A 63506-nucleotide genomic window follows, 5' to 3' on the forward strand; every position below is an offset into this window, starting at 1 on the left:
ATCATCCTGTGTTCCTGGGAAGAAGGAAAGGCGCCATGGCCAAGCTTCAAGGGCACATTGTGCCATGCTGGGTCAGGGCCCACAGGCAGCCAGATGGGCAGCGGGGGGCACCACAGTTCAGTGTGGGCACCAATAAACTAGAACCTGGAAAGGGGAGCCCCAGCAGGAACAAAGTACCCCAAGGTCTTCTGAGAGGAGTCCTAGGAAACAGGCAGAATGGGGACTTGAGTGCCAAGCCTAGGAACAAGCCTACCAAGGAGAGGCTTAAGAAACCTTCCCTCCCTCTGCCATTCACAAGCAGGAAGTAGGGACGGGCACTGGAGGCTGTGGCCAAAGCTCTCACAGTGACTTAGTTTCCCATTAATAAAATGGCAGACTTGGACTTCCAGGGGCAGTAAACATTGCAGAGGTGACACATTTTCTCTCTGTCCTTCTCTCCAACTCCCACAATAATTATGGAATCCCCCCTCTGAATTAGCTCTGGATCTGCAGGACCCACAAATATTGGGAGAGCAACAAATTACCAGATTATTTCGAAGATCGGCAGAAAAGGTTCATTTCCATTGGAAACAGTAGGGAGGCAGCAAGTGCCACTGGGGGAGTATAAACAGCAGCACAGACAGCTCAGAGTCCCAGGGTTACGCACTCAACATGGCAAAGAATCAATGGCAAGGAATCCACAGCAATCTACACTAGTGATGGACATTCTGCCCTGGCTGCAGGCCAATACGTCAACATAGAAGTTATAAAACGTCCAACACAGACAGAAAAGGTCAAGTGTGAACCCCAAAACTCTGGAGTCTCAGGAGCCATGCCAATCCAGTACCACCGGAGCTGCTTGGAAAACCTCCCCTACCCTAAAGTCGGAACTGAACTTGGAAAAAAAAAAAAAGTAAAAAAAGTTAAGAGGACTCTTAAAAAGTGGCAGCTTTTATGGAGAAAATAGATTTCAAACCCTGGGGACACTAAAGGTAATGATGAACCCCACAAGGTAATATAACTGGTCCCCATCACACAACATTCTCCTAGGAGGAATTAGAGAACTAGAAGAAAAATGCAGAAAGGAAATGGAAAAATCTGCAAGAGCGTTTGGAAAAGGAAACAAAATATCTGAAGAAAATTCACTACAAGAGACTTTTGCAAGTCTTTTCTGAGTAAAATGGAAAAAAGCATATAATTCATTAAAAGATATATTTGATAAAATGGAAATGAAATGGAAAATGGAAAAAGAAAGCAACTCCCAGAAAAACAGAATTTGTGAAAAGAAAAAAGGAATTAACTCCTTAAAAAACAGAATTTGTGAAATGGAAAAAATTTCCATAGAAAAAAAAAAAGAACTCATTTAAAAATTCAATTGAACAAATACAAAAGCAAGTTAAAAAAAAAAAAAAAGGTAAATGAAGAAAACAATTCAGTAAAATCCACAACTGAACAAATACAAATGAATGGCTCAATGAGACAAGAATAAGTCAAGCAAAACCAAAAAGAAAATTAAAATATAGAAAAAATATAGAATATCTAATGGGGAAAACAACCAACCTGGAAAATAGGTCTAGGAGAGATGATCTAAGTATTATTGGACTTCCTGAAATGGATGATGAAAAAAAGATCCTTGACACTATCTTTCCAAAAAAAAAAAAAAAATCAAAGAACTGCCCTGATGTCATAGAATCAGAAGGTAAAATGGCCCTTGAAAGAAAAATTCACCAAATACCTCCTGATGTAACAAACACCACGGCTGAAGGGAATTTCTCTCCAGGTCCAAAAGGAGTTTCTCAAGGAGAACATGCTCTTAAATTCACCAGAGATCATCCCTTTTCAAATCCTATATCCATCATCCATGGACAAATGAGAACAACCCTGATCTCCAGCCCCAGGACAGTCCTTCAGTTGTTGAAGGTTGGGATACCATGATAAATGAAGTGGAAAATCTGGCTCTTCCTCAGGATTGACCCCAGGGCATCTGTATTGATGGTGCTGGAATCCACAGGGACCAAGAACAGCCAAGGGGAAAGCGTTCCTGAAGCCCCACATCATGGAAGACTCTGCCAACTCGTGATTCGATGCAGAAAGGGGAGGACAGCTGACACCACACAAGATCATTCCCCCCACAGGAGAGAGCCAGCACCCCAAAACTCTGCACCCAGAATCCAGGGACCCAAAATGCCTCCCCGAAATCCAGTGTGTCCATCCCTACTTCCATAGTTATTGCCCGAATAAAATTATTATGGCCACTCCCCTTTTCCTTGCCATTAGGACTAGGAGAATTGAGTCGGGAAAAACCTTGAAGTTTTAAACACTTTACATATGATTGTGTCAAACTCCAAGTGCATTTTTTCAGTCTTTGCTGGGATAATTCCCCCTCCTTGTCTTTTGATTTTATTTTATTTGTTCAGAGGGAGATTTTAGGATTCCCACCATAGCTGGAGGTCCCACCCACAAAGGAAGTCCCTAAGAACTCAACTCCAATCACATCCAGGGACCTCAGAGACCTACTTACATCTAAACTGTGCTTTTCTGACCTTTCTAATGGATCCTTACACACAATAACCAGCCAAGCACAATGGAGCCTCTCATCAAGACAATGATGCAAGACACTTTGTAAGCACTAACGAGGGAAACCTCTCTCACATACAGGGAATGGATGAAAGCTTGAATACATAATTAACTTGGGAACCCCAAGCCGGCCAGGACTATGACTAGCCTGGGGGAGGGATCATGGGGTCATTCCTTGGAAGGGAACCTCCAGGGCCCAAGTGGAGTAAAGAGTGACCAAAATCATACCCACAGGAGATAGAGACCCTAACATCTTGCACCCAAAATCCAGGGACCTCAGAATGCTTCACCTCAATTCCAGGTTGCATTTGTCCCCACTTCTCTAGCCAAAGGACACTCATCATTATCCTCCCCCTGTTTTTCCTTCCCAACACTGATAGCCAAAACACAATAAGAACCTAAAGGAAATATCAGTTTTCTCAAAATCACAAAGCAATCTCATTTCTTTACTTTAAGACAGATTTGGCCTGTGTGAGGCCATTGCTGGGTCCCCCAGAATCCTGCTTTCCACCTTTTTTCTTCTTCTCACGGTTTGGATACACCCAAATAAATGAATATTTTATACAAATTTTAAGATTTGAGGTGTGAGGGAAAAGGCCACTAATTCCATGGGAACAACTCTGACTCATTGCGCTATTAAAAATGATGACCAAAACGGTTTCAAAGAAATGCAAAATCTTGTGTGACCCGATACAACATGTAGTGAACAGAACCAGAACATGACACATGACCACAGCACGACAGGACAATGGCCAACTGTGGAAAACTTAACTATCCTCATCAAGATCTTGATCCAAGAAAATTCCAAAGTTCCCATGATGAATTCTTTCCCTCGACTGAGGGCATAACGCTGGCAGGGGTGCCCTCTGAGAGCTGTCTGTGGGGAACAGGAGGGTGCCACAGACTCAACAGCCCAGCCCAGATCCCAGCCTTCGTGTGTCCGCCCCAGAGTAGGAAGGTGCTCGGTCAGTGAGACACGGGGAGCAGGGCCCATGGAAGGACCCCATGTCTGCCCTGCTTCCCTGAGCCCATCCTTGCCCAGGCCACAGACCGGCATCCAAACCCAGGGTGAGTCCCCTTTACTGTCAGCTCAGATGGGCAGAGCCCTCCCCATTCCTTCAGATCTCCTGTGCCCACTTAAGGATGGCAGAGGCCTCGGCCTTCTGTCCCCAAGGGGAGGTAGGGGACCCAGGGTCCATTTGGGTCCTGCTAAATGTGGGGGCTGGCCCGGATGTCCTAGCTATGAGGGCAGGACTCAGTCACCTGGTAGGCTCTAACAGCCTCCCTATGAGGGGGGCACACAGGCCACTGGGTACAGGGCCAGGGAAAGATGCCCAATTGGGAAGGCTTGTACTGATCTATGCAGGGGCCAACCAGACCCTAGGGGGGCCTCATCCCCTGCCCATTTTATCAGGGTTTGGAAAAAGTGCTTCCTTCTCACATGTCTGTATGGAGGCCGCAGGCCCGAAGGTCTTGATGCTGAGCCCACAGCTTGGGAGGCCCCAGGTAAATATATCAGACCCTCAGCTCAGGCTAGGGCCCTCAGGGAACAAAGAACCGACCCCCACACTGAGGCATCCCACAGCAGCCAAGGCAGGTTCCCAAGAAGTGTCAGCCAGAACAGAATAAAACAGGCTCCTCTGTCCACCCCACGAGGTCTCCACTATTAATCCTCCCAACAGAGCAGTGAGGGGTTCTCGTGGGCTCTTCCCTCCAAGCCCCATTTCTCTGGAATAATGTACCACATATGGAAATGTGATTTAAAAGGACTGAGCACTCCTGAGCTCCAAGTCCCCTGCCATCCTCTTTACCCCCATAAACAATTGCCACGAAACTCAACACAACCCAGAAAACCACAAAGACATCCCATGAAGCCCAAGGCCCATTATCGACCTCACAAAAGACAGGAGCCAAAAGAACCTCCCCAAGGCCCACACTGAGGCCATCCCAGGGAACACAAACACTTTTGTTTATAGGTGGAACCACATGGAACAGGAACGTACCAGACCACGTCCATCACTGACCCCCAACCATCCCATGGCGGGCAAGGCCCCTTCCTGGCATCCATGAGACAGACTAGGATGCCCTCCATTCCAATCACCAGGAGACCCTTGGACAGAGAGAATGTTTACCAACAGGCGTCAGAAAGAGACAAGAGGGACCCAAGTCCACGATCAACCCCAGAGGGGATATACCATGATATGCTAGAACTAGAGGACAAAAGGGACACCAATCACCCTCTTTGGAAGATACCAAAATGAAAACTCCAAGCAAAATTGTAGCTAAACTCCAGAAGTAACAGATCAGGGAGAAAATATTGTGATCGATAATGAGAAAATACCACAAGCAACCAGAAAGACTTCAAGGAGCCACAATCAGGATTTCTCAGGACCCAGCTACTTCCACACTAAAAGGAGAGAAGGACATTGAACATTATATTCCAGAGGGGAAGAGTTTGGACTACAGGCAACTATCAACTACGCACCAAAACTAACCATCATTTTTAAGGAGGAAAGGTAGACATTTGCTGAAATACAGGATTTTCAATTATTTTATATGAAAAGACCAGACATGGTTCTGGTGGAGGAGCCAAGATGGCAGAGATGACACAGTTTCTCTCTGACCTTCTCTATAACCCTCAGACTAATTACAAATTCCGGCCTCTAAATTAGCTCTGGACCAGCAGAACCCACGAATACAAGGAATGCAACAATTTACCAGAAGATAATTTCAAAGATGGCCAGGAAAGGTCTGTTTCAATTTGCAGGGAGGAAGGCAGGCCAAGCGCAAGCAGGCTGAGCACAACGTGTGCAGACAGCACAGAATCCCAGGTGGGAAGGACTCCTGGGGTGGAGAATCTTCAGGGAGGAATCCACAGGAATCTACAGCAGCGTTGGCCACTCTGCCCTGGCTGCAGGCCAGCAGATCAGCAGATAAATTTTAAGCCATCTAAGACAACCACAAAAGATCAACAGTGACCCCCCCCCAAACAGCAGAATCTCAGGGGACATGGTCAAACCCATCCAGCACCGAGAGTGAGTCAGCACTGACCCAGCCCGGGAAAACCTCCCTGGCCCTAAAGGCAGACTATAAGTGTTGGGGTAGTAGCCATGCATAGTGCAATAGGAAGTACAAAGGCCTTAAAGCCTGAGATCCCCTCCACAGATTCTTCTGAGGGCCTGGACATTAGCAGTGACAGGTAATAGGGGCTCCTGAGGGGGGAGCCATAAGTGGCACCCAATATAGGGCAGCACTGTGAATTACCAGACCTCGTATTGGGAAGGTATGATAGTGCCAGAAGAGAAGGCAGGGAATCACGATGGATCCAGCTATGAGTCTACTTCCAGCCATGTCCTAATGTTGGAATCCTAATGTCAACTCAACTTGAAACAAGGTGAAAAACTCAAGGGAGATGTCAGGATCTTGGTGTTAACTCATTAGAATTGAGTGCTTATTGGTTCACACCTTAGAGCGAACCCTTACAAGGTGTTAAGTTGCTAATACTGATAGACAATAATGCTTGTGTTCACACCTTTAGAGAGCTCATAAGTATTTAAGTACTCAATGGAGTTCACCCACTTGGGTGATTACAGGTTTAGTATGAGATATCCGAATTTATAGCCTTAAGCACTGCCTCCAGAAGGAAGAGTTAACCTTTGGGAGATCATATATATATAGAGGAAGCTCTTATAGCTTGAAAGAATTTCTCAAGAACATTGACTGGGGTTGGAGAGGAGCACTCTGGAAGGAAGCCCACAAGCCCTCTCTTCGAGGCAAGAGAGATTCATTGCATCTTCCACTATGCTGTCTGGAGGCTGAAGAAAGCAGAGGCAGAAGCTAAGGACAAAGCTGCAAGAACTCTTGGAACCAAGCAGAGAGATAGGCCTCTGAGCTAACTGGGCCATATTGAAGGGCACAATAAAGGATCTGAACTTTATCAGCTAGTTGCTATTTTGGGTGATTATTTACTTGTAACTGAAACTAAAGCTGCCTCCAGAAAACCTCCCTGAGAAACCAACCTTCTCCCAGAGAGAACGATCTAGTTTAAAGAAAAAAAAAAACAAAAACAAAAACACCACATTTTGGCACCCGAACAGAGACCAACAGGCTCTTCAGTGGATTTCAGTGGAAAAGCCTCTGAATCTGAATCCAGTGGAAAAGTCTCCTCAATCCAGAAATTAGGGTGAGTACAAAGAAATTTTGTTAAAAGAGTTAAAAGTAGGATTTCAGCTAAGATGGGACAGATATTTAGAAAACAGCCTGTTTCTGTTCAAGGAAAATGTTTAGAGAGCAAAGTTATGGAAAGCCAAGGTTTGATTATAATTTTGGAGCAGATCACTGAACTTTTAGAAATTGTTAAGTATATATGTCCTTGGTTCTCTATGGAAAATGAATTGGATTTAGACGAGTGGAAATTAATAGGAGAAAAACTGGGTGAATGCTACAGATCTAATTCAAACTCAGTGCAGTGGAAATTAGAAAGAGGATCTTTTTTATAACAGAAATGCACCTGACTCAATTTCCAAAGACACAATTAATACATACAATTTAATACAACAGGCTATAAGAAGTTATTTAAGTGTTAGAATGAAGAAAAAGAAAATGCAGCAGGGAGAGGTATCAAGTAAACTAGGTGATAAGCAGGAAATTTCAGATAAGAATGTTGTTAAGTTCAATTCTGAGTGTGATACTTCACAGCAGGAGGAATTAGATGACCCTCCCCCATCAATTAACCCTTCATGGGTGGAGGAAAAGAGGCAGAAACAGTCAGCTTCTCCTGTGAAGCAGAATATTGACAAGATTAGAAGAGGCATTAATTAAGGCAAAAAATGAAGATATATCTGATTTTATAAATGCATATCCTGTGATTGAGAAGCTTGACTCTTCAGGTTAAAGAGAAAATACACTCCTTTTAATTTGGAAAAAAATTAAAAATTTCAAAAAGGGCTGCACTCTTTATGGGGCTACATAATCTTATGTGAAGATGTTACTAGATAATTTGTCTTATGAAATCTTAACCCCGAATGATTGGAAATCCGTAGCAAGGACATGCTTAGAATCTGGACAAAATTTGTTGTGGCTTTTGGAGTTTCATGAATTATGTAGGATTCAAGCCCAATGCAATAGGCAAACAGGAGCTATTGGACAAATCACTTTTGACCAACTAGCTGGTGAAGAGGTCTGTTCTGAATTCTCTCCATACTGACTGATTATCCCATAAGAGTGTATGAGCAAATTTCTAAGGCTACAATAAAAGGTTGGAGTTCTCTCCCTGGATAGAAAGATGGAAGTAAAGGTTTCACAAAAATAGAGCAACGTCCCAATGAACCTTTTGTAGATTTTGTGGGACTTGTGCAAACAGTTGTAATAAGAACCATTGGAGATAATGGTGCCACAGAAATAATGACTAGACATCTGGCTAAGGAAAATGCTAATGAGGTTTGCTAAAGAATTATATGGAGATTAGACAAAGATGCTCCTTTAGAGGAGCTCATAAGGCACTGTGCCACAGTGGGCACAAATGCTTATTATGCCCAAACTATGATGACGCTCAGGTCGAGGGGTGAGGAGCAGTGTTTGGGATGCATACATCTGCTCGGATGCATATGTCTTCTGCTCAGTTGAGGCGAGGATATTGAAATTTAACCAGATCGTGGCTTGCTCATAATCACCACACACCTGCCTTTTTTGTCATCTTCTAACTATGCCAGAGGAGTGGATTGGCCCTAAACCCAAAGCCTAATGTACGCCAGAAACTAAATAGGAATCTTTAAAGAGATCTCGAATGAGAAAATCATCGTGAAGCAGGGTGACAGGAAATGACAATTACAAAACAAAAGATGAGCAAGAAGATGCTCCCCAAGAGTTGGAAAGCCAATTCATATTACATCTACCTCCAGAACATACTTCTACTGTGAAAAGGGCAATACAGTCTGGAAGTGTCAACCTGAAAGATAAATTAACCATTGAATTACATGCAGATGGACATCATGGAATTGTCCGATTAGACCGTGCCTCATTAGCAGCTTAGGTGGTTGACCTGCCCAGCATTACTGAATCCTTGAAAACCCATAGATAAAAAAAACCTTTTACAAGCCAGCAGATATCTGCCAGATGCTAGCGTGCAGTGTGGATGGGGATCTTTACCCACTTCCAGAAGAACCATGGAACCATGGTATCACTCTGCCACTTAAGAATGTCAAAAAGAGAAGGTTCTGTAAAACAACCAAGAAGAAGTACATTGAATCACCAGATGTGGAAAAAGAAGTAAAGAGGCTTCTCAGTAAAGATGCAGAAGCTGTCAGTGCCCAAAGGGGGGTAAGTGCAGAAGATGAAACAAAGGAAGCAGACAACCAGGTTTCCTTAGCAGGTCTAGATATTTCCTCTCCAGGAATGAGTGGCCATAAGCAGGGCCATAACTCCTCAGAACATGATGAACTTTAGGAGCTATTTAATGATATTATCAGCAGTAGTGAAGAAGATGAGAGAGATCCTCATGATGATGAAGATATAAACATTATTGACACTGAAGAAGACCTAGAGAGGCAACTACAAGACAAGCTTGATGAATCTGATGAGCAGCACGAAGAAAATGAGGAAACAAATCAGATGGTTGTGGGAATTCAGAAGCAGATTGATATAATGAAAGGTTAACTCCAAGAGACCCAAGTGAGAGCAAAACGACAAGAAGACCTCATCAAAGTAGAAAATCTGACACAAGCCCCAGGACACAACTGTGATGCAGGTCAAATAAGTAAGTTAAAGAGGCAGAGGGATGATCTTCTAACAAAGGTCACCTTGGAAGGGGAGCAGGGAGTTTGCTCTTGAGCTCCAGGTGTTTCCTCCCACACCCATTAAACACAGCAAATTAACAAATAACAAACAGGCAAATTAAACAATTTCCATTTTCCATTAAACAAGGAAAAATCAAGAGATAATAGAGTTGATTGAAAGTATAGAGCAAAAAATACAAGAATTAAAGGTTCACTTAAAGGTAAAACAAAAAAATCCCATTACAGACAAAAATTAAAAAAAAAAAATAAAAAAAAAAAAAAAAAGAGAGAGAGATAAAAGGATTACAGGCCAAGTTAGAAAAAGGACAAAAAGTTAGGTTACAGTAGTTAGAACAGAAAGAACAAGAGGTCAACCTATGGGGCTGAGACTGAGACAAAAAAAAAAAAAAAAGAAGCTACCATGCAGCAGTTAATAATGGAAGCACCAAGTGAATACAATGGGTTAAAGGATCCCACAAGTTTTAAAATTAGGGAAGACTTTAACTTGAATAGTCAAACCAGGAAATATAAAGGGGAACAAAAACAAGCAGCCTCAAAGAGCATGAGTGGGAGTTAGCCAGAGAAATCCTCTTTAGGGTTTTACTCATTTATCTCATCCACTGCTGCTCTAAGGGATCCACAAGGAAGAGTCATTCACAGAGAAAAGAACTAACTACCCCTCTAATGTGAAGGGGTTTGGTTCTTGTCACATGCAACACTGTTTCTGGTCCAATTCTGCCTACCACTGGGCATGTACCTTTGGGGTATTTCCCATTTCCTGACCCTCCTCCCTCAATTCAGCCTTTAAGGGCAGGAAGGGAAGGAGAAAGGGGAGGGGCAATGGCATCAGCAGCACCGCCCACTAACCAGTTCCAACCCCTCTATGTCTTCATTACAAAAGGCAGAACCAGGCTTCATGGCCCCAGGCAAAAGTGACTTGTGGCTTCCTGAGGGCAGCCATTGTTATTGTGCTCAGAGAGTCTCAGAAAATGCAGCTCTCCACCCTGCTTTGTCAATAAGTAGATCAATTCTTGCATCCCTGAAGAGTTAGTTTGGGGAGTTCTGTTTAATGGGAATACTTCTCCCAGGCAGGAGGTGAGGAGGGAAGGAAGAGCCAAAAGGAACAGATCAAGGACAGAGACTGATGGGAGAGAATGACTAGACTCAGCGTGCGGCTAGAGATGGAGAAGGTGGTTTCAGAAAACCCTGAGGAGTCACATATGAGCAAATGGAAAGGGAAGTAATTGGGGTTCAGTGACTTACCCAGGGTCACGCCGCCAGGAAGTGTTAAGTGTCTGAGGCCAGATTTGAACTCAGATTTGATTGATGTCAGCCTCCTGACATAAGGGCCGATGCTCTCTCCACTGTGCCCCCTAGCTGTCCCAAGTACTTAGATTTTTAACAGACACAGGAGCAAGGAGATCTTCAGTGACGAATCTGCCTGAGGGGGTTAAATTACCCAAGGAAATGTCAGGGATTTCTGGAGTTCAGGGAGAGCTTCCTGGGGCCTGTGAGCATCCTTGTGAAATCGACACAGGGAAAGGGAAAGACAGAGCCTATGTCTATAATCCCTGAAGCAGCAGGAGCTTGTCAGGGGAGACAGGATAACTAAGTCAAAACCGGGGCTGATTCCCCAGGGGCCCAATGTGCCCAGCTGCCCCCAGACAGACACATCGAGTCTGAAGCCCGAGTGACTCCTGCTGGGGGAGAGGCCGGCCCTGAAATCCTGGCGGGGGAAGAAGCCAGGAAGGGGTCTATGGGAGACCAGACCTGGGCCCTCGCACTGGGAGGATGTGAAGGAGCCGGTACAGACGCGCTCTAGTATGTCAGGGTCCAATCAGAACCCGGGACAGGAGGACATGGAGGGAGCCTCAAACAACCAACTTTCAGCCATTTCTACCTCATTGCTCACAGGGTAGTTACACAAGGAGACACAAGTGACAACTAATACCTAGGGAGATTCACAAACTTCACACCATTTAAATGCCCCAAAGTACAGGACCAAGTGACCAGATGAGGTGAGATCTTTCAAGACAGTTGTGGAAATTGAATAAGGCTTCATCTGCTTCAGAATTGGAGTAGGCCTGAAGGACTTTAAGCATTGATCCAAGGGCATACTTAGGTCCCCTTCCTGCTATCCTCCCATGACATCATTTTTTCCCCAATTTCAAACAAACATGGACAACTTTGTAGTTATTGGTCAAGTTCAATTTCGTGGGTAGTTCTCACATTCAGAATGTGAGAACCTAAGACAATGAGGATGAGCGTCAGTGGTAGGAGGGGATATTTCTCTTAGGGATTAAAGCACTAACCCTGCCCCCAGGAAGGGCTTCCTCCCTTCCATCCTTTGCTCCCCGGGTGGGATGTACTTCTCCTGAGAATGTATAATAAATTTTACTTTGCCTCTAGAGACCTCTCAAGCTTTTTTTTTTTTTTTTAAATTAAATGGTGACCCCTCAACATTTCTGAGCCACACACAAATATAACCCAGCTCACCCTCAGGCTCAAGATTCTCTTCTCTTTGTCACATCCCAAAGCAAGAAACAGAACATTCCCAAAGGACAATAATGAAAGGTCCCATCGACCCCAAGTCTTCTCCTCTCCCAAATCACTTGGCCCCAGAGGACACGTCCCAATGTGCATCACAGAGCAGCTGATGAGAACAGGCCCCACTATCCACCCAAGGGCATCTTTTCTACTATTAATGTTGGTGATAACGACTTTCATCACATTTTCCCTTTTTGACCTAATTTTTCCTGTACAACAACAATGTGGGTAATCATATTTAAAATATTGTACATGTTTAGCCCATAGCACACTGCTGGCTACAGCACAGAAAACAGAAGGAAGGACTAAAATTTAGAACACACATTCATACAAAAATGAATGTTGAACACCATTCTTCTATGGATTTACAACAATGAAACCCTAGTGAGGGAAAAACCATAATGGTGATGAAGGGATAGGTACAACTGCTCCCCAGGTCAACCCAATGAACACTTTGATCACTCTGACCCATCTTTTACTGAGATGAACAATGAGATCACTGAGAAACCCCAGAGCTAAGTTCTAGAACAATGAATCTACCTGTTATGGTCCCAGGGGAATAATTCAGAGACAGCTCCTGGGGACCTCAACTTCCTTTACCCACAAACTACACTCCATGGCAGCTTATTGCCCCAGTCCAAAAAAGGAAGCCCAGGCAATCCCTGGTCCTACAATCCCCCTTCCTGACCTTCATCAGGAGACAGCAGGAGACCCTCCCTCGGCCTCTGAATAAGGGCTCATGGCCAAGGGCCCAAGGCATAGGGAGCCATGCTAGGTGAGAGCCCACAGGAAGCTCCATGTTCAGGGGGAGCACCACATTTAGCTAAGTCACTGCTAATGTAGAAGCTCCAGGGGAAGGTGACCAGGACAGGCAAAGCCCTCAAGCTCATCATGGGAGAAGAACAGGCAGGACACGTCGGCTCTAGAGGAAAGAAGACCTAGGGAACTCATGGCTTTCTCTAAACAATCAAAAATTGTGACCTGTAAAAGAAATTTGACTCTTATGGTCTCAGAAGTCATGAAAGGGAGCCACAAGTGCTGCTGGAAAGAGCCCCAATAACTTTTGTGGATCAGGAAAAACTTCCTGTCCCTGAAAGCTGATCAACAATGGTAGGAAGGAGGCAGGAAAAAGATTCCCCCAAAATGGAGGATTAGGGATGGAGTCCAGAAGAAAATGCTGGAGCCGCAAACAGTTGGCCATTCCAGCACAGGAACAGACTGGACTCACTGAAATATAATAGGAACCCTGTCTGTGGTTAGGATCCAAAGCCTGACAATAAAACTAAAGGATGATCCAAATAAGCACCATTCTCTCCCCTTATTCTACACAAATACATATGGGAAGGATGGAAATCAGTCAAACAAAACAAAAAATACATAAATTACCTCACTGGATAAACAACTGATCTGGGAATTAGATCCAGCAGAGAAAAATATAAGAATTACTGGACAACCAGAAAAATCACACTGGGGGAAGAGCCTGGATGACATCGCTCAAGAATCAAGAAAACTACCCTGATACACTAGAATCAGAAGATAAAATAGCCACTGAAAGAATCCACTGATCACCCCCCAAAAAAAACCCCAAATGAAAACTCCCAGCAATGTCTTAGCTAAATTTCAGAATTAACAGTTCAAGAAGAAAATGCTGCAAGCAAGCAGAAAAACTAACCAAACACGCAGGAGCCATGATCGAGATTGCCCAGGACTGAGCAGCTTCCACACTAAAGCATCAAAGGGACAAGAATAAGACACTGCAGAGGTAAAGGAGCTGGGAATGCAGCTCAGGAGCAGCATCTCTCTGGGGGAAAACAGAAGTTCTGGGAAATGGGGGAGGTTTCCATTATCCTGATGGAAAGGACAGAGATGAATAGATTTGATCTTTACAGGGAAAATAGCTGAGCATCTCTTGTCAGGTTGAAGCAGTTTCAGAAGAACAGACCTTTACCCCTTTGCCCCAAATGAATTTGAGGCAACTGCTTGAGTGGGGGAAATGATAGAAATTATGTCCTTCTTGACTTTTGGGTTGAATTCTGAGACATTCCTCTGACAGAGATCTACCCTTCAGGGCAGTTAAGTGGTTTAGTTCAGTTAGAAATCTTGGGGGGGCCATTGCACTCTCTATTAACTAGCTGCACCATCTGTTGAGCTGAAAATGAGTCCAGGACCACACCTACTAGCTTATTCAGTTGGCTATGTGGGCCTGATAATCAGTTCAAACTGCTCCCCAGCCCCAGGCCAAGAATGACCCACACAACAGGGGTACCTTAACACACCTTTTGATAGATTCCTCATTAGGAATTGACTAAGCCTCCTTTCTCGGTGAACAATAAAACTTCCTTTCTGCGCCAGGTTTTGGGTTCTTGCATTCTTTTACATTAAACCTGTAGCTCCAAGCAGAAGGGATTTCTCCCCCTATTCCCACATCTCAACAAAAACACCAGGTTCTCCTGCAGAAGCTTCAGATTCCATCCATCCTTTCAGACACTTTCAGTGCCTTGAATCTCAAAGATCCAGGACTCCCCCCTGAGTCAGAACATAGAGGCTTCCCCCCTCAGGGCAGTCATAGAAGGGCAGGGAGAGGAGGAGGGGAATCCCTGGCACTGGTGGGCACTGACCCCGTCCCCTAGTGCCCCAACACAGGGCAGAGGGCATCAGCTGGCAAGAACTTCCTCCAGGTGTCACTGACCCCTATGGCTTCAGGAGAAGAGGCAGATGATCTCATACAACTCTGCCTCAAATCCAACCCGTGCTTAAATAACAGGGGCCATCCAGGACTTCCAGTCAAGATGGCGAAGAGGACACACACACATCTAAGCTCCTTCTTGCGCTCAGAATACTTTATTGCATGACAAGTCTCAGAATTAGGGCTTAACTGAAAAAAAAAAAAAACAAAAAAACCAAATAATTACCAACAGAAAATATCCTCGAAATTTGCCAGAAAAGATCTATTTCTGCTTGTGGGCGGGGATGGATAGATCGGGCACAAACAGAAGGCAGGCAGACAGCAAGAGTACAGAAGGCAGCTCACACACTGAGGAGATTGGAGGGGGGTGGGGTGTAATCTCAGCTGTTTCTAAAGGGAGACCTTTAATACACTGTGGGCTACTTGCCCTGGCAGTAGACAAGCAAAGAAGCTAAAAACACTGGGGGTGAAGAATGCAAACTCGAAAAGCTAGGGTAGCCTAGCCACCCTTTGGTGGTCGCCACACCAACCCAGAATATCTCAACACACTCTCAGAGTCTCAGAATTCAGATGCAGCCATTGCTGTCCTACTACTGCCTTGCTGCTACCCCCCCCCCAGTCTGTAGAGGAAGCTCAATAATACCATCCAGCCCCCTCCCCCCAAAAAAAAGGAAACTGCATTTTGTTTTGTTTTGTTTTTTTGTTGTTAGTTTGTTTCCTTTAATTCTTCTTTGACAAAATGAACAAAAAATTAAAATGGGCTTTAACTATTGATAGCTTCTATATGGATAGAAAGCAGACTTTGAACCCTGAGGAGACTAAAAACAGACTATCTCCAGATGAATCCCCAAAGGAAGAGATCATCTGGTCCTCAACACACAAGACTCTCATAGAAGAAATTAAAAAGGCTCTCACAAGAGAGCTAGAAGAAACATCAGGGAAAGGAAAGGGAAGCTTGGCAAGACAGTCTGGTTAAGTCATCCAACTCATTAAAGATAGTGGGGAAAGAAATCAAATCCTTGAAAAACAGAATTACTGAATTAGAAAAAAAAATAACTCTCTAAAACATAAAATTGACAAAATGAAAAAATTTTGCTTAAACTCGCTTAAAAACTCAATTGGACAATTAGAAAAAGATATTAAAAAGTAAGTGAAGAAAATAATTCATTAAAAATCAGAATTGAACAAATGGAATTGAATGACTTGAAGAGAAACCAAGAATCAGTCAAGCAAAACCAAAAAAAAGAAACAATGGAAAAAATGTCAAATACCTTCTTGAGAAAACAACAGACCTGGAAAATAGATCTAAGAAAGATAAGCTGAAAATTATTGGACTTTCTGGAAAATGTGAGGAGAAAAAAAAAAAAAAAAAAAAAAAACACAGCCTACACACTATTTTCCAGGAAATAATCAAAGAAAACTGCCCGGATGTTATAAAAGCCGAGGGTAAAATAGACATTGAAAGAATTCACCTAATGAAAGGGATCCAAAAATCAAAACTCCAAGAAATATACTGACTAAATTCCAGAACTATCAAACCAAGGAAAAAATACTATAAGCTGCTAAAATAAATAAATTCAAATATGGAGGAGCAAACAATAAGGATTACTCAGGATCTAGCAGTATCCACATTTAAGGATCAAAGAACCTGGAATGATATTCTGAAAGGCTAAGGAACTTGGTATGCATCCAAGAATAATATACCCAGTCAAAATGAGCCTTTTTCCAGGGAAGAAGATGGACATTCAATGAAATAGGTGAATTTCATCTATTTCTGATTAAACAAAAAGTCTGATCTCCAAATATAGGACTCAAGAGAAATCTAAAAAAGGTAAAAAAAAAATCTTGGGAACAATATTTCTGCTACAAAGATATATAAAGAACACATGTATAATTTTTTCTACAAACTAGAGGGTGGAAAGCAAATTGTACCAGAAAAAAGGTAAAGTGGAGGTACTACATTTCACAAAGAGGCAAAGGAAAATTATATCTGAGAGAAAGAATGAAGGGGTATGAACATAGGGTGTATCTTACTCTCATCAGAATTGCCTTAAAGAGGAAAATATTAGACATATTCAATTTATGGTAAAATTTCTCCCACCTCATTGAAAAGTGGCAGGGGAAAAGTGAAAAGGGAAGGAGTAAGCTAAGTGGAAGGGAATATAGAAATTGTGAGGAAAAGGGGTAAGATGGGGGATGAACTCTAAGGTGGGGGGAGGGAAATTAAAAGGGAGGGCTATGAGACAAATGGTGCTCACAAGTTTAATAGTGGGAAGAGGGGAAAGGGGAAGAAAAGGAGAAAAGCATAAGCAGGGGTTAAAAAGATGGCAAGTAACACAGAATTCGTCATTTTAACCATAAAAGTGAATGGGGTAAACTCCCCCATAAAGAGGAAGAGGTTAGCAGACTGGATTAAAAGCCAGAATTCTACAATATGTTGTTTATAGGAAACACGCTTGAAGCAGGGCAATACATACAGAATAAAGGGAAAAGGCTGCAGCAGAATCTATGCTTTAAGTGAAGTCAAAAAAGCAGAGGTAGCCATCCTCATCTCAGATCAAGCAAAAGCAAAATTTGACCAAATTAAGAGATAAGGAAGGCCACTATCTTGCTAAAGAGTAGCATAGATAATGAAGCAATAACAATATTAAAACATATATGCACTAATATAGCATCTAAAATTATTAAAAGAAAAATTAAGAGTGGCAAGCAGAAATAGACAGCAAAACTGTAATAGTTAGAGATTTCAACCTTGCACTCTCAAAATTAGATAAATAAGACCACAAAATAAATAAGAAGTCAAAGAGGTAAATAGAAAACTAGAAAAGTTAGATATGATAGATCTTTGGAGTAAACTAAATGGAGACAGAAAAAGGTGCCATCCAACCATCTTACAACCTATCTATAACCTGTGGCCAGAGGTCAGTGACAAAGCAGAAGTAGGGAAACACTGGGAGCCGGAATCACACCCTTCAAAAACTTACAACACAGAATCATACAAAAATGAACGATGGACACTATTCTTATATGTATTGAGAACAATGAAACCCTAGTGAGGGAAAAACCTTAAGGGTGACAAAGGGGTAGGTATGACGGCTCCCCAAGGTCAATCCCATGATCACTTCCACCCAACTTTTACCAAGATAAACAAGAAGATCTCTGAGAATCCCCAAAGCTAAGTTCTAATACACCAAGTTCACCTGTCCCCCTCCCAGGGGAATATTTCAGAGGCAGCACCTGGGGACCTCAAGTTCTTTTCCACACAGGTCAAAGCCCATTCCTTGGGAGTTCATATGACCAAATGCAAAGGAAGTGATCAGATCCGGGAAGACATGATACAGTTACAGAAATACTGTACAATGATCAAACACAATGTAGCCTCTCATCAGTGTAGAGGCCGGAATAGAATAAGTCCATGAACACCCAGAATCTGGTCCAGGTATTACTTGAGAGCTACTCTCTTTTAGGGAGAACAATTCAAACCATTGGTACATGAGTAACAGGATATTATTGCTCTATGAGAAAGGATCAGCAGGTGGATTATAGAAAGTCCTGGACAGATTTCAGTGAACTAATGCTAAGGGAAAAAGAACAGAACCCAAAGATCATTGTCCACAGCAACAAGATCATACAACAATCACTTCTCACGGACTTGGCTCTTGTTGAATAGAAGGCTATTCAAAACAATTCCAATAGACTTTTGCTGGAGAGAGAGCGGGGACTGAATGGGGATCACAACACAGGATTTTCACGTTTGTTCTGGGCTTTGTTTTCTTTCTCATTTTTTCCCCTCTTTTTGATCTGATTTTTCTTCTACAGCAAGAAAAATGTGGGAAAAAGTATGGAAGAACTGCATGTGTTTAAACTGTATTAGATTACTTCCTGTCTGGGAAGAGGTGTCAAGAAGAGAAGAAAAGTTTGGCTACAAGGTCTTGCAAGGTTCTCTCCTTCCTTTTAGATTGTAAATAAGAAGCTATTTTAAAAAGAATTGAATTCTCTTCTAAAAATACCCCAAATGTTGGAGCATCACCCATGGAATAGAATGGAGCAGGACTGAAAGGAGGAGCCTCTGGGAAAGGAGGGGAGATCTCAGCTGTATCCCTAGTGAGGGATCCCCCTCAGTGTATCCAAGGGGATACCCTCCCTGTATCCCTGCTCCTGGAGACTGGACCAGCATCTCTGAACAATGAAGCACATGAGAACCTCTGTCCTCTCCTCTTCTGATCCAAAGCTTCTTGTATCTGCTCTGTTCAGTGTTTAGAAAACAGCGTCAGGTCCCCCAAGAAAAGACTCCTAAACTAGGAATAACACTGTCAGCTTCTCTCTGCATTTCCTCAGCAATCCTCTCCCCTATTCTCACTCCCACTGCCAGCTCTCACTGCAGGGCACACAGGCCCACCAGAGGGAAGGCCTTTCTGTGGCTGCTCGCCTGGCAAAACATCGGGGACCCCTCCATCGGGATCCCCACATGGCAAAGGGACCCAGGGGGAGGCCTAGGGAGAGAGCCCCATTTCTGAAACCTTGTTCCTAACGTCCCACTGAGGAGCAGTCAAAACCCCACGCCCAGGGGCTGGGCCAGGCCATTCCCAGCCTGGTCACTTAGAAGGGCCCCACCATGAACACAGGGAAACACTCCAGAATATTCTCCAGGAACCCCACAAGCTCCAGGGGAGTCCCAGGCCGATCCTCCAGGGCCCATTTAGACCCTGTTGGAAAGCAGCCACACAGATCTGTGTCACCCAAGGATAATCAGGTCCCTACCAAAGACCCTGAACCAAGAGACCCAGGAAGGCACCCTGCAAGGTTCAGGCCCAAGAGATCCCAAGGATTCCAAGCCCAGCAGCCAACATCCCAAGCCCTAGAATGAGGAGATCCCCCCCCATATCACCCCTGACAACCGCATGGCACAGGAATGTACCAGACCATGTCCATAATTGACCCTCGACCTTCCCATGCCTGGCAAGGCTCCTTCCTGACAATCCCTGAGTCAGAGCAGGATGCCCCCCATCCTGATTGCCAGGAGACCCCAAAGGAGACCTCGTGAACCTCAAACCACTTAAATTCCCCAAATTGTAGGACCAAGTAAAGCCCATCTCACCCTCAGGCTCAAGGTTCTCCCCCCTGTCCTCACATCCAAGCAAGAACCAGAACATTCCCAAAGGCCAACAATGAATGAAAGGTCCCATCAACCCCAAGTCTTCTCCTCTCCCAAATCACTTGGCCCCAGAGAACACGTCCCAATGAGCATCACAGAGCAGCTGATGAGAACAGGCCCCACCATCCACCCAACGGCTACTTTTCTACTATTAATGCTGTGGATGACAAGTTTCATCACATTTTCCTTTTTTGGCCTAGCTTTTCCTGTACAACAACAGAGTAGAGAATGTTTAAAAGGACTGTACATGTTTACCCATAGCACTCTGCCAGCTGTCCTGAGGAGAATGGAAGGACAAAAACTTAGAACACAAGAGTTTTATAAAAGTGAATGTTGGACACTGTTCTCTTATGTGTATTTACAACAATCAAACCCTAGTGAGGGAAAAACCATAAGGGTGACGAAGGGGGAGGTACGACGGCTCTCCAAGGTCAATCCCATGATCACTTCCACCCAACTTTTACCGAGATGAACATGGAGAAGATCTGAGAACCCCCAAAGCAGGAGACCCTCCCCTGGCTTCAGAATAAGGGCTCATGGCTAAGGGCCCAGCGCAGAGGAGCTGGGTGAGAGCCCACAGGAAGCTCCATGTTCAGGGGGAGAACCACATTTAGTGAGGTCACTGGTAATGTAGAAGCTCTGGGTGGGGTGGGGGGGGGGGAAGGAGGTGACTACAGGGGCAAGGCCCTCAGGCTCATAATGGGAGAAGAGGCAGGACACTTGGGCTCTGGAGAATTGTGGGAGTTGAGCAACACATGGCTCCCTTCAAATGTTCACAAAGTTGTGACACCTTATAAGTCTTAAAAAAAAAAAAAATCCAATTTGGGAAACTTTTTATCCCTTTATTCTACACAAATACATATGGGAAGAATTGTAACCAGTCAAACAAAACAAACAAAAAAAAAAAATACACATAAGAAAAAGGAAGTTATCTCTTTAAAAAAATAATTGACCTGGAAATTAGATCCAAGCGAGACAATATAAGAAGGATTTGACTATCAAAGTCACACTGGAAAAAAAAGAGCCTGGGCAACATCTTTCAAGAAATCATCAAGGAAAATGCCCAGATATCCTAGAACCAAAGATAAAAGAGCCACTGACAGAATCCATTGATCACACTAGAAAGAGACCAGAAAAGAATGAAAGACACCAAATGAAAACTCCCAGCAATGTCTTACCTACATTCCAGAATTAACAGATCAAGAAGAAAATACTTCAAGCAACCAGAAAAACTATCAAAACACCCAGGAGCCATGATCGAGATTGCCCAGGACCTTGCAGCTTCCACACTAAAGCATCAAAGGGACCAGAATAAGACACTGCAGGGGCAAAGAAGCTGGGAATGTGGCCCAGAAGCAGCATCTCTCTGGGAGACAGGCATTCTGGGAAATGAGGGGTTTCCATTATCCTGATGGAAAGAACTGAGCTGAATAGAAGATCTGATCTTCACACAGAGCGGCCGATCATGACGGCCAGCTGCATTCCCCAGAGATCTCCCCCACCAGCCCCTCTGACCATCACACCATGACAAATATGGCAACAGAACAGTGCTGGGAGTGGTCTCGGGGGAAAACACCTATGATTAGGAAGGAGGAGCCGAGATCACATCCCAAGATCACACACAGGAATCATTTCCACTTATCTTAAACACACAGGAACCAGGAAGAGACCACCAAGAAACCCACAAGCGAAACTCTAGAGCTCCAACTCTCCCCATGAGCAGCTAATAATCGCAGCGGACATAAATCCCAAGGACAATCCATGAAACCCGAGTCCACTGACACTCTCCCAGAACCCGGACCCTGGAAGCAGAGCCCTCAGGTTCTCTTGGGGACCTCATGCCCTTTTATGCATAGGACAAGCCCCCTTATACAGCAGCACACCAGCCTCAAATCTACCATCACCCCCAAATCTCTCCCTGTCAGGGAATACTCCTTTCCTGATACTCAGCAGGAAACAGATAAGCCGATCTCCAGGGTCCCCAGAAAGGGCTCATTGAGTGACAGCCCCCAGCTTGGGCAGGGTCACAGAGGATGGCATCTAGGCCCAGGGAAAGCCCCAGGCACCGATAGCCAAAGCTGGGCAGAGCCCTCACCCTTCCTTCAGGCTCCCTCAGAGCCGTCACCCAGCTGCTCCCAAACAGACCCATAGCATCCGAAGCCCAGGTGACTCCTGCTGAGGGGGAGGGGCTGGCCCTGAAATCCTGGTGGGGAAAGAAGCCAAGAAGGGGCCTATGGGAGACCAGACCTGGGCCCTCCCACTGGGCGGATGTGGAGGAGACGGTGCAGACTCGGGACAAATGCTCTCCAGTATGTTGGGGTCCAATTGGGCCAGCCAAGGGATCCCCCACTAAAGGCAGGCGGCACCTTATCAACTGACCACTGAGGGACCAGACGGGTGTGGGCTCCCTGACCAGGAAGTCCTGGGGGGAGACCCAGCCGGGGGCCCTCAGTAAGTGGGTCAATCTCCCTCTGCTGGGCCAGGGCAGCTCAGAGCCCCCCACATAGGCTCTCCCTGGAGGATGCCCCATGGAACCAGCAGGAAGTCCTTTCCATGGCTTCCCCCCCACTCCGGATAGTAATGCAAGTACCTTATCTCCACTTCCAGGCACCTCTAAACAGACGGAGGGAGAGCAGCAGCCGGATCAAAAATGAGCAGATTGAGCAGAACTAATCTTTCCCTCCGGAGTCTTTGACTACAAATGCCAGGCTCAGGTACCAGCAAAGGTGCAGACCCAGGATTAAGAACCAAGGGAAGGGAAGGCAAGTCCAGCTGAGGAAAGTTAGGGGCTCACCCTCCCACCTGTATCAGGAAATCCCAAAGTCCCCACAATATATCCTTTCCCCCTAATGAGAAATGAGGAGCCCAGAGGCCCTTTCACAGAACGCCTTTTTTGCCAGTTTTATGTGTTTCTAGAACCTGGATGATGTAGAAACGTTTTCTGTGACTTTCCAGGAATAATCTGTATTCTCGCTTTCTCCAGGGGATGGTGAGGAGAGCCAGGAAGTGAGATGCTTGGGAAACCTCCCCTCAAGCCTCACCAGCAGCTACAAAGGGAAGGACAGACTGCAGCTCGGCCGTCCCCATGACTTGATGTTTCCTTCAGTACAAAATGTCAGAACTGACTCCCGCACACAGTGGGGCTTTGAGCCAAACGACCCGGCGATGGCCAACTCCCATAGAAAAGTCTCTCTCTGCCCAGAGAGTGGCCTCGGATGAATGGAGGCCATCGGACCAGCAGCCAGACTTAGCCCCCGAAACAGTCTGTTAACAAAGGGTCACTTAGAGAACCTGAAAAGACACGAGCTCTTGTTTCTTCCATCCAGGATTAGCAGAACTGGGGAATGAACTTTATAATAGGAATTATTCATCTACTGAGTGGAGAGCAGAGCAGAAACACAAGACCCTCCAGCAGCATCTTCTCACACCCTCTCCTCCCACAACGCATTTTGCTGGAATCCCAGAGACCCACTTCCCCACCCTCAGCAAGTCTATTGAGGCCATGACCCAGGCCCCCATGGGCACGAACATGGGAAAGGCAGCAGTCGGATGGCAAGGGCTTGCTGCAATCACCAGTCAGGTCCCAGGAAGCCCGTCCTGGGGCAGCCATTTCCCCAGGGCATCCTCTCACATTTCTGAACAGGGAACAATCTTGCTAAGAGAGCAGCAAGTCAGCCTCAAGAGCAGGAGGGCCTGGGTCCCAAGCTCCAGAGTCCAGGCAACTCCCCTTGAACTAAGCCCCCAAGACCTTGACTTGAAGAAATGAGGCCCAGCTGCATGGCAAGGGCAGAGGGAGGTGCCAGTGTCTGGGAGATCATAGCTTCATCCTCTGCACAACGCTGGCAAGGGCGCCCTCTGAGAGCTATCTGTGGGGAGCAGGAAGGTGCCACAGACTCTACAGCCCAGCCAGGATCCCGGGCCTTCACACATGTGTCCCCCCAGTGCAGGAAGGCACTCGGTCAGGACACATGAGGAGCAGGGCTCAAGGAAGGATCCCCCATGTCTTCCCTGCTTCCCTGAGCCCATCCTTACCCAGACCACAGACTGGCATCCAGACCCAGGGAGAACCCTCTTTATGGTCAGCTCAGATGGGCAGAGCTACCCCCATTCCTTCAGGTCTCCTGTGCCTACTGAAGGGTGGCAGAGGCCTCGGCCTTCTGTCCCCAAGGGGAGGGAGCAGACCCAGGGTCCATTCCGATCCTAACTGGATATGGGGGCCAGCCCAGATGTCCTAGCTACGAGGGCAGAACTCAGTCACCAGGTAGGCTCTAACAGCCTCCCTATGAGGGGGGCACACAGGACACTGGATACAGGCCAGGGAAAGATACCCACTCGGGAAGGCTTGCGCTGATCTCTGCAGGAGGCTGACCAGACCCTGGGGGGCCCCATCCCCTGCCCATTTCATCAGGGTTTGGATAAAGTGCTTCTTTCTCACATGTCAGCATTAACTCTGAAAGTTAATCCCCAAGAGATCTCATGTATTCCAACTCCAGGTGTGAAATACCTCATTGGAAAAACAGCTGCTCTGGAAAATAGATCCAGAAGAGACAACTTAAAAATTCATGGCAAAAGAAGCACTCTTCATGAGGTTACTAAAGAAAATTACCCCAAAATTCTAGAAACAGACATGAAAATACTGATTGGAAGAATCCATAGATCACCTTCAGAAAGAGATCCCTTAAGGAAAACCCCAAGGAACATTGCAAAACTCCAATACAACCATCTTAATGAAGGAGATAAGAAAACGCTTCCCCCTCAGGGGACGGCCAAGGATGGAGTCTGGGAAAAGACATTTGGAGCCTGGGTTGCTTGAGCATTCTTGTGCAGGAACAGGGGGGACCTACGGCTGACATTCTACAACACTCTGGGATTGGCATTCAAGACCTAAGAATAAGATTAAAAAACAAGCTGAGGAAACTTTTCTGCCTTTAGTCCTTCGCAAAAATTTATGGAGGAAAAAGCATCAGACTATGGGGAAAACCTGAGGCCCGTCAAGGTGTCACATTGAATTACTCATTCGCCATGCAGAAAATGGCAAACCTGCCTCCCCCCCTAAGAGGAGATCTCAGTAAAATGGTCTGCAAACAGCATAAGTCCATAAAATACCGTTTTTTTTCCCCCCTCGTAGAGCACTCTTGTGAAAGGAAGACAAAGCAGCAAGATACCGTTTCCCTCAAGTGATCCCTCTTCCAAGAGGGTCACCTGCAGAATGCTCACTATCATAGTAGATTTTGGCCTTCTCTCTTCCATCTAAGAACACTAGAAATGGATGCTGTGGTTGATAAGAAGAATTATTTGCTTCCACAGACAACAGTAGAGCAGCAACAGCAGATTCTGGCAAAGAATCTTAGGTACCACCTTCTGCCCTCAAATGGTCTGGATTCTTTGAATCCCAAATAGATCCTTTACCTTTCCCTGAGTGAGGGTAAACCCAATCTCACAATCACTCCTTCAGGACAGACCTCTGAGCAGAATGTGCCAGTGCCCCCTTCCTACATGCTGAATCAAGATTCACAAAAGCACCTTCTCACAAGTTTCACTCCACAAGGTCCCAGGGAGGGGGAGCCTATTTATGTATATCCCAAATCATTCTTCAAGGTTCACAAAAGGAGATCATACGGTTATCAAGCTCCATCCCAAACAATATCAAACATCAGATAACTTGACTTTTCCTTGCCGCAAGGGCCACTCCATGGTATCCTTGGCAGCCAAGACTATCTTAAACCTGGAAGCACAGAACATCCTCAAAGATCCCCAGAGGGAGATTCCGTGGACCTCAAGGCTTATCCCATACCAGATCACTTGACTTACAACAGCTTCCCACAGGGCCCACACCCTGTCCCCTGCCAGTGTCAGCATCTAGGACAGAGGAGACAGTCCCATTATCAACTCCAGGACATTTCTTCTGCTCCCAATGGTCATGAAGAGGGAAGTAGGACCAGACCTCAAGGTCAGAGATCATTTCTACTCTTAGTCATTAACCAATAGGAATCAGGACACCATTTGGAACACTACAAAGACAAATTCAAGAGCACCAAGGTGTCTGTCCTCTTCATCAACAGGAATCATTAAAAAGCAGCTAAAAATAACCCTAAGATATATCCCAAGGGCTTCCAGGAACCCCAAGTTTCACCAACACCTTCATAAGTGTAAGTGTCCCAGGAGAACAGGCTTCAAGATGAACCTTTAGGCTATCTTGGGGATCTCAAGCCCTTTTATTTACAGGTCCAAAAACATTACCACAGGTATTCCAGCACCCCAAACCATTCCATTACAGGCAATGCTTCCAGACATTCAGCAAGAGGCAGAGGAACATGTCCTCCAGTATCCCTGGAAAAAATAATAAAAAGGCTGAACCCAACTGGATGCTAAGTTGGAGAATAGTTGAAAAAATGGCATTTGAACATGAAATTATTTTTCCGTAAGAAACAATCAAGAGGCTGATTCAGAACAGCCTGGAGAGCCTTGATGAGATAGAGAGATGAGGAAAGTGAGCAGAACCAAGAGAACATCGTACATAACATTAAATTTACATGATCATCTCAACAATGTGGGCGACAATTCCATTAAGCTTAGGATGGGAAATGCTGTGGGTCCACAGAGACTGAATTTGGATTAAAAAAATAGTATTTTTTTTTTACCATTCTTTGCTATTTCTTGCGGTTTCCTTACCCCCTTTTTGGTGTGATTTTTCTTGTGCATGACATAATGAAAATGTTTTAGAAGAATTGTAACAAGTTTAAACTTTAACTCTTCCTTTCTTAGAAAAGGAAAACACACGTGGCCAATTTCCCAGGATGGAGTGCAATACCCTTGGGTCAGAGCCCACAAGCATCCAATGTGAGCAATAGACAGCCGGGAACATCACATCATCCCCACTGGCTCCTGCCACTGTGACTGACCCTCCTCCCTTTCCTACCAGAGGGAAGGGTGTCTCAGAAACCTCCCAACATCGCCCTCAGGGAACAGCTCCAGGTCTTCTCCCTTGGCTATGAGGATCACAGAGACAGCCCCACCAACATCACCCAAGGGGATCCCCTTTACTCTTTCCCTTTGACCAACATGAACTAGGTAGGAGATACCTGAAAATGCCTCCTAGAAAGGTGAAACTCAATGAATCCTTCCCATTGTTACATCTTTACCCACGCCAGACCTGACACCATCCAAAGGCAATTCCCCCCCCATCCCAACATCCAATTTCCAGAACCAAAAGACATCTGAATCATTTCCACCACCATCTTAAATTCAGAGTTAATATGTATACAACCTTAATGTGAACATCTCCCCCCACCTGAGCTCCTACGCTCCATGTGTTCATTCTACCATTTTCTTACCTGGAGATAACCAGTTATAGCAAGATATCCTACTAATTATAAGTTATCTGGAGATCAAAGGGAAATGAGGTAAGAATTACATGGAAGAGAAAATGGGGCCCCAATTCTCTAGTCTCATGAACAAGTGTTAAAACTCAGTATTTGATGAAAGTCATTGCCCTCTTGTCTTACCTTCAGTCTCTTGTCCTTTCAGGTATACCTTCCAGGGTACACATGTTTATGTCTGCCTTTCATGTGTTCCCCCCCCCCCATCCCAACCCAGACTCCCTATTTCCTCTTACAATAGAATTACCTCCAAAAATTGATTCTCAGGTGTTCTCCAGGCCCAAAATACCCACTGGATTTTGCACTCAGAATGACATGCATGATATTGACAGGGAAGTTAATTTCACAAGTATTAAGCCACCAGGTGCCAAATATTGATAAAGACAAACATCCTGTGCTCTAAGCTTGCAGAGATTACAATATAAATCATATAGGAATAATGGTAAAATGGGCCAAGAATTTTAAGCTGGAAGAGGATTTTGACATTATATAATCCCTAAAAGAAACAATCCCCAAGATTATGACCAGCTTAAGGTAAAATGTAACTTGCCTCCAGGCTTTCAGTTGGAAGGATGGATATCCCAATTTTATCAAGTTGAACCTGCTTACTAAACTGTCCCCAGCCACCCATCCTGCAGAGATCTCCATTCACTCAGCCCTCAGTTGTCTGTACCCTACGAGGTTGAGCATCCTTTACAAAACCTCTTTGCTTTAGAGTTCAGGACCCTGGAAAAGGTAGTCGTCTATGTAAGAACAGTTTGAGACACTGACCACAGGTCTGATTCCAAGATTCCCTCCAACTGCCAAATTCCTCACCTTTTAAATCCTTCACCCTAGATGCATTCACTCAGCATTGTTCTTACATTTTTACATTCCATTTAATCATGCTGTTCCAAATATCGGTCACACTTTTCTTTTTTACACCTGGCTTAAAGAAATCTCAAATGACCTATTAGTCTTCTTCCTCCCCCCATCCCCAACAACTCCCAAATGGATTATATACATATTTTCCAGAGATAGCAAACTATTTCCTGTGCATGTGACTACAGCCACATCACTTTCTCTCTTGTGGTCCCCTCTGTGGTCAGTTTCTCATCTGTAAAAGGGGTATCCTAAGTGAACTGTAAGCAGCTTTCATGCTGTAAATACTATGATCCCATGGAAGTTCACTTTAGAGATGTGACCAATACTGTGATTAAAATGGTGATCAAGTTATCCTGTAGCCTTCTCCTACATAGTCACCAGCTAATCCTGCCTTATTTTATTATTTCTCCAAGTGCCCAGCACCTGGACTTGCATACAATAGGTGTGTCAGGGTGAATCCAAACCCAGGAATAATCATTTGAGAGTCAACTACTTACAAAAGTGTGAGAAATGAAATAGACCAGAGTAAAAAAGGTTGTAGCCAGGGGATGCATGGGCTGGGAAAAAGCAAAAGAACACTCACACTCAAGGGGGGAAAAATGTCCTTGGGTCCAATTGTGTCATAGAATGTAGATTTTGTCTTTTCAACAGATCCTCAATGCTTGAATGACAAATATCCTTCCTTGCATCCCCCATCCCTAATCCCCCAATGTGAAGAACAGCAGACAACCATAAAAGGTGATCAAAACACTTAATTACTGACTCAGTTTCACTATTAGAAAACTAGATCACAAATAATTTAGTGACAAGATTTTCCATAATTGGTTCAATTCTTAACATAATTGGAAAGTAGAAACTACAATGAAGCACTTTTTACCAAATAATATATGACCCTCAAATTGACAATTTTTTTTTTTTTTTTTAACATTGATTGGTAGCATATCCCCCATTTCCTATTTCATTAAAACTCCCAGCACAAGTCAGCCATTCTGCTGAAAGGCCCCCAAGATTCCTCTTCCCCAAATAGAAACTAACTATTCCAACTCATTCAAAGCTTCTTCCTTGCCAAAGGACCCAGGAAATAAACTAAGGGATTCATCAATGCTGCAACACTGTCTTATGGCACAGGTTTTCCCAGAAAGTTCAAAACTACTCTTTTTCTTCCTCTGGTCTGCAGCAAAGCCCTGCAGAAGTTAAAGTGAGGAGCAGACACTGGGGAAAACCTGGGGGCAATACATTTCACATCTCTGGAGATCACATTTTATAAACATCTTGTATCTAAAGTAATGGAGCAGTTACATTTTTTTCCCCCAGAGACTGGGGAGCCATTGCCAGGACAAAAAGGACATCCAAAAGACAGAAATGGGGTGGCAGGGGCCTCCCTTTCTCACCTGGGCCTTCCTAAAGGCAGAAACCAGGAGCCTTCAGTGTTTCCTTCAGAAGGCCTTGTTTCTCCAGTCAATTCTAAAATCTGTTGGAGAACTGTGATTAAGTTAATGGGGAGTTGGCTTGATCATCTCCCCTTCTCCCAGATAACATTTAAGTCAAAAACAAATTATAGCTCTTTTGTTCCTCCCCCACCCCTGTAAAGGAGGCAATCTTTTCATTTCACCCAAGGAAAGGAAAAAGTCAAGACTGTCAAACTTTCCCGTGGTGTGGGAGAAACCTGAATTAAGAGGAAAGATTGGAAAGCAAAGGAAGCAGAAATTCAAAAAAGGTTCAGAAAGGACAACTAAAACAGATCAGAAGACAGAATTGGCAGCGTCCATCCAGAGGCCACAATCTACCCCCAATATTGAAAGCGCAAATTTAAATATAATTTAAATATTGATAATGCCAGAAGCAGCTTGAAGAATTTCCTCACAGCTTCAGGAATTTCCCCAGATCCCCTCCAGTCTCCCTGCTGTGAAGCTAAACGCTAGGGAGCTGAAAACAAGGAGCTGACATTCGGGCAAGAGCCCCAGACCTCTATCTGGCTCCTCCTATTGCAAGGGATGTGCAAGAAAGAGTTGAGAAGAGCTAGGCTCCATCACCCAAACCATTTCCCCACATGAGCCAACACATTCTGGGAACCAGACTACACATTCTACCAGCCACGCCATGCTGACAAAATCAATGAGACACAACTTGGTGCTGATAACTTCTTCCCACAGGACTGATCCGAATAGCTCAATGGATTATAGGAGCTGTTGTCTAATGTGGAAATTGTGGGACCCCAGAGTCCAGGAAAGAGTCTGGCCGTTCTTTCCGAGGTGGAAAGTCACTTCTTCTATAAGGCCCCAAGAAGAAATTAGGTTGGCTGGGCCCATCCTAATGCTACGGTTAGAGAGCAGGTACTCAGCAGCCTCTTAAATCTTGCTGTGGGCCTTCTTATTGCCCCACATTTCCAGGTCTTCCAACTGGTTACTATGGAGAGAAATTCGAAGCAGATATTCCGGAGACGAGAGAGAGTTGGGGATGCAAGTGGAGGTCCTTATGGGGAAAGTGAACACTTAATAGTCCCTTGCTGTACATGATGGTCCAGCCATTTCTATTGCTACAGATGGTAGAAAACTTTCTTCAGTACAATTATCAGGGACCTGATGTCCCAAAACTTACATGATTTTCACTGAGAGAATATTGGCCACCTTGCCAGGACAATGAAGGCATGTAGCACTCAAAACTTCTATGGAGAGATGGTCTCCTCCTCCTATGTCCCTTTTCTAGGGCAGAGACCTGCTGCCTTCAATGCTTCCAGTGGAGAACCCCAGTCCTAAGATCATCTATCACCAGTTCCATGTCACATTTCCCATAGGGCCTCAAGTATTTTGGGGACCATGCTGTGAAATTAACCTGGCACTGGAGTAGAGTCACTATGATTCCATAATGATAATGTTATTGAATTGATACTGGGAACATTGTAGAAGTCAAACCCCACCCTAGGTTTAGTTCCTTTACATATCTTGTGTATTGTTTTCATCACCAAACAATTTTTTCCTTCTGTGGATGGCAGGAAGGAAAGAACTGCTCCATCCCAGCATGATATCTCTTCCCAATCCTTTTTGACTTTGAAGCTGTCCCACAGGGCCATCCGAGCTGTATCTTTTCACTTTATCTCTGTCATTTTACATTTTGCTGCAGACAGGTTGGCACCCTGGGATATGCTTGACTCATTCTGGGATAAGAGAACAGAACCACAGTGGACATAGAAGCCAAATTATCCAGATGTAACAGTTCCCTAAGGAGAATCCTAAGATGGGAACACATTCTTTTTTTTCTCTTGCTTGTGTTGCAAAGAGATTTGTTCAAAAGTTAATTTCCGTCCATTTACACCTAATCATAAAAGCTCATGTAAAGATTTTTCTACCTCCCCCCATTATTTGTACAATTATTTTTTTGTTGTTGTTAAATCCAAACATAATTTGAAATGAGGTAGGTAATTTCTATGCATTCCCGCCTTAGTCCTTTTTTTGGTGACTGGCCAAGGGTTGTGCCAATTTCAAAAAAAAAAAAAAACAATCCAAATGGAACTGATGATGCACATCCAGAGGGCGTAGGTCAACTCGAACCAATGCTTTTCAGTTGGCTATTTTCTCAATCTCATCCAAATCATCCGTGTCCAATCTGTCAATCTTCTTATCTGCAAAGGAATTCAGCCAGACACAATCAAAACAGGAACACCTGGACAGTCTATTTCAGCTACTGCTGCAACTTGAGCACAACCCTCAAACTTCTGCTTTACTTCAAAGGAATATCCAACTACTGACAAAAGAGGACTCCTTCCTCATTTGACTCATGAAACCTTAATGTAACCGAGCACGGCATCGAGCACCACCTGCCACACCCTGGACACTTTTGTGTGAGGGCTTTGGCCCTCCAACACAACAGTGGGACTCCTCCCTCCCCCTTCTCTGGTTCTCTAACAAGAAGGGAGATGGCAGAGGAGAGAGCCAGGGCTCTGCCCAGGAGCCCTAGCCTTCCCCACTTCAATGCCCCAGAGGGCAGATACTCTGAGACACTCACTGAAATGCTCTTGGATTCTGTTGAGAATGTTCATGCTGTGCTTGCTGTCCACCATGTTCACGGCCAGGCCCCGCTTGCCAAAGCGCCCCGTACGCCCGATCCGATGAAGGTATGTCTCGTTGTCTGGATTCCCATCCTTGTCCACAGGCAGGTCAAAGTTGATAACCACAGACACCTGTTCAACATCGATACCTGCAGTGCAGGAAGATGGCAAAGCTCACAAAAAGTGCCGACAGCCGCCGTCTCATCTGGCAAACTTGGTTCTAGCAGCTGGTACCCACAAAACAAGATAAAGGCCCAAGGGCCATAAAAACAGTACAACCTGAATGGATCAGATCCACTCAAGATGATTCTTTCCTTGGAGGGAGTCAAAGCTTTTTCCCAGGGAGTTCTAGGTCAAACTGCCTGATGCTTGCCATTTGTCACATTTGTCTACAAACTGGAGCTATTTAAATGAAAAGCAGCAAATAGAAGGCAGAACCCTGGATGGCAGGGCTGAGGAAATGCTCTTCTCCTACAGCTTAAGATCAGGAGAGCTCCACAATGTCCAAGAACAGAAAATTCCTAGAGGATCATCTAGCTGCTGACTGCAGACAAACCACCAAGAGACAGACCCATCGCAAGGCTCAGGAGTCATATTTGTCACCCGGAGAGGGATGACCACGTGGCTCAGCACATGGAGGGGCAAAATCCATCTCCGGCAGACCACTTCTGCAAAGGCAGAGGGAGCTGCTGACTGGGGCCCTGCAAAAACTCAAACAAGACCCCCTCCTAGTCTTTCCTAGGCCCCCAGGCCTCCTTGCTGGGCAGCCTCTTCTCACCTCGAGCACACACGTTGGTGGTCACCAACACTTTTTCCTTGCCCTCTCGGAAACGCTCAATCACTGCAGCTCTCTGTTCCACCATCATTTCACCACTCAGGAGGGCCACCTGGTGGCCTTCTTTGGACAGTTCAGCTGCCAGCCAACCAGCTGTTTTGCGGGTCTGGAGTGAAAAGAATTTTTTTTTAAAAAATACTAGAAAGTGGTTTCAATCAATAAGTTATTACATGAAGAAGACTTTGTGCTTTAATTAAATAATTACGAATAAAATTTCTGAAATCTTAAGAGTTTTCAAAAAATTTTTCCAGTGGGGCATTTTGGACTCTTTCCCCAAAAATATAATGAAAAAGCTAGAAAAGGCCTTCAGTACATTGGGTGGATCTTCTTTGGTGGACTAATAGGAAATCTAAACAAGAACTGTGTAGCCTGAGAAGGTATGGATGGCTTCTGCTACACTGGTCAATGGCGTAACCACATCAATAAGATAAGAACTTCAAAAGAAGATGCTTTTTATGTGATATTAATCTAAAACATTTTTAATAATGAAAACCTGTCAAGTTCCATTTTTTCAACATTTGTCCAAAATAATATCACCCCATTTTCAAATCAATGATATTTCTGGGAGAAGGGTAACATCTCCTGTAATTTTTCTTCCTATCATCAGCCAACACTTATTTAGTAACTAAAATGAATTTATCTGGAAGGGAGAGGACATAATTTTTTTTTCCAATTTGGTGTTACATCCTTGCCCTGCTGAGTGCTACTCACATGACAGAAGATCATGGCTTGCGCAATGGTGATGGCCCCATAGAGATTACAAAGCGCCTGGAATTTCTCATCCCGGTTATTGCACATCACATAATACTGTTTAATGGTGTCCAATGTCTCTTCTTCTCGTTTCAGTTTGATGATATTTGGGTCTGGGACAACTTTTCGTGCAAATTTCCACACAGACTCCTCAAAAGTGGCAGAGAAAAGCAGCATTTGACAATCCTTAGGGAGCATCCTAAAAAGAAAGGTCAAATGCACAAATCAGAATTTTGAACTGGAAAGTTATAAAATATACTCTCACATATTAATGAACAGTTCTAGGAATTGAAGACATATCCACTCCCTACCTTCTAGCAAGACACACAGTATTGCTCATTTCTGGCTTGTATCAAAAACCATGCAACAAGACAAAGAGAAAACCCTCTAGGTTTTAATTTTTTGGCAGCAGCTCAAAAGGAAAATTTGTGAATAATATTCAAGTCTCAGACACAGAAAACACAACTTGGAAGTCTTAGAAAACACAACTTGGAAGTCAGGAAAGATTATTCATCTCAATCCTAGATTTAACCAATAATTAACTAGGACTTGGACAAATCACTTATTTTCTATCTGGATTTCCTTTATAAATGTGCAATAACATAACTCAGTCTCTACTTTGTTCACAATGAGGCTGTGAAGATCAAATGAATTAACACACCTTACACCTAACGAACTGAAAAACTAATGAAAGAGGAAAACGTTCAGTGGTGCAAGGTTTGGGAATAACAGATACAAATATATTGTTGGTGGAGTGAAGAATTGTTCCAATCATTTTAGAAAACAATATGTAATCATATGATAAAAGTCATGATGTTGTTCATATCCTTTGATCCAACATTGCTGGGCATATTTTCCAAAAAAGTCACATTAAAAAAAAAAACTGCAAACAAAACTGGATACTTATGAAAGAATGACTGAATAAGTTTTGTTCTATGAACTTAATAGAATATTACTGCATGCAATATGATATGCCAAGAATTCCAAGAAATATATGAATACTTTTGAGAACTTATGGAGAATGAAGAAAGCAAAACCAGAAGAACATAAGTATCTCTAAAGCCCACAGTAATACAAATGAAAACTGCGATAAAAGCCATCAAATGGAAATTATCCACATTGCCTTATTGTTGTCCCAGAGTTCTACAGCCTGAGCAGCAGCAGCAAACTAGAGTGTGAAACAGAGATAAGACAGATACCCACTCTATTATGAGGATGGTGTGATTTCAGAAACGGTAGCAGTTGGAAAAACAGCACCAATAAAATTGTAGAGAAAAAATAAAAGTGTGATACAAGCAACATGACTTATTTTTGCCCTCCATGGAAAGTGTCACCATGGACAGCTCCTTGCAGGCTAAAGATCACCACCTATTGTGCATAAGCATCTCTCCAGCAAACATAGGATCCTATCAGCTAAGAGTCAGAAAGAGCTTTTCCTATTATCAATAAAGAAATGATCCCAGAGCATTTTTTTCCCCTTGAAGATCATCTATTTGGCTAGTGGTCAAGGAAGAATTTAGTCTTACTCTGTTAAACACAGGACAATAGTCAACTGATTTTAAGAAAACACAAAGTTCCCCACCCCTTTCTTCAAAGTATGGTCAAGCTGTTGCCAGCAGAACCCTTTGATCTCCCCTTGACCAACCTGAGGATTCTCTTCCTCCTATGGCATATGCTCCAGAGGAAGATTGACAAAATAGGCAACCTTGTGCTATCAGCTACAGGGTTGCTGGGAAGGGGACAAATAATCAAATAAATGAAATGCTGATATTCAAGGGGGCCTGACAAGTAAACAAAATCCCTGTATTTGTAATGTATGTAATTCTGGTGGCAATCCTAAAGCTACCACGACAAAGACCAAGTGTCAAGAGTTTTAAGCATTGTCACTTCTTCCCCCCCCCCCCCCCAACAGATAACACAACTATAGCTTGCAAATTGCATTCCTATCTTAAAGCTAAGCAGGGAACTACTCTGGCCTCTCTCATTAAGAAACCACCTGTTTGATTCACCAAATTCTTCAGCTTCTAGGTCTTTGTGGAAAGAAGGCAGCTTTGGAATAGAGCCAGTTTCCTCTAAGAAGATTCCCTGCCCCTACCCCTATCCCAACAAGGCCCCCATACCTCTGGATTCGTATACTCTGATCCTGATGGCCTTGGGTGGCTATCATTACATCAGCTTCATCAAGAACAAACACTTTGATCTTCTTGGGATCGATGAATTTCAGCTTGGAGCACCAATCCAGGACAGTGCCAGGAGTACCAATCACAATCTGTTCACTGATCTTCTGGCCTCTTTCCACTGTTAAAGCAAAAACATGGTCTCCATGAGATTGCTTTTGGTCATCAAAAATGATTTTTAAAAAGCAAGAGAAATCTGCATTTGCCCATTGTCTGCTCTAGAAAGTCTAGCTCCACTGGTATGTGATCCATCTGCATGATGCTTCTTTTCTCATGCTTCTGTGACCCTGTCATTGTCATTTCTTTGGCCCAGAATACCACCCTGTCCTGCCTACCCAGACCAACCCTAGCCAACCTTCTGGAACTAGCTCAAGCTTCTATCTTCCTCAATTACTATTTTCTGACTAGTTCCACACAGATTCTTTATAAAGTTCACAACTGTAGTATGATTATGCTTTGTGGAACAATGAGCCAATTAGTTCTTCATGCAGCTGTTAAAACTAAGGAGAGGGATAGATTTAAGTATCATTTCAGTTCAAGATTCCCCAACTTTTTTCAAACGATATTTTTTAGATGACCATCTCTACACCCATAGAATCTTCTAACAAACTTGCCCAAAAGAAATTAAAAACTATTAGCAAGAATCTTGGTCTGGCTTTAATTACATCAATTCCTACGCCACTGAAAAAGCATTGCCTCAAGTTAATGACAGTTTGAATGTTCCAGGGAATGTTCCCTTCCAGAGGATTTCCTAGTGTTTGATTTCTTTCATCCAAAGTCTAAATTGCTTCAAACTGACGCATCTCTTCAAGACTGCTATCTGTGGGTCTTGTAGGTTCTCCAAATTTCACCAGTATTTATGTGCAATGTCCCTCAATTCACACACACACACCACCGCTACTACCCTCTACTAGTCTTTAAAAGTGACTCACATTTGTTGCCTCGAACAGCATAAGCCAGCTTAAGTTCCGGATAAAATTTGCCCATCTGTTCAATCACCTTTCCTGTCTGAAGTGCGAGCTCATATGTCGGTGAGAGGCATAAACACTGAAAAGCACAGAGTACAAGATAAGATGTCGTTCTGGGTATTTCAGCACAGCCATTTAGTAAGGAAGCCTCATACAATTCCCTACAAAGCAGTAGCACTGAAAACACTTGTTTTCAGGAAGTAAGGCATATAAGGACAAAGGAGTTTTTACTTTTCTGTGATCCCAACACAAGCAATGAAGGGCAAGGAACAAATCCTCCACCCTATCTTTTAATTACAATACCACTCACAACAGCCTTTTGGCTGTATCATAGTAAGTGGACAACCTCAGTGTTCTACACAGGCACCCTGACTCCAACATTCCCAAGCTGGCTTTTCACTGCTGTTTTGATATCTCTTTTCAGAAACACATATAGCAATACCTAAAAGAGCCATAATTACGGCTTTTCTAACATATCAAAGCTCAGGGGCAAAGAATTGCTCAAGTGTACTTGAAGGGCTTGAGATTCAGGGAATAAGCTTCCCCATCCCTCCAACAACCCAATAGCTTTTCATACACTAAATGTCATCTGTTCTCCAATGGTTCTCCAATCAAGGAACCCTCCCCACCATATCCTCACCTGGGGGTATTTGTTCAATGGTTCCACTTGGCTGAGCATAGCCAGGACGAAGGCAGCTGTTTTACCAGTACCAGACTGAGACTGGGCGATGAGGTTCTGGGGGCTGCATCAATACAGAGTAGCAATCTCAAAAAATCAATTTTGTTTTTAAAATGTCTAACAGCCTAAGTTCAAGGATTGATGTGAAAATAATTCAAACACAACTTTGTAGCAAAACTACATTTTTTTGGGTTTTTTTTTTTTTCTTATAAACTTAAGAAATAATCAAACAGAGAAAAAGAGAAATAAAATCTGGCATAAACTCCTAATACTTAACAAAGCTAAAACAAATGAACTAGACAAAAATACTTTGGCTCCACGTCCCTTTTCAAATCTGTCTGAAGTCCTAACTTTGGCTTTTTTTTCCTTTTAACATTAGTACTAAAGACTACAATTGAATGGATAAGTATTTAAAATTGATATACTTTAAATTTTTAACACTCCTTTTAAACAGACTCAAATATTTCTGGATTAAATGTGTTTCTTGTAAATAACAAATTTATGGAATTGTTTTAAAATCAATGCTGTCATTTTATTAGTGTAATTCACTAATTATTAAGTTTATCTATTCTTCATATTGTTATTCATTTTCTACCTCTTTTTTTGGTTTCCTCTGCAGACTTCTGAAATATCTGTGATTTAGCCAATATAGGGTTTATCTTTGAGAAGACTGGATAATTTCAAATACACCTAAAATAGAAGTGGGAGTTTTGATTTTTCTTCCAAGAATCATTTCAAATATTTCTCTTTCATATATTGGTCTACCTGCCACCTTGGGGAGTGGGTGGGGGGAAGGAGGGGGGAAGGAGGGGAAATGTTGGAACAGAAGGTTTTGTAAGGGTCAATGCTGAAAAATTACCCATGTATATATCTTGTAAATAAAAAGCTATATATATTTTTAAAAAAAGAAAAAACCAAATATTTCTGTTTCATCTTAAGTATACCGATTTCTGCTGGCCTGTGCTTTTTGCCTCTCCTTATATTACAGTACTATTTCTTCCATGTTTCTGTGGCCCAAGCCAGCCCCAGGCTCAAGAATTTCCAGACTTCTGGATATCTCGATTTTCTTCGATGATTTAACTGTCAGAGCCTGGGTGTCTGGTCACATTCAATGCTGGGTTCTGCTTGGTATTACTGTTGCCCATTATTATTAATTTAAGAAAGCTTTCCTCAGCAATGTTTTGGACTATCATTGCAGTTCTTTACATTTTTAACCTTTTTAGGAGACAACATGGAGAGATGCCTCCTCTCAGCTTTCTAGACCAATATCTGCATCTCTAACACTGAGCTCAAAGATTCCTACATCATGCTCTAGGCTAGTCTTCTTTAATAGATTTCTTCATTTCATTAATAGTTTTGATAAAAGTAGAAGTTAAATATTTCAGGTTAATAAAATTATTAAAAATACTTCATAACAAAAACATCTTAAAGTCTCATTATAGGAGGAAGATTCATAATGATACTATACTCTTTAACATGATTTAAGCTAAACTACCCAACTCAAAACAGCCTGTAATTGGATAAAAATTAAAACTACATCATAAAAGGAATAAACTGTCTAGATACATACGGTTCAGCCAGCATCATGGGTAGTGCATTCTCTTGTATCTTAGATGGCCGGTTAAAGCCCATAGCATAGACACCTTGCAGAAGCTGTGGTTTCCTGGAAGGAATATAATGAAAATTATAACGAAAATGAGCCATTATCCCAAATCACAATACCTTAAGTGATAATCAAACATCTTCCCATTCTACATCCCATCCAGCAAGGAATAGTTCCTAGTACTATAGCCAAAGATTTCTCTGGGACATTGACCTTTAACACCAGTACCTTCAACTTCAACACCTTTTTTTCAAACTTAGAAAGTTCATAATAACTATCTTTTTAAAGGCAACAAATAAATTTCCATCCACCCACAAAAAAGGCCAGGCCTGGATGTTGAGTTTTTGTTGAAAGTCACAGGAATGATGATTATATCAAGTAATTTGTAGCAGGAAATTTTTAAAAAGAACAAGTATTTAAAGTGAAGTGATTTTTCATCATAAAAATATTATTTAAGTTTTAAAATCAGATGTAGGTCAGAATGGGGAAGCATATAACACTAAGACCCAAACTGGATTGTAAAAAATTAATAAATATAATGACAATGACCTAGTCTGAACCTTAGATGTCAATTGAAAGGTCTTCTGCCCACTTTAAACTACAGCACAGGATTAGACTGGGGAAAGAAAAGGTAGTCGGAAATCTCTTCCTGAGCTCCAAAAGCTTAAGTCATTTTCTTCAGTTCCTGATTCAAATATTGTAGAGCGGAAGCTCTTATTTTATGCTTTAAAAAAAAAAAAAAAAAAAAAAACCTATTACATTTTTCTAATCTTCAGTGATTAAAGTCAATTAAAGTCAAAAGTCATATGATTCAAAAATGTTGCATTAAAAAAAATTTTTCAACTCCTAAATATACCAAAATAACAAATTTTAAAACCTTAACCAGCAATCAAGATTAGATCATTGAAAAAAAATTTTGTATGTGCTAGCAAAACTCTGAACAAACCGCATGCTTATAGTTCTACTCTGCTGTAAAATTTCATCTTTTGTTTCCTAATTACTTTAAAATGTATATTGGTTGCTTAGAATAGAGTATTCTGATTAGCAGAATTAATAAATCCTTTCTCAAAGCGTCTGTATATTAATAAACAATTAGGCTAAAAAAATGCAAAGCATAATTTTCTTTTACAATAACAAAAATGTTGCTTTCACAAGCAGGCAGTTGCTATTCACAAAAATGTCAAGGAAAAGGAAAAAATAAGCGAGTACAGAGTGGGCAACCAAATTCACAATACCACATGAAACCGTTCTTTTAGCTAGTCTTGCTAGGTGGTTAACTACTGTTAACCAAAACCAAATCTAAATTTAGAAGTATGTATTTTTCCCCCCCTAAAGATTTTCTCCCTCTACCTTACTTGTAATTCAACAGGCTAAGAGCACATTTTGCCAGCAGCCTCAGGTTCACAAACACAAAGTTCTCCTCTCCAAGTATAGCTTGTGTCCTCATCTGAAAGGACAGCGCCACAAAATTGTTTTCTGAATCTATTTACAAGGATATACTAAGGAATTACAGAATGAAGACTCGGCCCACGATTAGTAGTCACTTTTCTTTGATAGAATAAACTTAATATTTCAAATAACTTAAAATGTATTTTTGAATCAAATTTTAATTCTTTATCTACTTGGCTATAGTCTATAACTATAACCAAAGACAAGAAAATCTGTCTTTTAAGGAGACCAATTGTCATTGTGAATTCATTCTGCAAAAAAAATTAATAATAATAATAATAATAATAATAAAAAGGTGGAATAATCCTTCTCCAGTTTGGAAAAGCAGCAATGAAACAGACAAATCCAAATAAAAGCTTGACCGGTGAGCACTGACTTGTGTAGCCATTTAAACCGAATTTAAACAAGTAGGACAGTGTTTGAAGTCTTAAAACGGAAGAAAGAAAATGGATCTCTAATAGAGCTACTGCTTGATCTTAGCTGTCAATTTTTCACTAACAACCTGATTGGATTTCACTAAAGCTGTATTTAAATGCTTTTAAAACAAAATACAGATTGTTCTATAAGAAATTCTTATTTCAGAAAGGCCTAAACTTATGTGAATTGCTGCTAAGTTAAGTTAGCAGAACCAAGACAACACTGTACACATCAACAAGATTATTCAGTGATCAACTGTGATTGACTTGGCTCTTTTCAAAACAACATAGAGATTTTCAAGGTAATTTCAATAGGCTTGTGATGGAGTGAGCCATCTGCATCCAAAGAGAGGACTGCTGAGAATGAATGTGGATCAAAGCATGATATTTTCACTTTTTGTTGTTTTTCTTTTCATTTTTTTTTCCCCTTTTCACATTTTGATCTGATTTTTCTTATGCACATGGCAATGTTCAGAAGAATTGCACATATTTAACCTATACTATATTGCTTGTTGTCTATAGAGGAGGATATGGGGAAGTGAAAGGAGAAAAATTTGCAAAGTTTTGAAAAGATGAATATTAATAAAAAAAAAACTATCCTTGCATATTATTTGGAAAAATAAAAAGCTACTGGGGAAAAATACTAAAGTGTTTTATTAACAAGATATAATCCAGCTCTTGTGGCCCAGCCCAAAAAGGGCTGTGGTAAATACCCCAATTATGAACCTTACAAAACCCTGGGGCCACAAATTCAAACAAGCAAAAACCACTATTTCTCGTGGAGTTTATATATTTTAATACAAGAACACCAGAGATCCAAGGAGGGAGGAAAGGAGGCTGTGCACAGAGCTGAAGGTGAGACCATGGCCACCTAGTTTGGAGAACTCAATTCTAGAAAATATTCTTTGTGAAAGGCTATACTGGGTATTAGAGAAGTTCTTTTCATATGAATGAAAACAGCACAGTTTTTATTCTCAAAGATCTGCCATCTAAAAAGAATATGAACTACTTCATAGAATTCCCAATTGCTGTATTTTTGTCCGCCTGCATTTTTGACTTCCTTCACAAGCTAATTGTACACTATTTCAAAGTCCGATTCTTTTTGTGCAGCAAAATAACTGTACGGACATGTATACACATATTGTATTTAACTTATACTTTAACATATTTAACACGTATTGGTCAACCTGCCATTTGGGGAGGGGGTGGGGGAATGAGGAGAAAAATTGGAACAAAAGGTTTTGCAATAGTCAATGATGAAAAATGAAAGATATACTCACACGTATATCTTGTAAATAAAAAACTATAATAATGATAAAAAAGATCTGCCATCTAATTGGGGAGGGGAGGCAAAACATGAAAGAAGTAAGAGCAAGAGAGATATCAAGACAAAACTCTAAAAGAGATCTGGACAGGGGACGAGTCAGGGAAAGCTTCTCGGAGGAAGCAGCACCTGCACTGGGCTTTAAAGGAAGAGGTGTCCTGCCTGGGAGCCACAAGAAGCTTCTGAACAGAGAGGGCATGGGCAGGTAGACGCTTTAGGAAAATGGTTTTAGTGGCTGCATGAGTCGAAGAGACCCCAAAAGCAGGGAGACCAGTTCAGAGGCCAACCAAAACTGTCTTTAAAAAAAAAAAAAAAAAAAACTGAGGACTTGAATGAGTTGGCAAGGTGAGTGGGAAGAAGGACACAGACGGAGGAGATGCTAATCACAAGTCAGAAAAACAAGTGTCTGTTCAATCCCTATTATGTGAGTTGAATACTGGGGATGCAGGGAAAAGCAACAACCAGAGTCCCTGCTCTCCTAGAAGCTCCCAGTGTCAGTGGAAGCAACAGGCCAACCACGAACCAGAAAGACACAGGTAGGATAAGGTGGAGCCAGACTCTACCTGGGAGATTCTGTCTAGTGAAAGGAAGAACAAGGAAGCCAGGAGGGGCCCAGGGTTAGGGAGGGGGCCAAGTTAGGGAAGACATGCAATGTCACACAGATGCATGCATTTGAACCAGAAAAGGATGAACTCTAGAACCTGGAATTTACTAAGCAGAGGGTAATACCGTTGGACACTGTCTTTTTTCCTGAGGCAATTGGGGTTAAGTGACTTGCCCAGGGTCACACAGCTAGGAAGTGTCAAGTGTCTGAGGCCAGATTTGAACTGGGGTCCTCCTGACTTCAGAGCTGGTACTCTCTCCACTGTGCCACCTAGCTGCCCCTGTTGGACACTGTCTTTAGGGAAATCATTATGGTGGCTAACAGAGAAGATCTAGAAGGGGGAAGGACTCGAGGTTGGCAGCCCCTTGGCCCCCAGCAGGCCATGCCATTATCCATATGTGAGGGGAAAAGAGGTGTTTTGCAGACAGAGAAGGGAGAAGGCACGTTTTCTAAAATGAACACAAGTTCAATATTAAAAATAAAACAATCCAAGCCCATTTATTCATGGGACAGTGATGAGTCTTAGGGAACTGCAATAGCTTTTCTATAGAAGATAGTTAATACGCCTATCAAATTTTTGCTATAGAAAATCCATTTTTCCCCACCAACCAAATTTAATCTACTTTCTTGGTCACTTTTATTAATGGCAATGCTGTTCAGAATCATTGCCATTTTTACTTTCCCTACACATCCAGTCAAGGTTTTGGGGGAGCTTGAGGTATAATTCTGTATTCCACTTTTGAAATCTGATTCATCACGAATCCAACCATTTTGGAGAGTAGTTTGGAACTATGCTCAAAAAGTTATCAAACTGTGCATACCCTTTGATCCAGCAGCGTTACTACTGGGATTATATCCCAAAGAGATTATAAAGAAGGGAAAGGGACCTGTATGTGCATGAATGTTTGTGGCAGCCCTTTTTGTAGTGGCTAGAAACTGTAAACTGAATGGATGTCCATCAGTTGGAGAATGGCTGAATAAATTGTGGTATATGAAAATTATGGAATATTACTGTTCTGTAAGAAATGACCAACAGGATGATTTCAGAAAGGCCTGGAGAGACTTACACGAACTGATGCTGAGTGAAATGAGCAGGACCAGGAGATCATTATATACTTCAACAACAATACTAGATGATGACCAGTTCTGATGGATCAGGCCATCCTCAGCAAACAGATCAACCAAATCATTTCTAATGGAGCAGTAATGAACTGAACTAGCTATGCCCAGAGAAAGAACTCTGGGAGATGACTAAAAACCATTACATTGAATTCTAATCCCTATATTTATGCACACCTGCATTTTTGATTTCCTTCACAAGCTAATTGTACAATAATTCAGAGTCTGATTCTTTTGTACAGCAAAATAATGTTTTGGTCATGTATACTTATTGTGTATCTAAGTTATATTTTAATATATTTAACATCTACTGGTCATCCTGCCATTTAGGGAGGGGGGTAAGAGGTGAAAAATTGGAACAAGAGGTTTGGCAATTGTTAATGCTGTAAAGTTACCCATGTATATATCCTGTAAATAAAAGGCTATTAAATAAAAAAATAAAAAATAAAAATAAAAATAAAAAATAAAAAAGAAATGACCAACAGGATGATTTCAGAAAGGCCTGAGAGACTTACCTAACTGATGCTGAGTGAAATGAGCAGGACCAGGAGATCATTATATACTTCAACAACAATACTAGATGATGACCAGTTCTGATGGATCAGGCCATCCTCAGCAACGAGATCAACCAAATCATTTCTAATGGAGCAGTAATGAACTGAACTAGCTATACCCAGAAAAAGAACTCTGGGAGATGACTAAAACCATTACATTGAATTCCCAATCCCTATATTTATGCACACATGCATTTTTGATTTCCTTCACAAGCTAATTGTACAATAATTCAGAGTCTGATTCTTTTTGTACAGCAAAATAATGTTTTGGTCATGTATACTTATGGTGTCTCTAAGTTATATTTTAATATATTTAACATCTACTGGTCATCCTGCCATTTAGGGGAGGGGGTGAGGGGGGTAAGAGGTGAAAAATTGGAACAAGAGGTTTGGCAATTGTTAATGCTGTAAAGTTTACCCATGTATATATCCTGTAAATAAAAGGCTATTAAATAAAATTAAAAAAAAAAAAAAAAGAAATCTGATTCATCCTTTTATCTGTCCCCCTTCCCCATCAGGATCATTTCATGCCCACAAGTCAGCCCACCCAGGGGTTGCTCTTCAGTCCATCATGCTCAGGGCTGTCAAACTCACTCCCCAAAACATTGATTTCTTTACTTTCGGTACTCAAGAACTTACCATTATTCTCTATGACTTATAGATCAGAAGTTAGATTTCTTCCACTCCTCCCAAATACCCCTTTAACTGCCCAAACTGCTCCCCTTAATAATCCTCCTACCCATCCAGGGAGCCTTACTTCTGGGTCTTTATGGCACTGCAGCTTCTCACACTGTTTGAGGCTCATCATCCATCCCACCCCACCCCTCTTTCTACATTTCAGTCCACAAGAGAAGAGGCCGAGACAGATTCATTTCATCTTCTACCTTTGTTATGGCTGGAGGCTGAAGCACAAACCCTTGGAAGTTGGGGAGATTCAGAAGCCAGAGAAAGCAGGCAGAAGCAGCAGCTCTTGGAACCAAGGAGAGAGACAGGCCTCCAGAAAAACTAGCCGAGCCGCAAGTGAAGGAGACAAGACTTTGAAGGAGACAATAAAGGATTTGGACTTTAATTTCTGGCTACTCGTGTGGCGATTACTGAACTGAAATGAAGGCTGCTCCCAGAAAACCTCAACAGAGAACATTACAAATGACCGTGGCTGACATGGCCCAGACTCTGGACTGCACTGAGGACAAATAACCCCAGTTCCCAAGGAACTTGCATCCTCTCAAGCAAGCCAATGGGTTCCCCACAGGCACCCACACAAGAGAGAAGCAAAATTGTCTGGGGGAGAAGCAGAGAAGATTCCACATAGAGGGAATCTTAAAGGAAACTTGGCACTCTGGTGGAGGTAAGAGAGGGCATTTGGGGGATGGGGACAGGAGGCAGAGAGAAACTGTTTGGTTGGATCACAGGGAGACATGCAGAAAGAGGCTGTAAATGTTTATTCTAGATGTGACAGGGAGCCCAGGAGAATGATAGCTCAGCAGCTGTGGGGAGGGGGTTTTGGGGGGAAAGACAATGGAGGCAACAACCAACAGATGAGGAGGCAGGCTGCTGCAAGTGTGATAGCTTTGTGAATAGGAAAAAGGGGTGGCAGGAGACAGGTGCTATGGTCACAGAAATGGTCAGTACCAACAAGTGACAGTAGGAGAGAGAGAGGAATCAGGGATGACAATGGGTTCCAAAGACTCCAAAGACAGAGGTCCCCCCTCCACAGAAAAAGTGAGTAAATGATACACTCCTGCAAGCCGACTAGGGCACTGAGAAAGGAGAGCTCAGGACCCAGGAGAACCTTCCAGACATACCTGCACAGATGCAAGGGCTTTGATCAAGATGAGGACCAAATGAGGGAGATTCAGGAGAGGCCAAAAGGCAGAAGGAGAAGCAAAAGTGTCAGAAAGCCCAGGCAAGGAGGTAGAGGCAAGTCAAGAGAAACAATCCCTGCACATGCTCAGGGAACAGAATTTGTAACTGCAGCCAAAACCTCCCTCCAACAAGGATTATTTGTGATTTTAATTTTAAAAATTAGTCTTTTAGGGCTGAAGCACATGAATTCTAGGATGTCATTGCTATGTCCAACAATTAAAAAAAAAAAAACCACATTCGGATGCGATAACTTCTTTATCCATTCCTAGAGCACTGAAAGCTTTATACAAGGAGTCCCTCACATCAAGCCTGGGACTGAGGCAGGGCCCATCTCCCCAGTTAGCTCTCTTCTGTACAAATCCCATCCTGACTTCTCAAACACATAAATTCTTCCTGGGGGTGAGGACAGAAACAAGACAAGTGATACTTACAGCCGAAGCTCTTCAAAAGATTTCACTGAATAGAGGGGCGAATTCGGATCCCGCTGAAGAACCTCCACTTGATTGGTGTTGTCCACAAGGTTGCTTCTAATCAGCTTGTTTAGCAAAGATTGAGCGGCTCGGTCTTCTACAAGTGGGAGGACACCGGCTACAACCAAATTGCCCACCTAGCAGCCCACTCCCTCACTGTCCAGGGGCAGCCCTCCCCAGTCTGGCCCAGGATCTGTCCTCTTTAAGATTTCAGACTCACATTTTTCACTTCTCACTTTGGCATCCAAACTATGAAAAGGATTTTTGCACAGAAGGTGCCAAAAAACAAACAAACAACTATTTAATGGGCAAGGCTGTCATCTTGCAATTTTTATCGAGCATCGTGACAATGCACACTCTCTCTCTGTAAATATTAGCTGACTGACAATTACTTGGAAGCCTGCTAGACAGATGGACAGATGGATTTCATCTCTAGATGACTTCAGGAATTTAAGATTTTGCGCTGCCAGTCTTGTGGAACAAGCTCTCTGAGAGCAAGTATCATTCCGCTCACTTCTTCTCCACAGGGTCTTTGCCAAGAAAATCCTAAATAAGGTCTGATTGAGCAAAGATACTTAAGTGGTTCCTCTTCTCTTCTCCAGCTCATTTGACAGATGAGGAAACCGAGGGAGCCTAGGTGAAGTTATTTGCCCTAAGTCACAGCTAGGAAGTGGCTGAGGCACATGGAACAAGTGTCTTACTTTTAACTCACAAAGATTAGACTTTCTGATTTTAAGCCCAGTTCTCTATCCTCTGTTCCATCCACCTGCCCTAGAGTAGGCACTCAGTCTGTTCTAAATAAAAAGATTCTAAGTTCTTATTTTTAAAAAAGCAGCTTTGAAGCACAGCCAATTTGATCTGTTTAGGACTTAATTCCCAATGAATTGATCCAAGAGAATTCCAATAGACCTGGGATGGAAAATACTATTGCAACAGAGAGAATTAGAGACTGAATGTCGATCAAAGCATAGTATTTTCACCTTTTATTCCTTTTTCTCTCATGATCCCCCCCAACCTTTGATCTGATTTTTCTTGCAAAACATGACAAATGTGAAAATGTATAAAAGGATTACTTGCTGTCCTGGAAGAAGAGATGAGGGATGGAGAGGAAAAATTTGCAACACTTACAAAAATAAATGTTGGAGGCAGCTGTGAGCTATGGAAACAGCACAGAAGATAGAGTACAGGCACTGGAGTCAGGAAGACTAGCTTAAATTCGGCCTCAGACACTTAACACTTTTGGGCGGTGTGACCTTAGGCAAGTCACTTAACCCCAATTGCCTTGTACCCTCCTTCCCAAGGAATGCTGAAAACTATCTTTGTGTATTCAGAAAAATAAAATACTATTGGGGGGCGGGGGGGAGGGAGAGAGAGACGAAAAGTAATCTACCTTCTCCTGGCTATAAAAATGGCAAAATTACCTTTCTCTTCTTCATCGGTCTTCCCTGCATTCTCATCAGCTTTGACAATATCTGTATCAGAGAGAAGACAGATGTTATTTAAGGGCACCTAACATGTTTGGTCATTTAAATACAAGATTTAGTTTCAGTGTTATCTAATGGTATAACACCTTTAGTAGCTATACTTGGGCTATTTTGGCCATAACAAATAGCCACATTCACAACAAATGAAAAGAGCCAACATGAGTTTATGTGATCATAAAGATAATGCATTGGCACATGGAGCAAAAATTTGCTCAAAGATGATTAAGGCTAATTCCAATGATCTTGTGATGAAGAGAGCCATCTACACCCAGAAAGAGGACTGTGGGAACAGAGTGTGGATCATAATATAGCATTTTCACTCTTTTTATTATTTGCTTCAATTTTGTGTTCTCATTTCCCAACACCCCCCCCCCCCCTTTTTGATCCTATTCAAATTCAAAGCAGAAATCTCCAAGGAAAATACATCAACATTGGCTGACGGTTACTAACTACTCACCGTTGGCATCTGGCTTGATTTTCTCTTCCTTGAGATGCAAGTTGCTTAACTAAATGGAAAATAAATAGCAAAAGTTTCAGGCAAATTATCTGAACAGAGATTTCCAACCCTAAGAGCCTCACCAGAGAGGCTGGAGACAGAAATAATCTTACTTTTTACAATAACTGAGTCTAGAGATTGGGGTCAAAGGCCAGATTTTTCTCTTGTATTCAAAGTACTTGTTTTCTATGTTAACTGATGAACTTGGTTGATTCTATTCGTCAGTCACACACTCTTGGGTGAGTCAGCACTTTTAAGTGGACAGAACTTGATCTGAGCATTAGGAAAACTGGATTCAAGTCCTTACTCTGACACATGCTGCCATGTGACCAAGGCCAAGTCACAAACCTGTGGATGCTGCAAGCATCTCAGACTCAAAGGTACACAGGGTAAGCTACACCTCTGCCACTTGCCATACAAGCAATGAGAAAACAGATTACAAACCGATGTGGTACAGCCTTTGGGAATGATGTAGTAGAAACCCCAATACTTTTCAGGAAACTTCCAGACCTTAGTAATATAGCTACTGAGAGTATTGTGGCATAATCTTGGAGAATATATGTGAAAGAAAGCGAGTTGAGCCCGATATCTTTATTCTACAACAAGCTATCCTTCAAGATGTCTGGTTTGTCATTCAGAGCTCTGAATTGCTATCTTGCATTTGGACACAAATAATGAGCATTTCTTAGTTTCAAGGACCTTGTGGTTGAGGAACTTAGCCTCCTGAGCAGGACTAGAACACCCACGTGAGCCCAGTCTCCCCCTAAGAGCAGTTTGCTTCCCCTCTACCTCTGACTTAAGTAGTGCCTTTTCACTCTCACCCCCTGAGAGATCCCTTTTGATTAGCCCGAGTACCTTTCATGAAATAAAGGGCTTCTTTTGGCTATGAGAATGCCTTTGAGTTTTTCCACATTCTGAACTGATCTCCTAACCTAGGCCATTCATCACAAACCACCTCCAAAAACCTTCAGAAACACAAAACATCACCTAAACATCTCAAACCTATTTAATTAGATTTTCTCCAATGAATCTCAAAATGACATGAAAAACTGAAAGAAGCATCAGTGGGCAAATAAACTAGGGCTTATGGTTTTTCTGGGCTCAGACCTGATTTCAGTACTGTTTAAAACAGTGGTTAACATCCTACAGTTACTACTCTTCATTCCTGGTCACTGTGAGCCCTTATTCATGGAAAGTCTTTAGGCCAGAAAACACTCTTGATTCATGATTTGGAGCTATCAAGATCAAAAACTGAATATTCTTGGCTCTAGACATTTTTTCTGGCTGTCCCCCATGCCTCCCCTCCTGGCTTCTCGACTTCCCTCAAGACAACTAAAACCTCTCATCTTTTACTGGAAACCTTCCCCAGTCCATCTTAATTCTAGTCCTTCCCCTCTGCTGCTTTAGATTTATTTTGGTCCCCAAAGTCCCCTGAAGGTAGGAATTGGCTTCTCTTTTTGTATTCCTACTTCTTAGCACACACAGAGCCTGGTAAATATTAGGATGCTTAAATAATGGTTTTTGGCAAATTGATTGTGACAGCAACAGCTTGAATTTATTTAGTACTTTATGATTTGCAATGTGTTTCCCTCCCAAAACCTTAGCAGGCACGCAGGGCAGATATTTTAACTACCATCTTATAGATGAATAAACTGAAGCTCACTAGGATGACCTGTGAAGCACACAAAGAATGTCTGTTTGCATAAGATCTTAGGTCTGTCAGTCTTCACTGCTGGTTCCACAAAGGGAGGCTCTAATGGGTATAACAAAAATTCACATGTATATTATGCTTGCTACATAGTTTAAAAGAACCTCTAACAGTATTCTCACTTTACAGATCAGGAAACCGACTATCCAGAGAAGTTTAAGTGACTTAGAAAAGGGCCCTCTGAGGTTATCCTAGTCATTCCCCCCCCCCCCACAACTCCCATAGCTCTGAGGGTACCTATCTAGCCCCGAAGGTCATATGGGGAGCAGATGACAGTTACCTCATGTAGTAACCTCATGTTCTGGGGACACATAAAAAACTTGATATTTATTTCTTCACTTCTAACTTGCTTTCAATCATTCAGCTAGCCTGGGGCCTATTCCCATCCTGAAACCAGATCTTAAGGGATTCCAAGCCCGTGTTTCCGCCACTGGGCCCGCACTACCTCTACCTAACATTAGACCTCTAAGACAGACCCAAATGATCCAGTCCTAGTCTCTCTCTCTCTCTACAGCTCTCTCTCCCATGGAGCTTAAATTCAAACTGCTTTCCAAACTCAACCTCCATAAATTTCCTACTTCAGTGAAGGGCACTAACATCTTCAGTTATCCAGGGCTTTAACCTAAGCATGAGGCTCAACTCCTCAGGATCTTCTCCCCAAATCCAAATCTATGCCCAAGTCCTGTCAATTCTATTTTCACTGAGGTTTGACCTAATAAGATGCCTACCTGCCTCTCTATTTTCATACCACTTCTCAAATACATCCCCCCTTTCTTTCCTCTGACTCATATTGCCACTCCCCACCTCCCATAGCAGGCCCTCAGCCTTACACCTAGAAAACTACCATAGACTGTTCAAAGGTCTGCATCTGCCTGCCTCAAGTCTTTCCCCACTCCAATCCATCCTCCAGCCAGCAAAAGTCATTTTCCTAAACAACCATCCAACCATGTTGTCCCTCTAGTGACTGGCTTATCTTCTCCTGGACAAAACACAAAGTTTTTCTGTGGGGAATTCAGAGTCCTTCCTGTTCCTCCCACCAGAAAATGAACCTCCTGATTGGGAGGCTTTTACGGGCTGTTTCCCATGCCTGGAATTCTCTCCTCTCACCCTTTCTCCTGGCCTCTATGACTTTTATCATAAACCTTTCCAAGATTCTGCAATTCTAGCTCTTACCATAACTTGCCGTATTCTTGCCATGGTTCCTCCTCGGCGCACTCCTAGAGAGCAGGAATTCTGGTTGGTTTTTTTTTTTTTTTTTTTTTCTGCAAGCCCAGTGTGTAACACGTAGTAGGGGATTGAATGAACACCCATTGAGTTGATTTGGGATTAGGCCCCCAAACACAATCCTTGACCTTAAGGAACTTCATTCTACTGAAGGACAACTTGTAGATTCAGAAAAGCACTATTTGTCACCACTTCACCCATCATCCTACTTCCTTATCCTACGGGAAACACTCCACAGACAGTTGGATGCCCTGTTCCCCTAGCTCAGAACAGTAAACTTTTTGCTTTATCTTGACCAGAATCAGAACTAAACACCACTTCCAGTCACTTCTGAGGTAACAGAATTGTTGTCAACCAAATCAAGGGGAGCTAGAAAAAGGGCTTTCTCCCTTAGAATGCTCAAAGGGCTAACAAACTCTGCATACTTTTTGATCCAGCAATAGGTCTATATCCCAAAGAAATAAAAAAAAAAAAAAAAAAAGAAAGAAAGAAAGAAAGAAAAGGACCTATTTGTCCAAAAAACTATTATAGCATCCTTTTTTGTGATGGAAAAGAATTGGAAATTGAGTAAATGCCCATCAACCGGGGAATGGAAGGACAAGATGTGGTAGACGATTGTGATGGCACACTACAGTGCTATAAGAAATGAGCAGAATGCTTTCAGAAAAATCTGTAAAGACCTATAAGAAATGAGTGAAGTGAGCAGAACCAGATTATTGTACACAATTATTGTAACGACCACCAATTGGGAGACCTGGCTAGCTCTGAGATCAATAAAATGATCCAAGATAATATCCAAGATAATTCCACGGGACTCTAGATGGGGGGGGGGGGAATGTCATCTATCTCCAGAGAAAGAACTGTTGGTTTAAAAAAAAAAAAAAAAAAAAAAAAGGGATGGGAGGAGATTGGATTCAAATACAAGAAGCAAGACAAAGTGTTAAGCCCAGTGCCTGACACTTGCTAGATTTTAATAAATGCTTGGCTCTGTCTCCCAAAGGCAAAGAGTATTGAATTCAGGGAATAGTTTCAAGTAGTGGTGAGAATGTCAACTGCATGAAGAGGAACAAAGACTGGAAAGAAGAGTCCACAAAGGATCAGACAAGTCAGTGGGCTACAAGATGTGAGCAATGTCCCTCAAGGAAGTCACTAGCCCCAGGGTGAGAAGTTGAGGCCCTTATCTCCCATTATATCTCCCCCCTCATTACCCTCTACTGCTATAACAATGGTAGCTTCCCTATTTCCAGGCATCTGGAGCAGCAGCACCAACAGCTTATATATAGGTGCTAATGGGAGAAAGACCTTTCCCCATCCTTCTCATCACCGACACATACATCTGAGGTTTTGGCATATTTGACTCCTCACTCTCTCATACTACACATCCAATCAGGGGCAAAATCTTATTTCTACAACCAGAACATCTCCTTCCCTTCTTCCTTCTCTTTGCTCATATGATAGTAACTTCCCCAACTACTTCACAACATAATCACAAAGAAAAAGCAAAGTGCATAAAAATTATTCTATATTTTTCAGTTGTATCTCATTCTTCCTGACCCCATTTGAGATTTTCTTGGCAAAAAATCTTGAAGTGGTTTGCCATTTCCTTCAAGGTCATGACAGATGAGCAAACTGAAGCAAAGAGAGAAGTGACTTACCCAGGATCACCTGGCTAAATAAGTGCTTTGAATCCAGATTTGAACTTGACACTCAGAGAAAATCATGTTACCCTTCTGATTGGGCTCACTACAAGTTTTATGTCACAACTTCAATAGGGCCCTCAAGGTGACCAGGCAATTCTAGGTCTTCCAAACCTTTACATACTTTCTCAAATTTCTCATGACTGTCTTCTCCAGCCTCTTTGAGAACTTTGTCTCATATTTTATACAAAAAATTGAAGCCCCTTGCCATGAGCTCTCTCTTCTACCCTCTTTCCCCAGCTTTTTTCCCCTCAGGTCATTTTTGCTATTCTCTTCCTTCATCCCAGTCTTACATAAAGTGGTGGCTCTACTTACCAAGGTTAACAGCACTATTTGTTCAAGTGGTCCCATTCTATCCTGTCTCCTCTATCACCCCCACTATCACTTATTTTTCAATCTCTCCCTCTCTACTGGCTCATTTCCTACCATCTAGAAACATGCCCCACTCTGCTCTATCCTGAAAAAAAAACCTCACTTGATTTTTGTAACTATCTTCCTATAGTAGCTCTTTCTTCTGTTTGCAGCCAAACTCTCTGAAAAGGTCCTCTATGCTAAGACTTTACTCTCCTCTCACTATGCTCCTTAATCCCTCACAATGTGGCTTCTGATGTAATCATTCCATCCATACTGTTCTCTCCAAAGTGACCAATGATCTAATCGCCAAATCCCATGGCCTGCTCTCAGTCCTCATTGTCCTCTTTATAGCCTGAGATCTTCTCATTAGGATACCCCTCTTTTAGTTCTCTGCCTCCTGCCAAACTATCACTTCTCAGGTTCCTTTGCTGGATCCTTGTGCAAACCACAACACTTGCCCTCTGAGTCACACAGACAGCTCTGTCAGGGCCCTCTTCTCTTCTCTCTCTAGACTACCACCACCACCTTTGGTGATCACGTCCGTTTCCATGGCTTTAATGGCTGTCTACCAAGGATTCTCAAATCTGCCCAATCTATCTCAGTCTCTCTGCAGACTTTAATCTCGAATCTCCTACCCCCCTTTTCAGACATTTCAAACTGAATGTATAAAGAAGCACTTAATATGCTTTTGTTCAAAAATTCATTCTTTCCCTTGAAGCCTCCCCTACTCCTCTATTCTATATCACTAGAGGACAATCCCATCCTTTCATCCCTCAGGCTCACACCCCAGGAGTCATCCAGGGCTCTTTGCTTGCTGTCTCACTCCCTACCTTCTCCATTTCCAAGCTGTTGCCAAAGCGCATCACAGTTCACCTTCATGGCATCTTCTGTTAAGATAGTTAAGAGACAAACCATTCTGGAGAGCTATTTGAAACCAAGCCCAAAGGGTAATCAAACTGCATTCCCTTTGATCCAGCAGTGTCTCTACTGGGCCTGAGTCTCAAAGAGATCATTAAAAAAGGAAAAGGATCCACGTTTATAAAAATGTTTGTAGCAGCTCTTTTTATAGTGGCAAGGAACTGGAAACTGAATAGATGTCTATCAGCTGGGTAATGAACTGATAGCAGTTATGGCACATGTTATGGAATATTATTCTTATAAGAAACAATCAGCAGGCCGATTTCAGAGAGGCCTGGAGAAACATACATGAACTGATGCTGAATGAAGCGAGTAGGACCAAGAAAACATTGTACACTGCAACAGCAAGATTGTGATGATCAATTCTAATGGATGTGGCTCTTTTCAACAATGAGGTGATTCAGGACAATTCCAACAGACTTGTATGAGGGAAGAGCATTCAGAGAGAGGTCTACTGGGACTGAGTATGAATCACAACATAGTATTTTCACTTGTTTACTTGGTTTTTTTCCCTCTCTCATCCCCCCCCACACCTTTTGATCTCATTTTTTCTTGTGCAGCATGACAAATGTGGAAATATGTTTAGAAGTATTGCATATGTTTAACCTACACTAGATTGCTTATTGTCTGGAGGGGGAAGGGGGTAGGAGGGAGAAATTTGGAACACAGGGTGAATATTGCATGTATTTTGAAAAATAAAAAACTATTATATTTAAAAAAAGAAAAAAAAAAAAGTAGGAAACACAGCTGTAAGCCTAAGCTTGGTATAACCACAATTCTTTGTGCTCAGGCTCTGGATGACCTCTGACCTCTAGCAAAACCATATAATTACTATATTGCTTTGATAAGCACCAAGTGTTCTGAGCTTGGACAAGCACCAGACAAAGTAACAAATACCCACATTCTGGTCACAAATCCCTGATAAGATTCAAACTTGTCACTTTGGGACATCAAGGCCACAAGGTCACTGCAGATATTGGCATAAGTATTTTGAGACTTCTCTACACTGTCTCCAGCCCCTACAATAAGAGTGGTGGTCTGATCCAACAAGCAAGTTGTCCTTGCTTCAAAGTCAGTTCCCTCACTTTGAAATTAAGCTTGTTTAATTACTGACTTTTCAGCCTCTAGACTGCTGGTTGGCTCTGGCCATCCAAATTTAAGAGGCCAACTCCATCCAGGTGACTCTCCCCAAATGTGCCCTGCTCTCTCCAGACACTGCCAGTCCCAGCACAGGTCCTGGTCCATCCCCCAGCAGCTGCTCCTCCTTTCAGCCAAAGTATTTTCTTAAAGTGAAGGTCTGCCCACATCACCTCAGTACACTCCAGAGGCCCCTTTTCTCCCATCTCAGTCCCTCCTGCCTCTGTCATCTTCTTCCACATGGTAGCACCGGCCTCCTGGCCAAGTATCTCCCAGACAGATCACTCTCCCCCCTTTACATTTCCCTGGCTTCCTTCAAGCTCCTGCTAAAATCTGTCTTTTACAAGAAACCTTTCCCAGCCATGCTTAATGCCAGGGTTTCCCTGTTACTGATTTCCTGGTTTCCCTGTACATAATTTGTATATATCTGTATCATTTGTTGTCTCTCCCATTAGATTAAGCTTTGTCAGCAGGTGCCATCTCTTGCTTCTTTGTATGCTTAGTACATAGTAGATCCTTAATAATTGTTTTAGTAACTGATTTAACAATTATTAAGCACTTATTTCCCAGTTACTGTGCTAAAGCCCTGGGGATACAAAGAAAACATAAGAAAAAAAGTTCCCGTTTTCAAAGTGTTTACATTCTATGGGAAGAAAACAGCAGAATAAATAAGTAAACACAAAGTATATACAAAGTAGTTTCCAGAGGCTCTGTTTAGAATGAAACTGTGTGGGCAGATGGTGTTTGAGCAAGTTGAATTCTCTGACTTTGTAAATCCTTTTTTTAAATTTGATGTATGCATCATTCACAGTCACCAAGCACTGCCAGTGTAGTAATGGAAAAGGCAATGGATTTCTTGTCCAAGGGAAAAGGTTTAAACACCACTTACTTGTGTGACTTTGGGCAAAGCACTCTAAACCTCCTAACTCTCAGTTTCCTCATTTGTAAAATGAGGGTTGAATTAATTATTTTAACCTCAAGATCTCTCTCTAAATCCCACATTACCAAATAAAGCAGAATTAAGGCAATTTATCATTGGTTTTCTAAGATTCAGTGTCTACATGAAAAACAGGCTGATGGATCAATTAAGCTCTCAAACAGCTAATGTGTGTGATGCCAGCAGGTGGTGAGCTCCTTAGGACGGGCAGAAGACCAGACTGCCAAAAGTGAGTCAATTGACCCAGACTGAAAAGAACACCTTAAAAGCTTCTTTGCCAATACTAAAAGAGGAAGGAGACAGGAAGAAGAAAAAAGGAGTAGAAAAGGGGAGGAAAGAAAAACAACATTCAATTATCGAGGACTTTATAATACAAAGCACAATCAGAAAAGGAAGAAAAATGGCTCATTCATTTAAACCATCTGGCCCACTGAAACAATAACAAAGGAAAAATTGAACAGTTTTCTTTAACTTCCTTTCCTTACAATATCAATGATAGATAAGACCATTTAGGAACTACAACAGAACTGGTTTCTTGGATATCAAATACATCTTACTAAACAATAAACTGAGATCTCTCTTAGCCTGTAAATATTCCGAGAACATAGTCTAAAACTAAAGCAGGCATTAGCTCATTCACAAATTTATGAACTACTAATCCCCACAACCCCAATTATTCACAAAACTTCCAACATGAGGAAATGAAATAATCATGGCTCTTTTTCATGGTTCATCAATTCAGAAATGTTAGTGGTTTAGCATATCTAGAATTTGTTAGAAATCTAGGTTCTGGGACAACTAAATAGAGCACCAGCCCTTTAGTCAGGAGGACCTGAATTCAAATCTGACCTCAGACACTTAACTCTTCCTAGCTGTGTGACCCTGGGCAAATCACTTAACCTCAACTGCCTCAGGAAAAAAAAAATCTAGCTTCTCAAAATATCCAACATTTCTTCTGTTTATCATTAAGGGGAGGGGAAGAGAGAAGGACAGGAAGAAAGAAGAAAGAGGGAAGGACAATAACGTCTTTAAACTCCCAGGCACTCACTCTAGAACAAAAATTCTGGGCCCATTTCTAGTTGCCCTAAATGTTTAATCAAGGACACTCGGAATCCCCATTTTGTGTAGAATCATTCATCTGTCTTTCAACAAAGCAGAAAAACATATAGAAGATGTCAATAAAGCTCTATTTCTTTATACAAAAACATTCACCATTCACTTCCAGACTTCTCAAAAAAGCACCTTGGGGAAGAACTGAAACAATGCAATACTTAAATTTCTAAGATACAAAAAGTCAGCAACGTTGTTGCTACCACAATTTTTCAATGCCTGCCCAACTTTGTATGGTTAACCCTGCAACTGAACTATAAACCTTTATGTTAAACCTTGCTATCAGAAAATTAGCTGGTCAAAAATTTATCACGATACTGTATTAATACAGAAGGCAGTTAAGTTTATCATTACTATTTCTGATAATCCTTTTGGGCTATGAAAAGGGCCACTACAAAAAGTCAGATGCTCATAGCACAAACACCACATACTGTTATAGTGAGGGATGCCTTCTTCTTCAATGTTTACAGAAACAACCTCATTACCTTTTAAGCACCAGAAATTGTCCCCACTGGAAAGGCAAGTCTCAAGTAGATAAATCTGACAAAACTCATCTTTCAACTGCAGAAACAGATCTATCGACCAAGTTGAGCTTGGATATTATTGCAGGACCACACACGACACAAAAACTAAAGATTCACTTCACAGCTTTAACTTTTAAAGACTCAAAAACAAGTCTTAAAGGAAGGGAATTAATTTTGCAAATGATCTCCTGCTGCATCATTAGATGGGAAATTCCCAAATCCCCAGCTGTAGGTACTTCATTAAGTTACTTTCTAACAGCTGATGCTCCGCTGCTGAAGTCAATATAAGTTTTGGAGGGGGAAAAAAGTTAACTTTGTGGGGCCTTTTTAATATCCCCATCATTTCTAATCAAACTTTTTTCAGGCTACCCCCCAGTGCCCAGAACTGTGACACACTGGGAGATACAAAAAAAAAAAAAAAAAAAAGACAAAAATCAAACAGTTTGTACCTCAAAGAGACACAAATACATAATTAAATTCAAAATAAACACCAAGTAAAACGCACCAAGCAGGTCGTGTTTGGGGGACTGGGGAGGAGATACGACTACAGGTGAAAATAAGAAAAAGCTCCTTCAAGTGGCACTGAAGCCGATTCTGGCTGGAACTGGGGGAATGTTAGCTGAGGAAGGGAGATGGGGGAAGCGGCCAGGTCCATCTCAGGAGCCCAGATCTCAAGCTGCAAAGAGTCTCCCGGCTAGAACCCTCTTGAAAACTAGCCTAAAAACCTAAAACTAACCAATTCGGCGACTTACATGAATGTATGCCACGTTGCATTCATCCCTTTAGGACAGAGCGCCAGCAGGTAATTTCACCAGGTCTCTTGGGGTTTGTGGGCTAGGACCAAGCCTGAGAGCCAGATCCCCTCGGACTCTCATTGACTGGCCAACAATAGGTCCCAGCCCAAGCCCCACCTGGTTACAGTTTGGGCCCTGATTGGCTCAGAGCGAACATAAATAGCAAGTGTTTCAGTTTGAGGCCATTACCCCGAGGGTTTCCCCTCCTAGAACATTCTGGCCTGACGTCTATCTTAGCCTCAATCAGAGTGGGGACGGCCAGTTAATACCGTAACACAAACAGGCCCAGGTCCCCACAGCAGCCCCTGCAGCGGCCCTCATCTCCATCCGGACTGGACTCGGAGGACAGAGGCGGGTGTCCTTGCCCAGGCCACCCCCCCACTTCGCGGCAGCATCAGCCCGACGCCCGAGGACCACCTCCCACCGTGCCGCGCTCTCCCCGCCCCTGCGGCCCTTCCTCCAAGGTCTTTCTCACCAGGGGTCTCTGGTGCCTCACGTTCGCTCTCCGCCCAGTTGCCTTTCAGGGAGGGTTTCCTTTGCATCACTGCGTCTCTCGCTTTATGCCCATTCCTACCAATCGCTCTTAAGGGAGGGGGGCCCCGCCTTGTCTCTGAGCCGCTACAAAGCCCCGGACCTCTCCGTTTCGTCCCCCCCGAAGATGCCTCCGCAGCAGAAAGGCCGGTCCGAGGTCCCGCAGACCCGACCAGCGTTTCCCGCGGAGACAAAGGCCCACCAGTCCCCAGCCCGCAGCAGCTCCCCTCATCTTCGCTAATGGGCGTGGAGGCGCGCCTTCCCTCCGCGGGAGGCTTCGCCGCCGCCCGGCGCCCCCCGAAGCGGGCCGAGGCCCTAGCGCCCTCAATGAGGAGGCAGGCGCGGGGGCACGCGGCACAGGAGCAGCAGGGGGCGCGCAAAGGGGCGCAGCCGCGGGCCGCCGCCGAGATTCGGCCTGCGCGATGTGCAAGTCGGGGCAGCCGGGCTGCACGAGGCCCCGAAAAGCAAGCATGGCCACGGCCGGCGGTCCCACGAGACCGGGGCCTCTTCGGAGCCAGTCACCTCCACTTGACGTTAGAGGAAACTGAGGCAGGAGCGGGACCGCCGAGCCCGAGGCGAGAGCCCGGAGCCAGCCCGAAAGCCGAGGAACGCCCAGAAGCCGCCCACCCTCCAGAGGGCCCGCCGCCTCCGTCCCTCCCCGGCCTCTCCGCGCCGAGCGCGGTCACTCACCGACTCGGCCGCCGCCTCCTGCTCGTCCACAGCCAGGGCCCACGAGTCGGTGGCCATGGTCTCGGGGGCGCGGGGCGCGGCGGGCAGACTCGGCGGGGAGCCGCGCGGGGCACGCACACCTTCGCAATGGCGCCGCGGACAGGAGAAGGCGAGCGGGCAGGGAGGGAGACCGCGCGCCGCGAGCGGAGGCTTCAAGGCGCCTGCGCGGCCCCGCCTCGGCCGGCTCAGCCCGGCCCACCCCTTTGGCGCGGCTTCGTCCCTCCCACGCCCCCATCCCCACCTGCTCCGAGGTCCGGCCGAGACCTAGGGGCTGAACGGCCTCCGGGCCTGGTGGCGCGTCGCGCCACTCCCAGGGCATCTCTAGTCCCGGGCTTCGGCCCAGCGCCTAAAGAGGCTCTTTTCACGGCGAGCGCGCTGCCCGCCCCAGAGACTCCCTGCAGAGGCAACGTTCAGACTCCAACATCTTCCGCAGCGAACCCGCCCTCCAGGGCCGCGCCCGTCCGCTTAAAAAGCCTGCGGCGAGCGCCGCCTCCGCACGGCAGGGGACTTCGGGGCGTGGCTGGCCCGCCTCGAGGCCGGAAGCCCGCCCTCCCGTTCCCCGTGCCTCCCTGCTCTGCGAAGCGTTTGGGTCATCCTCCGCGGCCCGTGGTCCCCCACTACGGGAAAAACCCCGCCCAACCGGCTCTGCCTCTGACCCCTGGTGACCTCCCGGCGGTCCCGGAGGGCGAGGAGGAAACGGGGCGGGGCTCTGCGTGCGCTAGAGTCTCTGTGCTAAGGTGGTGTCCGCCGGGCCAAGGAAAGCGGCCCCGGGGGCAGCTCCTTGCGCGGACTCCGCCCGGACTCCCAGACCCGTGCTGCCTTCAGACTGCACTGCCGTTTCATTTACAGGAGAGGACTTTTCCGCTTTAGGCCCCCAAGTCTGATGTTACGATTGTCATTTTAACCAAATTCTACTGTCACGGTTTGGGGTTAGTCTAGGGACGAGATTATTCCGGAAATCATTCTGCATTCATTTAATTCCATTACAGAAATAAGTTAAAGGAGTGCGTCCGTGATAGAGGTCCCCCTGGTCAATCAACGGAAAAATCGGTCTCCAAAGCTAATACAGACAAGTTCCTGCTTCTCCCCCAAACTGAAAAACCCCTCCCCCATTGCCAGTCCAGTTATGCAGTAGGGATGAACCTGGGCCTCTGGCTCAATGGGAACCCTGTAATATATACTTAGAAATTCCTTCCACCCCAACTTCTAAGATATATACTCATTGGGGTTCTAAACTATCAAGTCTGGTTCCCAGCATCTTTCTACCCTGATTTCTTAATATAGGATTAAGCTGAAGACTTCAATTTGGAACTATTTGACTTAGGAAGACTTTACCAAATTGCTACAAACTAGCAATTTAGATGTAATCCCTTATCCAGAGGAGAAAATGAAGACAAATTGTTGGGAGTGGGAGGAGGAAGTCACTGTGTAGTCACACAGATAGCCTTCAGGAGCATCAGCATGCTCATGCAGGTCCTCAGACTAAAGAAGTCCAAGACTTCTGTCATTATGCCTTGCTGACTTACCGATAGAGCAATCCTTCAGAATAAGAATTCTCCGTAAACAAGGAGTTTTTGATGCTGAGTGACTTCAGCAACAATACTATATGATGACCAGTTCTGATGGACCAGGCCATCCTCAGCAAGGAGATCAACCAAATCATTTCCAATGGAGCAGTAATGAACTGAACCAGCTGCGCCCAGAGAAAGAACTCTGGGAGATGACTAAAAACAACTACATTGAACTCCCAATCCCTATATTTATACCCACCTGCATTTTTGATTTCCTTCATAAGCCAATTGTACAATATTTCAGAGTCTGACTCTTTATACAGCAAATAACATTTTGGTCATGTATACTTATTGTGTATCTAATTTATATTTTAATGTATTTAACATCTACTGGTCATCCTGCCATCTAGGGGAGGTGGGGAGGGGTAAGAGGTGAAAAATTGGAACAAGAGGTTTGGCAATTGTTAATGCTGTAAAGTTACCCATGCATATAACCTGTAAATAAAAGGCTATTAAATAAAAATAAATAAATAAAATATATAGACAAAAAAAAATTAAAAAAAAAAAGGAGTTTTAACGCCCATTCTCTGAGACCCCCATTTAGCCGTCTGTAAAACAGCCTTGACAGCACAGTTCTTGTTCCTCTCCACATGGCCATCAACTTTGGGGTAGATGGACTTAGCCCCCACCAGTCTCCTCAACAGCAACATTCTCCGTAAGGGTGAGAAGAGAACCAGACTTGGGCTGGGGCATGGCCACTCATCCTAGCAGTGGCAGTTACCTCTTGGTAATAGCCTCTTATAACAGCTCCGGCTTCTGTTGAACCCAAGCTTTGGGGAGGGCCAGAACTGGGGTCAGATGAATAGAAGGGACAGCCAGTCAGATGAGGGGGAGGGGCACTAAAGCAGCCCACCCTTTTCTGGGTAGATTTTTTTGGGGGCAGAAGAGGCAACTATGGGAAAGGATCTGACTTGAGAGAAAGACGGGAAGCCGCATTTTATTGGTCTTCAGTAACAGAAACCCTGTCGGCTGTAGTTAAAACAATGGTGATAATATCATCTTTGTAACTTGTCCTTGGCAGCAACTTGAAAAGAATCCACCAACCAATAAATCAATCAGCATTTATTAAGCACCTACTACGTATCAGGCACTGTGCTGGGAATACAAAGACTGAGGCAATTCCTACTCTCAAGGAGCTTACATTCTATATATTCATTCACATTAGTGAAGCTTCTGGAGAGTATGAAATAAAACATTTCACAAACCATATTAAGCAGGGGAAAATGGGGCGCTAAGAGGAAATTTGCTTCGGGGATTTCTCAAGCAGTAGCTCAAACACAGGACAGATGTGAGAATTAAATGATCTCTTTGCTACTCATTTGCAACCCACTCTATAAAAAGCTATTTATGAGTTTGAAGACTAGACATTCATTAGATAAATAAAAAATTGGCATTTTAAGGAGGTAAGGCAGTCCCACAGATGACTCCAGAATAAAATACTCCCAACTTAACTGTTATTCTTAACTATCTGGC

General features: G+C 43.3%; 1 protein-coding gene and 1 pseudogene across 4 annotated transcripts; one reads left to right on the top strand and one right to left on the bottom strand.

Annotated features, from left to right (window-relative positions):
* Positions 1–8359: 8359 nt before the first annotated feature.
* Positions 8360–9405, top strand: LOC100932754 (annotated as a pseudogene).
* Positions 9406–31217: 21812 nt separating this feature from the next.
* Positions 31218–60668, bottom strand: LOC100934572 (ATP-dependent RNA helicase DDX19B). 4 transcript variants are annotated; one of them, XM_031949978.1, is made up of 12 exons: positions 60424–60668; positions 48761–48809; positions 48241–48291; positions 46781–46937; positions 38985–39077; positions 37376–37478; positions 36700–36814; positions 35711–35888; positions 33552–33789; positions 32784–32946; positions 31963–32154; positions 31218–31579 (listed from the first exon to the last, which is right to left on the bottom strand). In XM_031949978.1, exons 1-12 carry the CDS (start codon positions 60478–60480, stop codon positions 31518–31520), a joined length of 1458 nt encoding a protein of 485 aa, XP_031805838.1. In that variant the 5' UTR covers positions 60481–60668; the 3' UTR covers positions 31218–31517. The 4 variants fall into 4 exon arrangements, with proteins under 4 accessions (XP_031805838.1, XP_031805839.1, XP_031805840.1 ...); XM_031949979.1 differs by having other exon boundaries at positions 46781–46916; positions 60424–60666; XM_031949980.1 differs by lacking the exon at positions 60424–60668 and adding an exon at positions 59161–59276 and having other exon boundaries at positions 46781–46916.
* Between the last annotated feature and the right edge of the window lie 2838 nt (positions 60669–63506).

Source organism: Sarcophilus harrisii, chromosome 2, assembly GCF_902635505.1.
Source record: "Sarcophilus harrisii chromosome 2, mSarHar1.11, whole genome shotgun sequence".
Taxonomy (NCBI): Eukaryota; Metazoa; Chordata; class Mammalia; order Dasyuromorphia; family Dasyuridae; genus Sarcophilus; species Sarcophilus harrisii.

Coding starts and splice junctions, on each gene's coding strand:
- LOC100934572 (XM_031949978.1), bottom strand. CDS start 60,480: ATGGCCACCGACTCGTGGGCCCTGGCTGTGGACGAGCAGGAGGCGGCG. Junction 48,810..60,423: donor AGGAGGCGGCGGCCGAGTCG/GTGAGTGACCGC, acceptor TTTTCCATTTAG/TTAAGCAACTTGCATCTCAA. Junction 37,479..38,984: donor CCCATGATGCTGGCTGAACC/GTATGTATCTAG, acceptor GTATTGATGCAG/CCCCCAGAACCTCATCGCCC.